At 36.7% G+C, this 72089-nt stretch overlaps 4 protein-coding genes and 1 long non-coding RNA gene across 8 annotated transcripts; 4 read left to right on the top strand and 1 right to left on the bottom strand.

Moving 5' to 3' along the window:
* The first annotated feature begins 8886 nt into the window (after window positions 1–8886).
* On the top strand, window positions 8887–10379 carry LOC112777006 (large ribosomal subunit protein eL14). The gene is made up of 4 exons (XM_025821287.3): window positions 8887–9018; window positions 9138–9239; window positions 9339–9581; window positions 10109–10379. The coding sequence occupies exons 1-4, from the start codon at window positions 9016–9018 to the stop codon at window positions 10160–10162; spliced, it is 402 nt and encodes a 133-aa protein (XP_025677072.1). The 5' UTR covers window positions 8887–9015; the 3' UTR covers window positions 10163–10379.
* A 5364-nt stretch (window positions 10380–15743) lies between these two features.
* LOC140181982 (protein MAIN-LIKE 1-like) lies at window positions 15744–18150 on the top strand. The gene is made up of 3 exons (XM_072227880.1): window positions 15744–16480; window positions 16598–16685; window positions 16780–18150. Exons 1-3 carry the CDS (start codon window positions 15759–15761, stop codon window positions 17995–17997), a joined length of 2028 nt encoding a protein of 675 aa, XP_072083981.1. The 5' UTR covers window positions 15744–15758; the 3' UTR covers window positions 17998–18150.
* Window positions 18151–37243: 19093 nt separating this feature from the next.
* LOC112776460 (putative protein phosphatase 2C-like protein 44) lies at window positions 37244–39044 on the top strand. Its single transcript, XM_025820625.3, has 5 exons — window positions 37244–37514; window positions 37611–37904; window positions 37991–38261; window positions 38388–38485; window positions 38684–39044. Exons 1-5 carry the CDS (start codon window positions 37482–37484, stop codon window positions 38819–38821), a joined length of 834 nt encoding a protein of 277 aa, XP_025676410.1. The 5' UTR covers window positions 37244–37481; the 3' UTR covers window positions 38822–39044.
* A 533-nt stretch (window positions 39045–39577) lies between these two features.
* On the bottom strand, window positions 39578–46847 carry LOC112775136 (COP1-interacting protein 7). Of its 2 annotated transcripts, none has more exons than XM_025818612.3 (13): window positions 46374–46847; window positions 45586–45765; window positions 45140–45260; window positions 45002–45059; window positions 44835–44887; window positions 44691–44749; window positions 43996–44148; window positions 43694–43890; window positions 41995–43547; window positions 40958–41905; window positions 40370–40775; window positions 40025–40090; window positions 39578–39909 (listed from the first exon to the last, which is right to left on the bottom strand). In XM_025818612.3, the coding sequence occupies exons 1-13, from the start codon at window positions 46430–46432 to the stop codon at window positions 39839–39841; spliced, it is 3924 nt and encodes a 1307-aa protein (XP_025674397.1). In that variant the 5' UTR covers window positions 46433–46847; the 3' UTR covers window positions 39578–39838. The 2 variants fall into 2 exon arrangements, with proteins under 2 accessions (XP_025674397.1, XP_072084959.1); XM_072228858.1 differs by having other exon boundaries at window positions 43996–44110; window positions 46374–46841.
* Window positions 46848–56985: 10138 nt separating this feature from the next.
* Window positions 56986–60425, top strand: LOC112777005 (uncharacterized). 3 transcript variants are annotated; one of them, XR_003190256.3, is made up of 8 exons: window positions 56986–57420; window positions 58059–58135; window positions 58778–58945; window positions 59033–59086; window positions 59167–59198; window positions 59412–59447; window positions 59569–59764; window positions 60015–60425. It is a non-coding gene; the product is annotated as an uncharacterized lncRNA (long non-coding RNA). The 3 variants fall into 3 exon arrangements; XR_003190253.3 differs by having other exon boundaries at window positions 56988–57420; window positions 59164–59198; XR_011878089.1 differs by lacking the exon at window positions 59167–59198 and having other exon boundaries at window positions 56988–57420.
* Window positions 60426–72089: the final 11664 nt, after the last annotated feature.

The following is a 72089-nucleotide window of genomic DNA, read 5'->3' as shown; positions in this document are numbered from 1 at the left end:
CAAAGGTAGATGTGATTTCTAGTTTACCTTACCCCTCCTCTGTGAGGGAAGTCCGTTCATTCCTTGGTCATGCAGGTTTCTACCGGAGATTTATCAAGGACTTCTGTAAGGTAGCATTGCCTTTATCCAGACTGCTGCAGAAGGATGTTGAGTTTGAGCTGAGCGAGGACTGCATGGAAGCGTTTGATAAGCTGAAGATCGCCCTAACTCAAGCTCCGATTGTGAGAGGACCTGACTGGAGCCAGCCATTTGAGATTATGTGTGACGCCTCCAACCAAACAGTAGGAGCGGCGCTGGCTCAGCGCGAAGGTCTACTGAAGAAACATGGCATTGTGCACAAGGTAGCAACATCTTACCATCCTCAGACCAATGGGCAAGCCGAGGTGTCTAATAGAGAGATAAAGCACATATTGGAGAAGATAGTCAAGCCTCATAGGAAGGACTGGAGTACCAGACTTGTAGATGCACTCTGGGATTATCGGACAACATACAAGACACCCATCGGAATGAGTCCCTTCCGCCTATTATACGGAAAGGCTTGTCACTTCCTAGTGGAGGTGGAGCACAAAGCTTTCTGGGCTGTAAGGGAATGCAACATGGAATTTGAAAAGGCCGGTACTGAAAGGAAGCTGCAACTAGCAGAACTGGAGAACCTTCGACTCGAAGCATATGACAACTCCAAACTATACAAAGAGAAGGTGAAGGTTGTGCATGACAAGCATATCAAGAGAAGAGAGTTCAGACGTGGGGAGCTAGTTCTCCTTTACAACTCAAGGTTGAGGCTCATTCCAGGCAAGCTGCGATCAAGGTGGGAAGGCCCCTATAGAGTAGAGAAGGCAGAGCCATACGGAGTCTTACACCTGAGTTATCCCTCAAGCTCCAAATTCATCAAGGTCAATGGCCACCACTTGAAGCTGTATCATGGTGAGAAGATGAAGAACAATAAGGAGGTAGAGATCTTCTTCTGGGAGGATCCACCAATAGAAGAAGATTGAGCTTGTGGACCATCCAACTTAAGGACGTAAAAGCAAAGTGCTAGGTAGGAGGCAACCCACCATGGTATGATCGTCCCTTTTCATTCTTAGTTTTATTTTATTTTGTTTTTATCAATGTTCATTCATAATTATTGCATAATCACCTGCATTCTGCATAAAAAAAAGCATTCGACGCGCAAGCGTCTAGGACGCATATGCGTCATATGTGAATGCGAGAATAATAGGAATTGAACAGAGAGTTGGGCAGGAGTGGCGCTGAAACCATGCTTTGCGCACAAACAAGTCCACGCGTATGCGTACCTCACGTGTGCACGTCGCTTGCGCTTTCAGCAGCCCACGCATAAGCATCCCTGATGCGTACGCGTGACCCTGGAAATCGGCGTAAATAGCGTGCTGAACAGAGAGTTGTGATGGTTTAGGGCTAGAACTGTGCTAGAAGCACAAACCCCATCACGCGTACGTGTCCCTGACGCGCACGCGTCGTATGCAATTTTGGCCCCCAGCCCAGACTGAACAGAGAGTTGTGTGTGCGCGGGACTGTACTCGCGCGATTGGCACAACCAAAGGCAGGCGCATGCGTCCCAGACGCTTACGCGTCGCATGCGTCGCATGGTTCAACCAGTACGCCGCCAGATTTCAATTATTCCCTCCCCCAATCCTAATTCTTTTTCAATCCTAATTCTCCCTTATTTCTTCTTCCTTCTTTCTTCATTATTCCTTCTTACTATCTACTACTTTCTTCCTCCCTTTTTCATCTTCTACCTCAGGTTCTTTTCTTCCTCTGCTCTACTCTTTCATTCTTCTTTCAATTATTGTATTTATTTGTTTTTCTTTCTTCTAAATTTTTCTTTTAAGCTTAGTTATTTATGGTTTCTTTTTCATTCTTTTGTCATGCATTTTTATGTTGGCATTGGAGTTTTATTTGGGTAGTACCTTGTTTTCATTAAGCTTGTGGATACTATGAGGAGTGATTTGACAATTGACATTTAAATTTGGCTCTCATATACATTTGGATTCATTATTTTCATTCCTATTTTAATTTGCACACCAAGTGTTTGTGAAAAAGCTTTTATGGCATTTTGAATTTTATTTTGTTTTACTCTCCCACTTTAATGCCTCTTTTTCACAACACTTGTACTCCACATGTATTTGGGATTATCATTCACAATTGTCATCATACAAGTGCTCTTTAATTTGGCACATTTAATAATTGATGCTTGAGTTATGCTTCTCATGCCTATTACTTGCATCTAATTTTTATGAATTGCCTTCTTGCTCTTAATTGATGTCTTACCTACATGTTGTAGCTACCATGTATTTAAACGATCACCTTTTCTTTGGCATTCATTCTCACTTGGAATTTCTTCCTTCCAGTTCTTTAGTTATCTATATTTAACAGTCTCCTTCTTTCTTTCTTCCTTAGGCATGGGTACCAAGAAAGGAAAAGAGAAGGCCACTGACAAGACACCGGCAAGGAGAGGAACCAAGAGAGCTCTGGCTAAGGCACCACCATCTACCAGCGTCAAACCACCAACAAAGCGGGTGAAGAGGATCATTAAAGTTGATGAAGTAGAGAAAGTCTTTCCTGCACGGGACTCCACACGGTTCACTAACCGTTATTGCGAACAGATGTTCCCCATCCTAGCCGAGAGGAACTGCAACAATGAGCATCTACTCATTGTCCCAACACACTTTGTTGATTTTGTGGAGCCCCGCATCGAGAGGAGACAGTGGGGATTTTTGAGGAGGCAGCCGCGGGAGGCCAACTTATCATGGGTAGTTGAATTCTACTCCAACTTCTACTCGCCTACCCTGCAGACTGTCTATGTTCGTCAGCAGCAAGTCCCTGTCTCCGAGAGTGCCATACAGCAAGCACTGGATCTTCCACCTAGCCCAGAGGGATGGGATGCATATCAAGAAGCCTCTCTTAAGCACCAAATATATCAGTTCGACTGGGATAGCGTCCTTGGAGTTATAGCCCAACCTGGCAGTACCTGGATCTATGGGCAGCATCAGTCAAAATCCAAGAGCATCTCAACCCAGTCACTTACCTTTGAGGCTCGCGTGTGAGCACAGATTATGTCTCACTATATCTTTCCGAGCACTCACGAGTCCACCTTCACCGCGGACATGGCTGTTCTCATCTGGTGCATCCTGACAGAGCAACCTCTCAACCTGCCCCGACTCATCCGGCAGGCAATCGGACATGTACAGATTGTGGATAACCTGCCTTTCCCTATCTTGGTTTCAGATTTAGTCTCTGTAGCAGGTGTGTCCTACCGGGCAAGAGACACGACGGTCATGATCCCTAGGGCCGACCAGTATGTCCCGAATGGAAAGTACATCAGGCCACCAGTTCCCTCTGTGAGCCGGCCTGCAGGCCCATCTTTGGATACTCCTCCTTCTTCTACTCCACCATCATCCACACCACAAGCACCATCCATCCATCAGATGTTCCTTCAGATCCTTGAGAGGTTCGACCGGCAAGACCGGCGGATGGAGCAAATGGAGTACCGTAACAAGCGCCAATACAACTATCTGAAGGAACTCATTGTTGGTACTCACCCACCTCTAAAATAGAAGGACACCCTGGACTCCCCTTCATCCAGTAGCACAGGGAGCCATGGCGAACCAGACAGCGGAGGCAATGCTTCCAGTCCTACCTTACTCCTTACTGATGGCACGGAGGACCATGCCAAGCCTTAAGTGTGAGGAGGTCAGTCCTTGACTTTCGGAGGTAATTTCTCTCTCTTAACACCAACATTTGACTTTTTCTTTTGTTAGGTAGGATAGATTGCATGTATGTTTTGCTTGGTTAAAGTAATAAATTTCTTTTCAAGACCCTATTTTATAATATTTCACTAATTTAAATTGAAAATTTGTGTTAAACTTGTTTGAAGATTTTAATTTGGAACATGGTTTATAGCTAAGAACACACAACCTGTGAGATTTGAGCTTAATTATATGGTTACATTATTTAACCATGATTTTTATTCTTGTGTGTTTTCTTCTCTATGATTGTAATCTATAGTTTGTTCCATTTTATATGTCCATTGTTTAGTGTATTTGCATGCATGCATATAATTGAGGCCATCATTTGTTATTAGCTCACTTATCCCAAATAGCCTACCATTTCAATTACCTTTTTTTGCCACCTTGAGCCTTTTAATCCCCATTTGTTCTGTATTTTACCACATAACTAGCCTTAAGCGAAAAACAATTAATTACCCCAATTGAATCTTTGGTTAGCTTAAGATAAAGATTGTGTATCAATTAAGTGTGGGAAATTATGGGAACTTGGGTTGATGAAATAATGTTGACAAAAGTATTGGAAATTTGGGTGCATACTCATGTGAGACCAGAAAGACCATGTGCATTGATATGTTATGTTTGCTTTCATGTTCATCCAAAAAAAAAAAGAAAAAAAAATAAATAAATAAAATAAATTATTACAATATAGATAAATAAGTAAATTAATAGAGGGACAAAATTACCCCAATATTAAGTTTAATAAAAGATCAATGCATATGTGGTGAAATTAAAGAAAATTTGATATATGAGTATGTGAAATATACAAAACTGAATTTATGGGTAGCTAGGCATGATTTTAGAATTACATAGAGTGTGTGTGTGTTAGGTGAGAGCTTAGGTTAGTCAAAGATTCATATTATAGCTCACTTGGCCATATATATATATCATCACCTTACCTTAGCCCCATTACAACCGTGAGAAGACCTCATGATGTTTGCATTGGTATACTAAATATTTGTTGATTGGTTAGATGAAGAACAAAGTTTTAGAAAGCATGACTAGAGAAGAGTAGAGTGGATTGACCCTAGACACTTGAGAGATTAGAGTGCGTATACACTATCAGTGAGGGTTCAATGCTTGATTCTATGTTCCCTGCTTTCATGAGCTATCTTCTTACAAGTTTACTTGTCTTTTACTGTATGATTTGAATTAGTGGAATCTGATTTATGCTTGTCTTGGAGAACTTGTTTACTTTTGACCAAGTAGATAGAAACATCTTAGCATATAGTTGCATTGCATGAGTCTTGCTTTCTCCCATTTATTCCTTTTGTCTCCTTGAGCTTAGCATGAGGACATGCTAATGTTTAAGTGTAGGGAGATTGATAAACCACTATTTTATGGTTTATCTTGTGCTCAATTGAGTGGTTTTTATCAAGTCTTTGCACACTTATTCATACAATTTGCATGATTTTACAATTCCTTCCCAATTTTGTTCTATGGTTGAAAACTTGCTTCCTAAGCCTTTAAATTGTGTATTTTAATTCCCCTTTATACAATTCGATGCCGCGATATGTGTGTTAAGTGTTTTCAGGCTATATAGGGCAGGAATGGCTTATAGGATGGAGAGGAAGCTTGCAAAAATGGAAGGAGCACAAGAAATAAAGGAGATAACCCGCGAGGATCGATGCGCACGCATGGCTCACGCGTGCGCGTGATTTGGAGATTTTCATAGCGACGCGTGCGCGCACCTGACGCATACGCGTGATAAGCGAGATTGCACAGTGACGCGTGAGCGTACCTAACGCGTACGCGTGACACGCGAAGAAGACTATCGACGCGTACGCGTGACATGCGCCATGTGCAGAAAATACAGAAGACGCTAGGGGCAATTTTGGGCTGAGTTTGGACCCAGTTTTCGACCCAGAAACACAGACTAGAGCCAGGGGACAAGCAGAGACTCAACACACATTCTCATTCGCATAGTTTTTAGTTTTAGTTTTGAATCTTAGAGAAAGAATACTACTTCCTTTAGGGTTCTTCACTTTCAAAGTTTTTAGAGTTTTATGCTTTTGATTTGGATATTGAGAAGAGTTACTGCCTCCATTTAAGTTTCTATCATTCTAGTTTGTTTCCTTATTCCCTTACTCTTTTAATCACCCATTAACCCTGTTCAGATTTACATATGGATATCTTTGATTTTGGAATTTATTAAAGCAAAGAACTATTTTTACCTTTAATTAATTTTCTGTTATTATTTGAATTTCCATGTCTTCTTTCCTTCCCCTTTTATCGTTTATGAAAATGGCATTCATGTTAATGGAGTAGACTCCCAACTTGACTTGGGAGTTGATTAAAAAGAGACCCTTGAGTTGGAATACTCAAGTGTTAATTGAAAATTGGAAGTTGTTGGCTGGCTTTCTAGTCACTAACGCTAATCCTTCCATAGAAGAGGATTAGGACTTGTGAATTGGGGTTGGTTCAGTTACTTGACTTTCCTTTATTCGGTAAGGGATAACTAAGTAGAAACAACAACCTATTACCATTACACTTGGGAAAATTCAACAAGGATAGAACTTCCAATTAATCTTCTCCCAGTCAAGGCTTTTTATTTCAAATATATAAAACCTCTTGTTAATTTTCATTACTTTTATTTATAATCATTTATTTTTCTGTTCTCCAACTCTAAAATTTCTCGAAAAACTCCCGACCAATAAATAGCACTCTTTTGTCAACTCGTTGGGAGACGACCTGGGATTTCTACTCCCAGTACTTTATTCTTAAATTGTGACAACCCTTTTTAAATTGATAAGCGGAATTTTCGTCGGTTAAGAACTGTACTTGTAACGCTGTTCTTATTATAAATTCTTAATCGGCAATTTTTCACCACATCAATGATCAAGACAAGAGAGCAAGAAACATAAATAAAACTACATTAAAATAAAAATTAAATGCTGAAATTAAAGAGAAAGTAAACTAAAAACTCTAATTCTAGAGAGAAGGGGGAGCTTCTCTCTCTAGAAAAACTAAATAAAAACATGTAAAAACCTAAACCTAAGTGCTCCCCCTTCATCCTTCTTCACTTTGACTTGAAATAGCTTCAGAAATGAGTTGGACTGGGTTTTGGAGGCCCAGAATTTGCCCCCAACGATTTGCAATTAATGAGCTAACGTGCCAGGACTTGTGCGTACGCACACTTAATCTTATGTCCACTATAGCAAATTGTATATCATTTTGAAGCTCCAGATGTTAGCTTTCCAATGCCACTGAAACTTTCTCATTTGGACCTCTGTAGCTCAAGTTATGATCAATTTAGTACATAGAGGTCAGGGTTGGCAGCTTTCCAAACCCTTCATTTCTTGAATTCTTCCACTTTGTATGCTTTTCTTCCTCACTTCTTCAATCCATACTTGCCTTATAAGTTTGAAATTACTCAACAAACACATCAAGATATCAAATGGGATTAAAGTGAATAAAATTTAGTAATTAAAAGGCCTAAAAAGTATGTTTTTACTTTCAAGCACAATTTAGGAAGAATTCAAGAAACTATGCTATTTCAATGGATAAATGCAAGAAACGTTGATGAAATCCACCTAAATAGAGCAAATATATATCATGAAATGTGGATTCATCAATCCTTCCCAAGTTTCATTACCTTTTCTAGTTCCCTAACAGCTCTCTCGTTCAACTCTGACCTTGCTTTTCTGATTTGCTGAGTTTTTGGGATACCCTTTTTCCTTTTTTTTTTCCTGATTTACTATACCATTACCTGATTCCAAGACAGCATTGTACCTATCACCGTTCATTGCTTCTACTTCAGCCTCCTCTTTTTAATATTGATCTCCCAGAATTATTATTTGTCCATCTCCTATTTGCTCTTGCTGATTTGCCCCTCTTTCTAAAGAATTTGCTGATACACTGGTCTAAGAGCTTCTTGCTCCTACTTGACTTGACTTTTCTTCTCTCTCTTGCTGTCTTTTTAGCTCTATTCTCTGATGCAGACTTCTTTTATGTGCCTCTCATTGCTTATCCATCTAGTTGTTCTATTCATACTTCTGCCTTTTAATGCTTGCCTTCCTTGCTTCATTATCAATCGATCTCAATCCAAGAGTAGTAAGTTCTGGTCCATATTTAGGGATATTTGGATTTACAATAGACATAGCTATTTCTTCAGTGTAAAATCTTTTATTATACCCAATTCTCCCACATTTGTAACAATAATCATGCAGTTTCTCATACTTGAATTTAGCCCATGAATGACTTCTTTCATTTTTTTTGAACTAAAACCCAGTTTTTAGTAGCAACTAAACATTAATTTCAACTCTGATACTCAAAAAATATCTTAGCATATTTCCTTAAACAAATGAATTTTACCACTTATCACTCTACTTAACATTGCTCCTATTTTTTTAGCATTGTTTGTATTAATTTTATCATAAGATAGCCCATGTATTTGAACTCAAATAGAAAGCTAATTATAGTTTACCTCATTAATGGATAGATTGAGACTCCACCATTAAAGACTCAATATATGGCCTTCTATTTTTCATGGTCATCTATCATACGCTTTTCTTGTTTCATCCTGACTTTTAAAGTTCAAAATGAAGGGGTTAGGTCCTGCACTAGTAATCACTGGCCCAACAACTTCTCCATGAAAACTCGACCAACTAGTTTTTTATTAGTGGCTCCTTCTTGATGTGTTGGAGACTCCTCAAGTTTAACAATGTTTTCTTCCATGCCACCAAGTGACATATCTTTCATGATTCTTGTATAAGTATTTTCTCTTGTAATGATCGTTAATTTTCACTTGTGATAAGCTAATAGGTGTAAACATGTTTATATAAATAAAGAGTTGAGTACAGAGGCTCTGCTTGTCGAAGAAGTTCAGCTCCACTTATGGAGAGTGTAAGGCTCCACTCTTTAGAGAAGTGAATAACTTCCAGTGTATTTTTTTTTTTTTTTGGTCAAGAATAACTTCCAGAGTATCAAATCCGAAGGATCTATTTTTTTTTGTCTTTAAAAAAAAAGGAAAGAAAAATGAGAGGGGCCCAATAGCCTAATACAATTTTGTCATAGTTTATTTTGGAAGTCATGGATAAAAACTCTTGTTGAATGTGGCCCAGGCCTGAACGAATCCCAGGGTTATTTCAAAGACAAAGCCCATCACTGCGATGAAACGCGCCTTTATAAAACTAACTACAAAGCGCAATACAAAACCCTAGCTTTCTCTGTTCTCACTCGCCTCCTCGCTCCGCCTCTCTCCAACACAAAAATGGTGAATCTCTCTCTCTCTCTCTCTCTCTCTCTCTCTCTCTCTCTCTCTCTCTCTCTCTCTCTGTGTGTGTGTATGATTGCAATCCTAACTAACACAAACACTGTTTACTATTGTCGCAGCCGTTCAAGAGGTTCATCGAGATCGGGAGGGTGGCCCTCATCAACTACGGCAAAGAACACGGCAGGCTCGTCGTCATCGTCGACGTTATCGACCAGAACAGAGTAAGCTAAAGTTCTAACCTTTTTCGCAATTCAACAAACCCCATTTCGCCCGTTTCCCCAAAACGCATCTGGGTAACGTCGTTTTGATGGCGCACGCAGGCTCTGGTTGATGCACCTGACATGGTTAGGTCACAAGTGAACTTCAAGAGACTGTCATTGACGGACCTCAAGGTTGACATAAAGAGGGTGCCGAAGAAGAAGGAACTGATTAAAGCCATGGAGGATGCTGATGTCAAGAACAAGTGGGAGAAGAGTTCCTGGGGAAGAAAGCTCATTGTTAGGAAGACTAGGGCTAACCTTAATGATTTTGATAGGTTCAAGCTCATGCTGGTCAAAATCAAGGTTTGAAATTTCATGATTCTATTTTTTTTAATTTAAATGATTTTAATATTTTTTTCACATGCCATGTTTTGGTGTTTTGTTAACTAGTTTGAAGTTTGTTAAGGAATGAAACTTATATTTAAGTTGTTATATTTATTCTAGTAATGTAGTTCATTAGTTTCCTAAGTCCATTAGAAGCTGAGGATACTTTGTTTAGATTAGTGTCCACATAATTAAGTGTATATATCTATAAAAAATGTGAAGAATTGTGGGAGAATTGTTATGATATGACCTCCTAAAAAATTTTCCTAGCTATTGTCCTAATTGCTCAACAAATGCTTGAAAATATTTAGTGCATTCCATATCCTGAAACATAAACAGGACTCTGTTTTGATTAGAGATTAGGAAGGTATTTAAGAGAATGGTTTAGGAAGATAAATCATTTTTATATTCTATCATCTTAATTAATGTGCATGTTGGCTAGTGTTCCTTATTGTTGTGATTGTTGTCCATGCTAACATTGAATTCTTTTGGGGGTAATTTTGCAGAAGGCTGCTGTTGTTAGGCAAGAGCTTGCAAAGTTGAAGAAGACCTCAGCTTAGGCGTTGTTTCTTATAGAAAAATGTTCAAATTTTGTTATGGATTACTTTCATTTACAGCTACTACACCTTTGATTGTTGTGAGCTTTTTATTTTTTGTTACAAGGTATCATTAATTAGACACATCGAGTTTTTACTATTCAGATTTTTAATCTTAGGGATTCATCATGTGAGGTGCTTTCTATTGTTGCTTCAATATTTCAGTGTTGATCTTTTCCAACCTTTTTATGTCAGATGTTAGTCGCTGGTTTAAAATTGTCTATTTTAAAATTAAAATTTGATAAACATGGAACTGATTTTGATGGTTTGGTTTATATGGTTTTTCTTTGAAAAGCAAGGTTTTGTTATAATGTCTTCTTCTATAAAAAATGACATGTTTTGTGTGTGTTTATCGCAAACTAACTATCCCACTTGTCAGTACCACCACCATCAACTTTCATATTAGCGAATACTTCTTGGCCTCTATTGTTCCCGTTGAACCTTCCAATGGCCACCACATCTACACTGTTAAGTTGTCATTCTTCTTGTTCTTCCCACTCAACTGTGGTGCTGAGGGTGTTGCTTCTTTACACCATTTCTAGTGTCACTTCTTTCCACCTTCCAAAAGTTATACTCTCAACTCTGCTTTTTTAGAGTTGTTTCGACTTGTTGATCACCATAAATAGAGTATCCTGTCAAGTACCGTCTTCTATCATTTCCATGGCTTCATTAACATTTTCTCCTTAACATTTAGGTAAATTTTATGGTGTTTATAATTTGGTATTTAATTTTTGTCTAATTTATTTTTTATGACAAATTTTAAATATTTAATAATTATTTATTTTTATATTTTAAAAATTAAATAATTTTTAATTTTTTTGTTAAGTTAGATAAACATTTTTAGATACCATAATAATTATTTAAAATTTATTTTCCAATTGTTTGTTATTACTAGTTCAACCTAATTTGTTCAATGATAATTAGAGTAATTTTTCACGTCCAAACAATCTTACATTTTAAGTTCATCCAAGTGATTTGAGTTATATGCTTTTCTCCCATTGTGCTGTTGCTTCTTCTTTTTCTTTACTCTGGATGTTGCGTCTTCTTATCTTTTTTTTTTTTAATTTAGTTACTCGTCACTAATAACACTTCTTCCTCTTCCTATTGGAATTTCATCTCCTTTTTTTTCATCTTTCTTCTCCATCATCATCATCATCATCATAATTATCATCGTTATCGTTATTGTCTTCGTCGAATATATATCGTCGTTATTGTTATCATCGAATTCGAATTTATATAATGGACAGTTTTCGGTTCATTTGGTATTATACAATGGTTTCATTTGGAGCTAATTTTCGGTTCGTTCGAGACACAAGTGTTTCTGAATTCGAATTTATATAATGGACTATTTTCGGTTCATTTGGTATTATACAATGGTTCGTTTTGATAATATTTTCAGTTCATTCGATTACCAAAGAGAATCAGAATCAATAAAGATGTTAGCAAAATATTGGTGGCGATAAAGATGATGAAAGAGGAAGAAGAAAAGGGAGGAGATCAAAGAAATTTAAATAAAAAAAAGTAGGAGGATAAGGAGATGGATGTGGTGGTATGGTGGTGGTAACTAGGGGTGGCAAGCTGTCCCACCCCGCCCTGCCTAATTGCGGGTTGGCGGCTAGCCCGCCAAAACTCTTTTTTTTTTTTTTACTATTAACTACTAAATAATATATATAATTTTACAACCATATTAATAAATTTATAATTTCTAAAAGCATAAAAAATTATATTTTTTTATATTCACGAACATTAAAGTCTTTGTAATTATAAATATCTAATAAACATAATTATAAACCAAGTTTTCATCCAAAACATAATTATAAATATTGTTTCCAAAACAATATTGTCTCCAAAACAAAATAAACATAATCCAAAACATAATTATAAATATTGTCTCCAAAGCAACATAAATATAATCCAAAACACTCAATTTTCATCTTCATACTCTTGTAAGTTAGGTTGGAGGAAGTTAGGTTTTGGTAAAAAAAAAATTGCAAAAATATCCCCTTGCCAAAAGCCCTGCCAAAGCCCGCCAAAACCCGTGGTTTAAGCGGTGCGGGTTAGGCAGGCTTTTGCTCTTTGGCGGTCCCAATTTTCCAGCCCGACCAGCCTTTTTTGGCAGGTTACGTGGGTCGGGCCGTCGAGTTTAGACCCGTTTGCCACCCCTAGTGGTAACAATGACAATAATGAAAAAAAAAAAAGAAGAAAAAGGAGAATGAGAAGAAGCAGGAAGAGGAGGAGAAAGACGAAGAAGAATATGAAGTCTCGCAACGTAAACTAAATGACTTGGGTGAACTTAGATGTAAAATTACTTGAATGTGTCGCAGGACTCTGATAATTAATTAGAACTTGTTGAATGAATTGACTAATGGTCTAACCAAACACATTTAGACCCACACGATCTCCACCCTAAAAGAGTGAAAGTTAATGAAACGGTCTTAAGCTTCTATTTTCAGCGGAAGATGATTTGGGACATCTTCATCGGGAGTATCTGCCATTATAAAATTAGAATTAGAACTTTATAAGTTGTTCATATCCTGCCCCAATATATAAAAATTAGGTCCAAGAAAACAGAAAGACCCACTAACAAAGTGGCCTTTCACGATAGGCCCGACCTCTTAAAGAGGTTTTAAGAGGTCGGACAAAGATATAAAAGTCTAGTTTTACTTGACTAAACAAGTAACTGCCTCCTTAAATCTCTCCCGAGATCTCTACCTCATCTAGAAGGTAGATCCCAACAAACTCCCAAAATAAAGGGATCGCTCATCTATCAGAAAAGATAGATCTACTCCAAGAAAGATGGTTATTAACTCTACTATAAGTACACTAGCACCCCCCAAGTATAACTCATGTTCTATATTACTAAAAACCTACTTATAACCCTTACTAACTTAAGCATCGGAGTCTCTTGCAAATACCATCCCCACCTCCTCACGAGGAACTCGAACAGGCGGCACCTCAACACCAAGGAGGTCAGACGTTGCCACTCAAAGGGACCTGGACCCCACGTTCAGGTCCAAATCAACGTTTCAGGTAACCTTCGAAACTGAAGTGATTTCCAAAAGAGTTGCAAGTTAGATTTGATTTACTACGATTTGAAGATTTGACATTTTTATCCATCTCTCCTTGTCGAAGGAAGTTTGTTTGTTGATGTTTTTATTTTTTATTTTTTGTTTTCACTATATTTGTTAGTCTGACAAATTAAAAACTAAACCACGCAAATTTAAGCTTCATTTGAAAATTTGGTACTAACCAATAAATTAATACATGTATCGGGTTGAACCTGACACTTGCTTTTTCTTTTCTCTCTTCACACTATCATCTTTTGCATGAGGGAGAACGGAAAATGCTGACACTTGTGAAGCCAAGTTGTTAAAAAAATTATATAAAGAATTTGTTGACAATGAATAAATATAAGATAGTGAATTGAGACAATTTTGTAAATATTTTAGAGAGCTTCGTTGGATGGAAGAAGTCAAAAAAAAAAAAAAATCCATCAGATACTTCTTTAGCAAACTATCCCTCTTTTTCCTTTGTTCGTCGACGTTTGGTAGCCCTTGTTGCTGGCCGACACTAATCGACTGTTGTCAGCCCGATCAACCCCCCCCCCTCCTCAACAATTGCCAACAATCGTGGCCACCACCGAATGACATCAGGTAGCCCCAGCCAACATCTTGTGGTTCCGACTGACTGACTGCCAGCCCACATCCAATAGCCCCATCTCGACTGACCGTTGACCGACATCAATTGACTGTGGTTATTGGTTACGACGAAAGATTATATGGTAAAGAAAAATATAAAATCAAATAACTATATTGAGTTTTAGGATTTAGCTAAAATGAAGAATCGACGTTAAAGTTATTAATTAAAAATTTTATTATAAAAGAATTATATAAAATTTAATTTTTAATGTAATTATTTTATATTTATTAAAACAAAATATTTATAATTTTTTATTAATAATAATTTTAATTTATACTCTTAAGAAATATGTTAACTAAATCCTAAATTTTAACTAAAATCAATTCCTATTTCAACATAATTGATTCTAAAGACAATAATTCATTTGCCTTTTCGTTCTAGACACACTTTAACTTCAATGATCGTATTACTATGATTTTTGTGGTAGAGTTTATTGGTTACTTTTATTTTCAAGAAGCTATTTTTTAAATTATAAAATTATATTGAAGTATTTTATATATATTAAGAAATCTTACCTGTTAAAAAAGTCTTTCATCAGGATACTATTCTTTTATTTTTTAAAAAAAAAAAAGCGCCAAATTGAATTAGAAATTTATACATTATAAATTGGGCAAAAAACCATAATGAGCCAAAGCAAGAATCGTGTAACCAAAATGCGCCAAATCCAATTTCGTTTCAGCAATGAGCCAAAGTGTATTTTAATATAATTCGAACCAAGCTGGTTCGAATTTCTCTCCTTCATAATTCGAACCATCCTGGTTCGATTTAGTGTTGTAGGTATTTGAATAATTCGAACCAATAAGGTTCGAACTCCTCCCATACATAATTCGAACCACCCTGGTTCGAACTTCTCTCATACATAATTCGAACCAGGTTGGTTCGAATTATGCTTTGAAATCGATTCCATGTAATTCGAACCGGGCCGGTTCGAATTACTCCTAATGCACTCCTTCATAATTCGAACCAGGCTGGTTCGAATTAGGTGTGATTCGAGTATATAAGGAGTTCGAATCACCCTCATTCGAACCATTATCCCTTCACCCCTACCCCACAAAATCTCAGAGAAAACGACCCAGATTCTCTCCGAGGAAGACCTGAACGGACTACTCTACTGATGGGGGACGATCCGGCACAGTTATATCGGTTGGACGGAGTTGCTCATATAGCCGGGGTCATCAACGACGAGGTTAGTACGGAAATATTTTTGATTCAAGCGTTAGTTGTGCTTTAGTGGTTTTGTATCCTGGTTAGACGGTACTTTATGTTAGTGGTTTATGTAGGTGGTTTAGGTGAGGGGATTATATAGGTGGTTTATGATAGTGGTTTAAGCTAGTGGTATTAGTTAGTGGTTTATGTTAGTGGTTTAGGGTGGTGGTTTAGGGTAGTGGTTTTTGTTAGTGGTTTAAGTCAGTGGTTTTTGGTAGTGGTTTATGTTGGTGGTTTATGTTAGCGGTTTTTGTTAGCGGTTTTTGCAAGCGGTTTTTATATGTGGTTTAGGGTAGTTGTTTAATGCTAGGTGGTTTAAGTAAGCCGGTTTATTGAATTTCTTTCTTGTTAATGGCTCTCGTTAATTGTGGTATATGCTAGCGGTTTAGTTGTGTGGTTTAGGGTTTGTTTTCCATTTAGTTATCTTTCATGTGATGTTATGCTGTTTAATTTAGCGAAATGATTAATGTAAACCGGATTATGGAAACCGTTTTATGTAAACCCGTTTATGTAAATCGGTTTACTTTAAACCGGTTTATGTGAACCGGTTAACTGTAAACCGGTTTATGTGAACCGGTTTACTGTAAAACCTGTGTAGTTATATATCTCAGTATGCGTTTCTTTTCATGCGCAGCCCGAGCGATGCATTAGGAGCATGAGGCGGCAGCAGGGCATGCGTCTTGATGATAGATACGTTCCATACTTGCAGATGGCAGGGCTATACCATCTTGCAAGGCTGAACGACCGGTGGTTCCGGCTAGACGAGGCGCTCGTCAGTGCATTCGTGGAGAGATGGCGTCCCGAGACGCACACATTTCATATGCCGTTCGGAGAGTGCACGATCACACTCCAGGACGTGGCATACCAGCTGGGTTTGCCAGTCGATGGCCGTTACGTGAGCGGCTGCCTGTCAGAGTTTCATATATACATCGATGGCGGCCGTCCACCCTGGGTCTGGTTCCAGGAGTTGCTAGGAGTTATACCTCCTCCCAGTCAGGTTCAGAAGTATGCAGTGAACTGCACCTGGTTTCAGGAGACCTTTGGTCAGTGCCCTGAGGATGCAGATGATGAGACTGTTCGCCGATATGTCCGGGCGTACATCATGATGTTGCTGGGCACGCAGCTGTTTGCGGACAAGTCTGGCAACCGGATTCACATTAGATGGCTTCCATATGTAGCGAGGCTGGAGGAGCTGGGTACGTACAGCTGGGGTTCGGCAGCACTGGCCTGGTTGTACCGGTGCATGTGCAGGGTGGCAAACAGACATGTTGTGAAGTTAGCGGGCCCGCTCCAGCTACTGCAGTCTTGGATCTTTTGGCGGTTTCCTCAGTTTAGGCCTACAGGATATGAGGCCTTCAGCTGGCCTTTGGCGTCGAGGTACTATACTGGGCCTATTCTTTTTCAATATGACTTACAGAATTGCGTGTATGTTAATACTCTGTTGCATAATGTAAACACATATATCAGTATATGTAACTCATATGTATGGTGCAGATGGGCAGGTTACAACCCTTCCGGTAGCAAGAAGGGTCCGAGAGTGCGGGCATGGAGGCTTAGGATAGACCGGTTACAGTCCAGGGAGGTTAGTATGCTAATTAATAACTGATGCTCTTTTAGTTAAATATTTTACACTTGGCTCGTACAGTTGCCCTGATAATTGTGGGTTTGTTCTGCAGTTTATATGGATGCCGTACAGTAGCCCCGATGTACTTCAGGTGTTGCACCCGGAGGTTTTGGAGCCTCGGCACATGGCGGTGTGGCGCTCTGTGACCGCGCTGATCTACTTTGCTGTCATAGAGTGGCATCAGATAGATCGTGTTCTTCCTCAGTTTGGAGGGGTACAGGCCCCTCCGCGTCCCGCCTTGAACATCGACTTTCTGATGTCCAAGGACGGGAGAGGCGGTGATCGATGGTTCCCCTCTTCCATGCCGAAGTGGCATGCATACTGGGACGCTCGTCAGGACAGTGTATTGAGGTTCGATGTTGTTGCCGACCCTGGACCGTCTCATCAGTTCCTTCAGTGGTGGAGTCAGCATGGGAAGAGGTTCCTGGCACCGGACACTCAGCTGGGGGATCCGAGATCAGTTCCTATACCAGTTGAGGCCTCACAGCGGGGTCCGGGGCGTGTGCCTGACATGGATCGGCCGGATGACGTGCCTGACAGGCGCAGGGTTGAGAGGAGGATGGGTGTAGGGACACGGAGGAGCCAGCGTCAGTGGAGGTGGCCGGATCAGACGGCGAGGAGTGGTTCTGACCATGGGGACGACGATGACGACCAGCCTGGCCACGTTGGAGGATGCACACACGATGGAGGTACTAGTACACACGATGGCGGTCATGGAGGTGAGTGGTATGGCACAGGGCTCGGTGACGGGGCTGACACTGGTGACGCTGGACCTGGACCTGGAGCGGGCCCGCTTGGAGATTACTTCGTTGGTGTGCCAGCGGATGATCAGGCTGAGCAGGGTGGTACACCTTGGCGCATATCAGGATCACAGTGGGCAGACTTTGTTGGGTCAGACTCGTTTGTTGGAGACTTCGGGAGTCCACGCTTCCTAGATGAGATCACCGCCATCATGCAGGGTGAGGTGACCCCCCGCAGAGCTGGCCAGACCTCAGGGATCCAGGCCCCCTTAGATGTTGATCTGAACGAGCCTCCATCCTCATCCGCTGGTCAGCAGTTTCGTCTTGGAGGTACCCCTACATCCGCCTTCACCGCTGCATCAGATTCTATCGCAGCATCGTCTGCAGCACCGTTGCGTGTTGCGCCACCAGTACAGCCTACTCCGCAGGAGGAGGATGACGAGATAGAGGATGAGGAGCCGCTTGTCCGTCGAGGTCAGAGGGCACGGATAGCACGTCGCTGTGGTACTGGTTCGCACCTGTTTAGATGAGTCACATTTCATGTATTTGTTTTCCTCTATTCCAGTCATGTATGATAGTTAGGTGTAGTTCTCTTGTTATGTAGTGCTCTGTTTATGTCTGTTTATGTATTAAATGAAACATGATAAGGTATAATGATTTCGTTTAGTTATTAAAATGAGGATCAACGAGTCCTGTAGCATAAGTTGTAATGGAATACAACATATTCATTACTACTCACAAATACCAAAGTTCAATGCATTAATCTCAACAAGTTACATACGTGGTCAAGCAATGCATCTAACAAGACAACTTAAATGTAAATAACACTAACAATAACATCATGGAAACTAATTTCGCCCTGTCTGAGACGATCCTACTACCTGTGGGCATCTACGTCTAGTGTGTCCGGGTTGGCGACAAAGGCCACACCGTTTTGGCCTGTTTGGATCTGCCTCATCCATATTCGTCCGTATCCTTGTGGATCTAGGCCTCCCCTCTCTCGCACGCCTTCTTTTTGGGTCCGGAATCACCGTGGGCCCATCGTAGGGTGGCCAGTAGCCCTCCGGGATTGGTGGTGTGAATCCCATCCGATAGACATTGAACACCGAGCTAATCTGATAGACGCTGTGAACATAGGAGCTCCAACTCACACGTGCGTAGGCACAACATGCAAGTGCGTGCTGACACGGGAAATGAAGCGCCTGAAAGTACCCACAGTCACATGTCCGGGAGGCAAGCGATACTCGGTAAGAACCCAAGGAGAAAGTACCAGTCGGAGTGGTCTCCGCTACGGTGAACTCGGAGTTATCCCGGTCATACAACGTCACAGTGAAGCACCTGGCCGTCTTCAAGTTGGCCTCGATACACTTCACCAAATGCTGACTGAACTGCTGTCCGGTGCCCATCTGGGCCTCAGCCTCTCGCCCCTTGCGAACAAAGAGTTCGGCCACCCTGCCATATGTTGCCTTCACCAGGGATGCTACAGGAAGATTTCTTACACCCTTGAGGATTGAGTTCACACACTCGGAGATATTCGTCGTCATGTGACCGAATCTCCTCCCTTCATCGCGATGCTGCGTCCACAAGGAGTAATCAATACGGTTCGCCCAATCACACATCGCCGGGTCTTCAGACCGCAGTATATCAAACCAGTAATCAAACTCAACCTCAGTCTTCGCGTACGCTGCATTCACGAGAAGCCTCCTAGCGTCTTTGCCCTTGAAGGTAAGGGCGAAATTAGCAGCTACGTGTCGTATGCAGAATGCACGGTACGCAGATGGTGGTAACCAACCTCCGTCCGGGGCCTCAAGCGCAGATTTGATGCCGTTGTGCCTATCCGATATAACCAGCAGACCGGGCTGCGGGGTCACGTGCTGCCGAAGGTGCGAGAGAAAGAAGGTCCACGACTCCGCATTCTCACCCTCTACTAGTGCGAATGCGACAGGTAGAATGTTGGAGTTCCCGTCCTGTGCAATCGCAATGAGCAACGTTCCCCCATACTTACCATATAGATGTGTCCCGTCAATGCTGACTAGCGGCTTGCAATGCCGGAATGCCTCGATGCACGGAGGGAAAGTCCAGAAAAGTCTGTGGAAATAAGCTTGAGAGTCGTCGACCTGTCCTCCAACTATAACCGGGCTCGTCCTGAGGACCGCAACAGTACCAGGCATCGTCAGCTGGACACCCAACACCCACCTAGGTATCTCGCTGTATGACTCATCCCAGTCACCGTAGATGAGGCCAACGGCCTTCTGCTTCGCCATCCAAACCCTCCTGTAAGTCGGCCTAAAACCAAAATGCGCTGCCGTGGCGTTCAGGAGCACCTTGATGCTAACCGATGCGTCAGCCCTAACCATTGGCATAATGAACGCCGAAATCACAGAATGATCCAAACTTCTGTGATCACTTGATATGGATGTGGCTAGGCAAGTGTGAGGGCCATTGTACCGTTTGACCTCCCAAAGGCCCTTGCGCTTCCGGAGACTTAGCCGAATCAACCATGTGCAACCATTCCCGAACTCGGAACACTTACCCACATACCGGCGGTGATCGGACTCCACCACCTTGTACTGTACCCCTCGCCGGATGCTGTAAGTCTTCACACTTAACAGGGCCTCATCTTTATCCTGGAATTGCTGACCAACTTGGAACTCTGTGAGACCAGCATTCCCTTCCGCATCTCTAGCTCCGAATCCAACAGGGTGCCCTAGCGCACCCTCATGCGTCATGGCGTCCAGGTCCAGCGAAGAAAAATATGGTGGATACTGCTGTGTGCCAGAGCTAGAACCACCGCCAGCCAATGCAGGCCCAGCCGCTACAAGCTCGTCCCCGCTATCTTCCTCAATCGTTTCGGGCTCAACGTCGTCTTCATCAGGATCACCCAATTCTCCGTCTCCGACGCCAACCGGTGGAACGCCGTGTAAAGCGTTTGGCAGAACATCAAAGGATCCTACCTCGTCGCGGACGCCGTCATTCAAATCAACAGCAAATGACGGAGAGGCGACAAGTTGGGCCGCTGGCTCGTAAACTGGGACGGAGGAAGAAGCCACAGCAGCCATCGAACTGGAGCCAGCTGCATTGGCTACATTGGCGGTATTCCGGTTCGAACCGCCTGAGCTGGATACCACATCAACCAGCTTTGCCAGCAACTCTGGTGTGCGGACCTCCGGAAACTGCCTCCGACAAAGAAACATGACTTGGAGGTCCTCATCACTACCAATCGTGAGACAATCATACTTCACCGTATCGTGCAGGATCGTGACTGGAATGCGATAGAAAAACTTCTTAATCCGCTTCGCACCTTCCAGGCCAAGTTTCATCAGCACAGCTCTAACCAGGTCATCATAGCTTGTCGTTCGATTCACCACAATATAGAGAGGATTCTTATCTGTGAACTTCACTCCGGACCGAGTTTTCCTCTTGATGGACCCTCTGTGGTGTACCAAAACAGCAAAACTCTCCTCTTCACTAGCCATCTTAAGTCCTCTAATGAGAGCAAATCACGTTTACAGCGTTTATATAGAGCTCTGACTCCTACTAATTCGAACTAACCTGGTTCGAACCATGATACATGTAATTCGAACCAGGCTGGTTCGAATTATAACAATCAGCCACTCTTTGGTTCGAACCAGGTACATGTAATTCGAACCAGCCTGGTTCGAATTACTTCAGTCGACCTCTCTTCCCATAATTCGAACCAGCCTGGTTCGATTTATTACACTTGACTAATCTCCACATAATTCGAACTCAACCGGTTCGAATTACATGCTCTCCTGGTTCGAACCTGACCGGTTCGAATTATTCACATTTTTTTAGTGGTAGTTCGAACCAATGTGGTTCGAATTACTTGCTAATAGAGTTCGAACCTTGTTGGTTCGATTTATATAAAAATGCCTCTTGGCTTATTGCTGAAACAAATTTCTGTTTGGCGTATTTTGGTTAAACTTTTCTGCATGTGGCTTAATATGGTTTTTTGCCCTTATAAATTATATCTATAAAATTTCAGGTCAATCTAAAATCATTTGATATACTTTTTTATAAATAAAAATTAACTGTCCATACAAATTAATATAAAGTTGTTAGATTATAGCATTATTAATATTCAAATTTTATAACATTTGGTACAAATAATTTTTATGATATGTATTTGCAGTTTTTTGTCTTTTTTATAAAAAGATATAAAAAAATATAATTTTACTTAAAATAACACTAATAATTTGATCTTTAACTTAATTTATTTTAATGTACTTTGACTTGTCTCAATAAGATACTTTAGTGGCCACTATAATTTTTTTAGCAAGACCCAAAATCAGTTTTTAAGAAAATTTTAGTTGAAAATTTTAGTCCTTAATAAATTTTAATCATCAAATCAATTTTAAAAATTTTTATTTTATTAGACAAATCAGTCGTGAAATTAAATTGTTTGTCTATATGAAAGAATTGATATGAGCGTTTTAAATTAAGAATTATTATGTCTTTATTAAATAACAACAGAGATTAATTTGTCTAATTTTTTACTAAAATTTGATATAAAGATTGATATTGTGAAGTGTATAAGTGTAATTGATGAGTTAAAGAGGTAAAGAAGTCGTAGTTGGTTAGGTGTTAGTTCAAGAAACTGTTTTCTATTTCTTAGTAGGTGTTCTCTAATTATATATAGTATGTGTTCAGTATTTAGAAGGGTATATTTCTTTTGTACTCAGTTGTAATATTACTATTGCTATTAGTCTTGTTTTTCAGTTTCGAATACTCTTCTCTGCTCTTCTTCTTGCTTCTGGCTTCTTGCTGAAGAAGCAACTGGTTCAAAGTCTCTTCATGGTATCAAGAGCTTTTGGTTGAAGATTCATGGTAGACCAACCTGAAGATTTAGCCATTTCCCCCACCAATACACTTCTGAATCAACCCATGACTGCTATCCCTACTCATCTTTTGAATCAACGACCCTTGAATCCTATTAGACAAAAGTTGAGTGAGAATAATCACAAAATTTGGCAGCAAGCCAGCAACAAGCTTTGTTTGCAATAAGAGGCCAACATCTTAAAGATCACCTTCTTCCTAATCGAGTTCCTTCTCAATTTGATACAGTCGAACAACAATAACAACAAGAAAAAGAAAGTGAAAAATACTAGCAGTGGTACACAGACAATTGTAACCTGTCAAATTGGTTACTTGTATTTATTGATTCTGCTTTCAAGAACAAGATGGTTGGATGTAAGTTCAGTTTTGAAATTTATAGAAAAATAGAGGAATATTTTTCTAAATCTACTAGATATAAAATCAAGCAACTTCAAGCCCAACTCAAAATCATCAAGAAGCAAGGTATGAATGCTTCATTATATCTCAAAAATTAGAGCTATTGTTAATTCTTTAGCAGTTTTAGAAGAGCCTCTTAGAATAGAAGAACATAAAAAGGTAATCTTAGAGGGTTTATATGAAGATTACTAAATGCTACTCACTACAATCAATGCAAAGCCAGAGACATATATCCTTACTAAAGTTGAAATTGTCGTTCTTACACATTCTGATATGATTGAAAATTTCAGAAAACCAGAAAATCTTGTAGTGCAAGAAAATCTTGTACAATGTTCTTTCCCAACCATTCCTAATCAAATTAGAGAAAATTGTGAAAGAAGAGGAAGAGGAGGATCAGGAAGGTTTGTAACCGCTTTGGACACATTGCATGACATTGCTTTCATCGCTTCAATCAAGAACAACCTCCACCTTCTCAAAATCAAAATAATCAAACCAGCTCCTCCAATTCTATTTAGAATTTCTCCGTTGCTTCTTCACAATCTGGTTTTACATTCAATACTCCACTATCACCTGCATCTACTTTTCACAATTCAACTACACACTTGGTTGTTTTTTCAACTATTTCAGATCGAAATTGGTACCCTGACATAGGTGCATCTCAACACATTATTACAAATCCATCCAACATAATCACATCATTAGAATACCTTGGAATAGATTAGGTTCAGTTGGGTAATGGATTAGCTATTCTTCTTACTAAAATTGGTAGTTCTTTTCTTTATGCAATTGAATCTAAAAGATTATTCTATTTACAAAAATTGATACATTCACCAAATATGACTAAGAATTTAATAGGTGTTTCAAATTTTGTTGGTAATAACTATTTGTATTTTGAATTTCATGCTTTCTACTGTGCTGTGAAATGCCAGTTCACTCAGAGATTGCTTCTTCAAGGATTTAGAAAGGATGGCCTTTATCAGTTTGTTAATGTTGCTGTACTAAAGAATTCTAAATCTGTTTTTCAAGTTCTTTATACTTCTACTATTTCTTTTGATGTGTGGAATAAGAGACTTGGTCACTCTGCCATAAAAAAATTATAAAACTCATTCTAAATAAATGTAACATTAATGTTCATCATAATACAACAACAACAACAAAGCGTTGTCTCACTAGGTGGGTTCGCCTACATGAATCAAACGACGTCATTGTGCTCTATCATGTATCATGTCTACAGAGAGACCGTTTACATATAGATCTCGTTTGACCATCTCATGGATAGTCTTCTTAGGTCTTCCTCTGCCTTTCACCCCTTGTCAATCTTCCATCTCATCCACCCTTCTGACTGGGTGTTCTGTCGGTCTTCTTCTCACATGTCCAAACCACCTGAGACGCGATTCAGCCATTTTTTCCACAATGGGTGCTACTCCAACTCTCTCCCTTATATATTCATTCCTTATTTTATCCAATCACGTATGACCACTCATCCATCTCAACATCTTCATCTCTGCCACACTCAGCTTATGTCCGTGCTCCCCTTTGGCCGCCCAACACTCTGTATCATAAAGCATAGCCGGTCTTATAGCAGTGCGATAGAATTTACCTTTAAGTTTTAAAGGCACTTTTTTGTCGCATATAAAACCAGATGCACTCCGCCATTTTGACCAACCTATTTGGATCCTATTATTTACATCATGTTCAATCTCTCCATTATCCTGTATGATGCACCCAAGATACTTAAAACTTTTAACTTTTGGTAGGATGTTTTCTCCAATATTTACCTCTATATTAGGGTTTTCCCTTCTCAGACTGAACTTACATTCCATATATTCCGTCTTGCTACGGCTTATGCGCAGAACATACACTTCTAGAGCTTCTCTCCATAAGTCCAACTTCTTATTTAGGTCTTCTCTTGACTCCCGCATAAGGACGATATCATCGGCAAAAAGCATGTACCATGGCACAGGCTCTTGAATGTGCTCTGTGGGTACTTCCAAGACTAATGTGAAAAGATATGGACTTAAGGATGATCCCTGGTGTAATCCTATACCAATAGGAAATTCCTCTGTTACACCACTTTGAGTCTTCACACTAGTTGTGACCCCATCATACATGTCTTTAATTGCCCGAATATATGTGATCCTTACTCTCATCTTTTCAAGAACCTTCCATAAGACCTCCCTTGGCACCCTATCGTATGCTTTTTCCAAATCAATAAACACAATATGTAGATCCCTTTTATTACTATGATACATTTTCATCATCCTTTTTAACAGGTATATCGCTTCGGTGGTGGATCTGCCTGGCATAAATCTAAATTGGTTCTCTGTTACTTGTGTCTCTTTTCTCAACCTCCGTTCTATCACCCTTTCTCATAACTTCATGGTATGGCTCATAAGCTTGATCCATCTATAGTTTCCACAACTTTGTATATCCCCCTTATTCTTGTAAATAGATACCAAGGTATTTTTTCTCTACTCATCAGGCATCTTCTTTGACCTTAAAATCTCATTAAAAAACTTGGTTAACCAGTTGATGCCTTTTTCTCTAAGGCCCTTCCAAACCTTAATCGGGATATTATCAGGTCCTACTGCCCTACCATTTTTCATCTGCTTTAGAGCGTCTTCTGTAACAGCTCAGACCACCCGCTAGCACGATATTGTCCGCTTTGGCACACAAGGCCTCACGGTTTTGCCTTTGACGATAGGGATGATGGCCAAAGCCCCCCACACTCATTCGTCAAAACGCGTCATGCTAGGGAGAGGTATCCACACCCTTATAAGGCATGCTTCGTTCCCCTCTCCAACCGATGTGGGCCTTACAATCCACCCCCCTAAGGGAGTCCAGCGCCCTCGCTGGCACATCGATCCGGGTTCTGGCTCTGATACCATAATGTAACACCCTAACTACCAAAGTTCACACTTCCGGCTGCGCGACTCTGATAGCTCGGACATTACGATGACACTTATACTACTTAATACTAAAATATGAGCCTGTTTAAAACTTTAAACCACAATACCGCTCCCAAAAATACTTTCATTCAATAACGTACCTCCATAAATACCATTCAACTTACAACAACTCATAAAGAGTACATCCATATATATACATAAATATATATAAATAATATTACAAACATAATCCAATACAATTCCTATCCCTCTTACAGATTATATCAAGATAAAGGCGAGGGTGCAGTAAATCATAACTAAAACAATACAGAGCATCACAACAACAATTAAATAAGCTCTTCGTAACTTCTGCGCCCATATCCTGAAAGGGGAAAAATGTAGGGGGGTGAGAACATCATCCTCGAAAGGGTTCTCAGTAGAGGGTTTTTGGGAATTACTGTAATAGGATATTGGAAGATAAACCGTACCAGTGATTAATAACCGTCTCATGCCTCTTTTCAAAAACATCGGTTTACAATAAAAGTAAAGTCGGAAATCTTTTCTAAAAGAGGAACCATTCAATTCTCAAAAACACCAAAAGCCTTTCAAAAAGGTTTATCTATGCTGAACCAAAATAGCCTTTCATATTTTTTCCAAATCAGAAACACAAAACCGAAACCAACCATCGGTCCATCTCAATCCAACCACGGCCCTAGGCCCAAACAATCCAACTATCAACCAAATCACCACAATCCAACAGAGTCCCAATTGCAAACACAGATAGAAAGTTCAAATACAAACAAACAGTTACAGCAAGTAGAACAATTAGCAGTTAATCACAAAGGCAAACCAAGTACAATATGCACACCCAAACAATGTCACATAGATGCATATGATGCATGCCTATCCCTAGTGGCTGATGATATCATCTGTCGGTTATATAGCCAACCCGACACGTCCTGGTAGCTAACCATGGACAGAAACACCCATCGCGGAGCAAGTAGGTTTGAGCTACAACCCCATTGCTACTACCCGCTCAACCCAGAGCCAGTGGAATAACTACTACTGCGGCTACTACCCAGGCGGGTGTTTAACAGCTCAACCTGGAGCGAGTGGAATCACCACTACTACCGCTACTACCCAGGCGTCACAGTCTCTGACCTGGAGCAAGTGGGACGAACCACAACCCTTGCTACTACCCAGGTATCTCAAACATATATTTATTCAATTCCAGCCATGGATCAACATCCATCTCAGCCATCCGACTTAAATTCAAAATTCATAGTCAGCCATACGGCCCATAACTCATTCGGCATCCAGCCATAAATCAATATCATACACAGTCATTCCGGCTCACGGTTCAATCCAAAACCAGCCAATATTCATAATCATACACAGCCATTCCGGCCCATAACAAAACAGCACTTCCACCGTTCAACATCATTAAATTCATAAAATCGGAATTTAAGCCATAAATTACTTTTCTCAAGCCGTTTCACTCTGAAATCAAATTTCAACTCTTTTCAGCCTTGGCTTTAAATATCTCATTTTCTCAAATCATCTCAGACTCATAAGCCAAATTTACTCAAAGTGAGTCTCCCTTTGAAAACAAAGCCACTCTCGGCATTCTCTTTCCAAAACTTCCAAAACCATGGCAAGTTAAGGATTTATTTCAAAGTATTCAAAATCACTCATCCAACAATGGGATTTTATAACAAAAGCTTCTCGGCAGAGTCCCAAGTCTTTAGGGAAGGTCAACCTATATCAATTCCTTAAAATTCATTGAAACTCTTAAAATCATAGATTCTCGGTTCAAGTAAATAAAACTAAATTTACTATAAAACCGGCCATACAAAATCACAAGTTTCAACCCGGTCCAAAAATCAACTCATTTGAAAAGAAACCGGTTCATTTGAATCAAACCACTTTCAGGTTTCTTTTTGGAACCCATTTTTCTAACTCTTCCAAAATGCCTCAAACTTAATTACTCAATCAAAAGTCTAGATTCCTTTGAAATCACTAAAAGACCCTTTTTATATTGAAATCAATATTAGAGCATCATTCTTTCCTTCAGTGATTCAAACGGTAAAAATAGCTCATTTCTAAATGGGCCAAACTCAACGCATAAAGTCCATTAAATAAATTAAGCTTGAAAACATAAATATTCTCTTAATAAATCAAATAATACAATTTCTCAAATCCAATCCTTTTTAAATAACTTTTTAAACAAGACTAGGATTTTGTAGAAATTTCGACAGCACCTCCCCTAAAACTTGGACTTTTGCCACCCGGTTCGGGTCCCAACTAAACCGTTTCTCATTCCTTTTCAACAGCTCAAAACCAGAAATCAATTCAAGGCAAGCTAAATCCAACAGTCGCCTCAGTGGCATATCTCAAGAAAACCATTTCAAAATCAACTCAATATCAACCGATTTAACTCATTTCCAAAGCTTTAAAGAATTGGTTCAGCACTAAATCATTTGTCCAAAACCAAGTCAATTAAAGTAAACCAGGGTGAATTCAAGAGTACATTCTATTTTTCACATTCCCAAGAAAATTAACTCAAATCAATCCTCAACGGATTAAACTCGATTTCAAAGCTTTAAAGAATCAACTTCAAAACATTACATTTCACAAGCCGCACAACAATTCAGCCAAATCAACATCCATAATCATTCGAGTCAATCAAATAATACATAAGGCAGATACAATCACCAAATACACAATATCTCACATAAGTATCCATATGTAATAATTCCAATACATAAAACACAGTTTTTGGAAAGCGCCCCTACCTCAAATGCAATCTAACTACGCGACACAACTCTTTCTCTTTCGGTTCGCATTCCGCGGCAGCTGCATACACAGTTCCATTTACTTTCACAACAACAGGAACGGCTCTTATTTCAACCATGCGATTACCAAAACTCGACCCTAGCACGTCAATATCACAGAATTCTCACTAATCCACAGCAAAAATAATAGCGGTAACGATATCAAGATTAGAATACCTACTGCAGCTATAGGAAACAGAACGATGGAGTAACACATAACAGAATCAGGGACCTGTGCACCGTCCTAGCTGCAGTAACACCATTCTGTTTGGTAAGGCAGCAGGGTTACCAACAAAATCAGAATAGCGGAGAAAACATAGAAATGGAACAGATTCAAGAAAGGAGAGAGCAGTTACCGGCAAATCTGGCTCGGTTCCGACAATGGCGTACAGCCGAGCAACTTACAACAATCAGAACCCATGAAGCCAGAGGCTTCATCTGCGGTCTCCGGCGGCCGGCACAGTGGCCTGAAGCTCCGGCGACACCACAGCAACATACGGAAAGCCCAGCAGCTCCGGTGATGGATCTTCGGCGACGGTGGAGGAAAGGGGGCAACCCTCCACAGCGGCGAGCCCAGCCTCGTGGTGGCGACGGCAACCCCGCGGCAGCTCCTTTTTCGCACATTCTCTCTCTCTCTCTCTGTGCGTATGGCCAGCAGTGGCGGTAGGGACAGGTTCGACGGCGGAAATCCGATAAAGCCGGCGGCGCTGTGCTTCCTCCTCGCTTGCGAGCTCGACGGCGGCGATGCGGCATGGGCGCGGTGGCGATGAAGGTGCGACGGTGGCGCGCAAGGTAGCGCCCCTCTCTCTTCACCGCGAGCTCCCTCTTTGCACGACGCCTCCCTCTTGGTCTCTCACTCCCCTCTGGTGGCGACATGAACGGCGGCAGCAGGGAGGGTTCGACGAACCCGAGCAGCGTGGTGGCAGCGAGCTAGGCGGCTCCTTCCTCCCTTGCGCGCGCGCGTCCTCCCTTCTCCACTGGCGGCACGGCCCTCTCCCTTACTGGTCTGTTTCTTCCTTCTTCGTGGGTGTTGGGGAAGGCAATGTGTGCCATGTGATGAGAGGTGCGGCTGGGGGTGCATGAGGGGGAGGAACAGCGATGAGCTAGGAAATGGGGAGCGTGGCGGTGATTCGATTTGAGAAAGGGGAGAAGGGTGTTGCTGTTGGATTCAAGAGAAGCCGTGCATTGATTTGGTGAAAGGGAAGAGGAACCCAGCGGCTGATGGAGTTAGGTTAGGGAAGGGTTTCATTTTTCAAAAATTAGGGTTAAGGGCATTTTAGTAATTTCACTTAAAATAGGGATAATATAGTAATTGAAATTCAATTTAAATCCAACACTATTTGTATATAGAAAAATACTATTTACTCATCACTTTTACAAATTATTTTCAACAAAATGCCCAAATCAAATAATTAGAAATAATATACTTAATTTCTTCATTTTTCCAAAATAGCAATATCAATATATTAAAATATTGATTATTTAGTCCATATCATATAAAATCCTTATTATTTCATAACTATCAACTTTATAATTTAAATTTAGAAAATAACCCAATAATTATAAAATTGGATAATAATCATAACTCGTCTCAAATCCAATAAATTAAAAATTGCCTTAATTATCTCTGATAAAATAATTTTTGAAATTAAGGCTATAAATAACTACATGATTTGAGACTTACTCATAAAAAGACTTTTCAAAGGTTTTGGGTCTTACATTCTACCCACCTTATAAAAATTTTCGCCCTCGAAAATTGATATAAAATGAAAGAAGTTTCATAACAGTTCACCCTTGAATACATTTCAGGAATAAGCAAAAATATCTCAACATATAGACTTATATACGATTTTCAAATACTTGGATGGTCGTATGCATAAAGATATGAAGGTAGGAATATGGTTGCAAGGCACACATTACAAGATAGGCTCAAATGCAAAAGATGTCATGGTTCAAGCATGTGATAGTAAAGCAAAGCATTGAAGGTTATAAAAACGGATGAGGTTACAACGACGTGCTCAACATCCGCACACTAATCTCATCTCAACCTCAAAGTTTCAACTCTCCAACTCCATCAAGCACTTTACAACTTCATAGCCGATCATGAGCCTAACACCCGCAAACTCGTTTGCAAGGGACAAAACACCCACAACTCATCATAACGTTACACACTTACCGCTTCACCTTCTATATACACATATCATGTCTTAAAGAACTAACGCATCGCGTTACTACGTCTACAAGTCGCACGTGATATCAAAACAATTCTCGAGTCTACTCAGAAGGATACAAGATTTAGAAAGGAGAGTCAAGGATAGTACTCCTAAATTTGAGAGAATGTATCCAATTCCAAGTAAACAAAGATGCTCAAGCAATGAAGTTTGCTAGAAATAAGTCAATTGACAACTTCAAAGATAACCCTTGGATCAAAGAAGTTCAATAGGATCAATAAGAAGAAAACCAACGCATCAGTTTGGAACAAACTCAAGCTGAGTCGAGGAAGCATGAGGTTTACAGAAGAGAATATTTCAAACCCAAGACAAAGCTCACAAAACTCAAGAGCATAATTAAGATACCTCCGAATTTATTGTTCTTAAAAGAATCGAAAACTTGCAGAAAAATCACTTCACACTTTTAAAAGAAAAGTTAAGCAACAACATCCTCCAAGAAAGTAACAAGGCACAAACGCGGCTTTGCTTTAATACAGTTTCATGTTTGAAGTGGATCATGTAGAATTTTAAAAACAAAATGCACACAAGTTTGGCTAAGAGCTGAAATATTTCCCCAAATATTTTAGAAAGATAATTAGATGTACAACTTAACCAGAAGCAATTCATAAAAAAACCCGGAAGTAATCAAATGCTGGTTCAAAAATCTCCAAAGTCCATATAGCGTGTATAAAAATCTTAGCAAGGTCGAAAGAGAAAGTTAAGCTCTATTTAGAAAAGAAAATCCGAGGTAAAAGTTTGCTTATAAATTGGTAAAGGAATCAAGTGTTACATTACAAACAAACCGGTTTCCAATAAACAAGAAGGCTTCCAAAACTTCATTGAAAACAGTGCATGCCAATTCTAAAACAACTTGTCAAAATTGTACAATGGTTCTAATCTCAATCAAACCACAAAAAAAATAAGTTCGAAACAAGACTCCAAAAGTGTTCTTGAAATCACCATCACAGAAGAACATCCAAGAAGATTAAAATGTACTTAAAAAGGAGTCAAGCCTTGCAAGAAAGGATCTTAATTTAAAGTAGTTCAAACAAGACCCACTAGACATGAAATATCAAACAAGTTTTAAATTGATCCAAAAGAATACAAAAGTCATAGAAAAAGACAACTCAATCATTTGTAATTTTTCAATGATAAATCTTTAACTAAAAACTCTTGTAGAGATAATGGGAGAATAAACAATGCACTATCTTGAAACGAATCAAACTGACCCACATAAGGATGAGATTCACAAGAGGGGACAAACCAAGATCAATGGTAATGTTCACAAGATGTAAAAGATTAGTTAAAAACAGAATCACGTATGACATTCATAGAGGTGAAAAGCTTAAGAAGGAACCAGTCCGTTCATAAGAAGAAAGCTATGAATCCAACATTTTCAAAAGAACAACAATGGCATAAACCATGTAGTATGCTAAACCAAACTCAATTCAAAATAGTTAAGTAAAGCTTATCAAACGAAACTCAACCGGAATAAAAGCGAAGAATCCTTTCTTTCCAGTATTTCGGAAAATATCCAAATACACAATCAAATAAAGATGTCCATTGGAACTATAGTAAAATTACTAGAAGGTCAAAATTTACTTTTAAAGTAAGTGCAATTGCGTAAACCAGTAAAAGTACAGGCAAGGTATTAGAAAGAAATAGTTGTTAAACTGTATAAATAATTTCAAAGTCTCATATATAGAAAAATATATATCTAATCAACAGCAATTTATAAAATCTCAAAATTGGCTGTGATCACTGTCAAGTAAGAGAAAAACTGAATCAACAATTTCTCAAAGAATGGACTCAGAACCCGGAGTTAAAGGTCACAGCACATTAAGACAGGTTTAAGGCTATATCAAAGAATACTTGAATCAAGAAGAACTCAAACAGAGGAAGATAGATGCAACAAGGATCTTAAACCAGCATATGCACTTAAGGTCAAACAAGAATGCATATGGATAGAGGAATAGAGTGAAGACATCAAATTACTTTTCAAAAGGTCTAGCAAACAAGAACTTCAAGTTAGGATATGAAAGAACATGTCGACTCGAACAGAATTCAAGACACACAACTGAATAGCCTCGAGAAGTAGTTTCCAACTTTTCCAAAACCCGCGATTCGCCTTACTCAAAACTAGGATTTCATCTATGATAACCCATCAGTGCTTTCATATACATACTTCACTAGTATTAAGCCGGCCGAACTTAATATCAGGAATTATGCAATGCAAGACTAACAGCGTTAATCAATAGACCGTCATGTGCATAAAGCTCTAATTCTCGTCATTCGACAAGACCTAATACATGACAAACGCTCAGAGTATGCAACTGAAGCATAGTCAGTCCATTCCTCAGGCTCTACAGGAAGAACTGCTCTGATACCATAATGTAACAGCCCAGACCACCCGCTAGCACGATATTGTCCGCTTTGGCACACAAGGCCTCACGGTTTTGCCTTTGACGATAGGGATGATGGCTAAAGCCCCCCACACTCATTCATCAAAACGCGTCATGCTAGGGAGAGGTATCCACACCCTTATAAGGCATGCTAGGGAGAGCGTCTTCTACCTCGAAGCCTCGAATCCTTTGATAGTAATCAAAGTTTTGATCTTCTTCCCTTGTGCATAACCGACCAAGGCTCGGAAGAGTCTTCTGTCCTTCATTAAATAACTCGTAGAAGTAGCTCTTCCACCTTTCATTAATCTACTCCTCTTGAGCCAGCACCTCTCCATCCTTATCCTTTATGCACTTAACCTGATTCAAATCTCTCATTCTTCTTTCACGACTCTTTGCGATTCTATATATACATTTTTCTCCTTCTTTCGTGCCCAAAGACTGGTAGAGACCCTCATATGCTCTTGTTCATGCTTCACTTACAGCCCACTTTTGTCTCTTTCTTAGCCGCCTTATATTTTTCCCAATTATTTGCATTGCGGCATAAAGACCACTCTTTAAAGCACTCCCTTTTTATCTTTATCTTTTCTTGTACACTCGCATTCTACCACCAGGACTCCTTGTCTCTTGGTCCTATTCCTTTAGATTCACCAAAGCTTTCTTTTGCTGTTCTTCTAATAACTTCTACCATCTCCCTCCACATCTCTTCCGAACTTCCTTTTCCATCCCACTTTGTCTCTTTTCCTACCCGTCTTAGGAAGCTTCTTTGTTCCTCACCTTTCATCCGCCACCACCTCGTCCTTGGGTTCTTCGTATGATGTCTTTTCCTCAACTTTTGCTCAACGCGAAAATCCAAGACAAGCACCCTATGTTGTGTTGTCAAACTCTCCCCCGGGATAATTTACAATTAATGCAAAATTTCTGATCGACTCTCCTCAACAAGAAGAAGTCGATTTGTGAGCTTCTCATGCCACTCTTATAGGTTATAAGATGTTCGTCTCTCTTTTTAAAACATGTATTTGCGATGAGAAGGTTAAAGGTTGAGGAAAAGTCCAAAATAGTTTTACTATCGGCATTGATCACCCCGAAACCATGGCCTCCATGAATACTTCCATACCTAGTCACTTCTCTTCCAACATGGCCATTTAAATCTCCTCCTAAGAAATCTTATCTGACGAAGGTATGTCTTGGACAAAATTCTCTAGATCCTCCCAAACCTTATCTTGTGTTGTTCGTCCGAACCCACTTGCGGTGCATAGGCACTAATCACATGAAAAGCACTTCCGTCCACCACAAGTTTGATAGAGATGATCCGATCTCCCACCCTCTTGACATCCACTACGTCCTTCTTCCACTGCTTATCCACAATAATACCAACCCCATTTCTATTCTTCACATTTCCTGTATACCAAAGTTTGAAACCAGAAGTATCCAATTTTCTAGCTTTCGCACCAACCCATTTTGTTTCTTATAGGCACATAATGTTAATCTTCCTCCTTATCATGGTGTCCACCACCTCCATGGACTTTTCTGTTAGAGTGCCTATGTTCCATGTCCCAAATCTCAACCTTCTTTCGCTCCGACCTTTACCTTTTACTTTGTGAACTAGTTTATTTACCTTCATCCGTTCACGAAAACGCGGGAACCCTTGCTCATTTAACACTACATCCGGGCACCGATGCAGCGGCTCTTGCTCATTTGACACCGTACTCGAGCCATACAGCACGTTGCTTCCGGACAACGACCTAGCTTTAGCGCAATAATATCTTTGATTCATGTTATGGGGGTTCAACTATGTTTTTATGTTAGTTGTTGAAGACCTAACACAATCCTCCTCCTTTATCAGGACTTGGAGTATTGTACTAATGCTAAAATGCATTCTTTATCATATTCTGACTCTAATACTATATACACAACTCCTCTACAACTAGTGTATTATGATGTTTGGGATCTAACACCTCTTATTTCTCATTTAGAATGACGGTATTATGTAACATTCATTGATGCATATTTTAGGTACACATGCACATTTGTTTTAGTCAATAAATCTCATATCTTTACTGTGTTTAAGCAGTAAAAATCATTCATAGAAAAATTGACAAATTACAAATTAAAAGAATTACAATATAATAATGGTGGTGAGTATACATCTAAAATCTTTTCTGCGTATATGGTACAAGAAGGCTTTTAGCATAGGTTCTCTTATCCATATACCCTCAACAGAATAGAAGGACAGAGAAGAAGCATAAACATCTCATTAAAATGAGTTTATTTAAACTTTTAACTGTTGCCATCCCCAAGACTTATTAGGATGAAGCTGTAGTTATTGCTACCTATCTTATCAACAGATTAGCAACACATGTTTTGGGCAATAAATTCCCTTTTGAATTGATTTTTAACAAACTATCTTATTATACTCTTCTAAGTATTTGGCGGTGCTTGTTATCCCTCATTAAGGCCATACAGTAAGAGTAAATTAGATTTTAGGTCCGCTAAATGTGTTTTTATTGGTTATGACTCTCAATATAAAAGATATAATAAGAACTTACCTTATAATGGCAAAATTTATGTTTCGATGATGAATTATATATATATATATATATATATATATATATATATATATATAAGTTTTTACTTTAATTTATGTTATGTATGTGACGATGATTAGATAAATTTTTAAAATTTTATTTTATTTTTAGATTTTAATAATTATAGAAATGTGTCGAAATATGTTAGAATTTAACTTTTTACTACTCGTGAATTATAAGTGGAACAGATTCTATGCCTAAGTTAAATGCCTAAAGAAATTTAAGCCAAAGTCATCAGCAACAACAGTTATGAGTTTAAATTTGCATCCACATTAGTATTTTTCATTTTATAGGAAATCAAGAACACCCAAGTGCAATTAAATAAAATTATCTATCAACAGAGAAGAACCAAACAAATAGAGTTACTCTTACAACAAGCACCCCATCTTCCAGGTAGGGCACATTCAAAATACGCAACCAACTTAATAAGCAAATATTTAAAATAAAACCTAACTCATAGCATTAAAATTAAATCAATAATTTAAAAAAAATGTAAAACCGATTCGCTTCGAGGATTTATAACAAGCCACCTTAATATAACAACCAAAAGCCATGAATATCGACGTGCCATGTGCCGTTCATAAATATTTGTTATGCCTCTTCATGCCGTTTGTAACATGCTTTTATTAATTAATTAGTAATTGATCAGCTTAAGAGTAGTTTGTTTACCTTGTTGAAACTTGATAAATGCATTTTAATACATGGTCAACCTTTTATTTTTTTAAATAACAATCTCGCTACGTTATCAACAGTATTTCTGCCAACTTCTACCAATTATTATTTATTATCGTGTTTAATAAAAGTATTTTTGTAGATGTGTCTAATAAAAATATCTTTTTTATGACCGTGTTTAATAGAAATGTCTTTATAAATATATTTTTTGAATGTGTCTCTTTATATATGTATTTAAAATATAATAATTAATTATTATTGACAATAAGTTGTCAGATAATATGTTGGTACCGTATACTTTTTCTTTAAAGAATATATAAGAGGTAAGTCACCAAAAAAAAAAATATATATATATATATATATATATATATATATATATATATATATATATATATATATACAAGAGGTTTAACATCCACTTAGAAATACTAACTCGTAAAAGGGGTTAGAATAACTGAATAATCCTTAGTAAAATTCTAATTAATTGATTAATTAATTAATTAATTAATTATCAATTACTTTTAGGAATACTTGGTATATGTCAACCCAACGCGTTGATTTTTCGTTTTATTTACTCTATGGTTCTTGACATTTAATTCCTATTCAAAGTTTCCTCCTATCTGAAGATTGAAGCTAATTGGAGTACCTTTTCTAAATTCAGAATTCTTCTCAACCCATTTAACATTACTTTCTTTACAATTTATGGGTATCTTTGAGTCAAAACACAAATTTATTTGAAGACTTATATAGTTCTCAATTTAATTAGTCAAACCAGAAAAACAAAATAAACATTTCTACATTTCTAGAGTACATTTAATTTGTAGTCTTATATTGAATTATTAATAGCCTTTTTTATTTTTAATGACTAAAAATTACATAAAAATATCGAGAATGAGTTAATATAAATATTTTTAAAACACACATTTTCAAATATATATTTCTTTGTAACCGCTAGGAATGTTAAGGGGTTTGAAACTCATTAAAACCCTTTTATGAAAGGCACCAAGGCCAATTGTTACTCAACAACTATCTTCAATACATATATCAGCCTAAGGTTCTTCTCATGTTATATTCTGATCTATATTCAAAGCTTGGTTTGTTAATTTTCTTTGTTCAACATATTGTGCAACCATATGTCATTTTTTCTCTGAGAGAGAGAAAAAGAAAAAGATGGGATTCAAATATCTTCCTCTCAAGCTTAAGGTAATTTTTGTTCAATCTTGATTAAGTGATGGCAAGAATGATTCTTTATAGATCAAGAACTAATAATCTTTGGCTGTTGTGTTTGGGTTTTGTAAGGTTTTCCGGCTGAAACGGTTTCTGCTAGGCCGCGGCCGAAGAGGAGTAAAGAGAAAGCATGTGATGGTGCCTGCAAAGAAGCCTTCATGGATGATGCCAATAACACATGGATATTATGTGGTGGAGCATCATCAAGGTTCTGAAAAAGACCTTTTGAACTTTGATTCAGTAGTGGTGCAAAGAGAGCAAATGGATCATAATGAATTGTGGTATTTCGGAATGTTTGACGTTGTAGTTGGAGATGTGGTTACCAAGTACATTCAATCCAATTTCTTTAACAAGAAGCTTCAAGAGGTTAATTGATTTTTTTTATCATTGTGTTACTTTGTTATTGAAGATTCTTGAATCCTATATGTTTGGTCTGATGTCGAAAACTATAGTCTCATTTAAGGAGGAAAAGCAAGGAAACGCTGAAGAGGGCATACCTTGGTGCAAGGGCAAAGATAAGAGAGGAGTATGAATCAGATGAAAGAAGCAGAATGGGTTCAGGATCATGTGTTATGGTGATCAATGGAGAGAAGCTTGTGATAGCAAACATGGGAGATTATAAAACTGTTGTCTGCAGAGATGGCATAGCTCATCATCACACATCATCTGGTAGACACCACCAACATTCACCACGAATACATTGGTCTCGCAGACTCTTCTCCGGTATTGCGCATATTTAATCTAACAAAACACTCTCTTTTGTTTTTTGTTGATTTAATATATCTATCATTTTTCGCATCTTATTTTGGATGCTATAGCTGTGTTTAACAAAGTATAGATGTGAATCAGGTAAAAGTCATTCTAGAGGCTCAGAACTTGTTGTGAAAGGAGAAAGGATTGATTCAGATACTGAATTTCTGATAATGGCCAGCAATGGTATATGGGAGGTAAGCTATTTAAAGTTTTAAACCATTATAATTGTCAAGGTTTTATCAACGAGTATTCTAAGGACATTTGTTAACATTTTAGAAGTAGTAAGTTTCTAAAACATTAATAACTCGTTAACAAAACTCATAAAGCATACAAGTGTGTTTTTGAAAAGCGGGAAAAAATTGAATCTTGCATATGTATATGTGTATATGTAGGTGATGCAGAATCAAGAGGCAGTGAATCTGATAAGTCACATAGAGGATCCCCAAGAAGCAGCGGAATTCTTGGCAAAGGAAGCTATGAATAGGATGAGCAAAAGCAACATCTCATGCTTAATCATTCGCTTTGAGTGATAATCATGCAATCCTAATAGGCAATATCTATAGAAATGTGACAGTGTAGAATGCCTATGTTTCTTTATGGTCCATTGACTTCAATGGTTTTAGAAAAGAAAGTATATTGTTCAACAGAATATTGTGTTAGATTAGATTCAAGTTCAAATTCCTTTCTTTCTTTGGAGTTTTCTTTTGGATTATGCAATTAAATTAATGATATTCATTTTTATTATTAGAATAATTAGTTTGAGATCTTAAAGAAAATAAAAACCAAACTAATTGAATCCACAGAGTAAGATCCACGTCGTACTATTTAATGTCTAAAAACATAGTCATGCCTAGCATTTATCAATATTATTTCTGTTGTTTTCTTCAAAAATGCCCAAAGAGAATTTTCAAAAAGCAATTGAATTGTCTTCGTATTCAAAACATGAAATACTAATATAATTTTATTTTGAATAAAATGACAAATAAACACCTATAATTTACACTTCAAACAAATTAGTTAAAAAAAAGTCAATAAAATCTTCCAAAACCAGGATAACAAACTAGATTACCTTCAAATTAGCCATCTATAATTAAGGTGAAAAGTCTTAATTTAAACTAACTTATCCACATTTATTATCTTAGAAGATTTTATTGATAATTTTTTTTTCATAAAGAACTAATCTGTCCAAAATGTAAATTTTCAATAGTTTATTTGTCACTTCATAATTTTTAATAACCCAAGATTTTTCGGATAACAAAAAATGAAAATAGAAAGGAGAACACCTCGATCCAAAAGATAATATCTAATTTAATAAGATACTAGTAAATATACAAATTGATTCGGAATATGAACAGCAGCACATGAATTTACATACAAAGATCAATTTCACAGCAATATATTATATATTAATTACTCGGTGATCTTTTCGCAACCACACAATAACTAATGACATCAACTGGAAAAGAAAGAAAGAAAGAAAGAAAGAAAGAAAGAAAGAAAGAAAACAAGAGAGGAATCCAAGTGAAGGGTGAAACCACTATATTGTATCAAGCCATATTTATTTTCTTTTCACTATTCTTGCTTCGAAATGGTGATAGCAATGAGAACGACCGAGAAGCTGCACAAAGAATATGGTTTACCATTTTACATATTAAGAATGGAATGGATTATAGATATCAAAAAGTTAATTCAAATGCACTTAAATTAATTGAGAGCATGCATTGAGTACTCACATTTTTGTTGAGTTGAGCTGGTAGTTGGTGTTTCATCTTGAGAGATCAGATTCTTCAAAGTATGAACTGAACATGAAACAGGACATATGACGATAAGTCTGTAATCTCAGGGTAAGTGTTGCGCTAATACGGGTACAAATACTAGATACGGCAAGATACAATACGATACGAAAATACGAAGGCAATACATATTAGGTAACATGTCACAATAACATAGCCAAGATAAATATTTATACAAAAAGAATGATATAATTAGAGAAAATAGAAAAAAAAAATTGATATGGACAAAATTTAATATCCATGGAAGAAGATTGATTATGCTGAGGTCCAGGAGGAGCAGATTACCTTCAATGGACGAACCATTCGTTCCAATCTGATCTGCCTCAGCACCATCATTGCTGGCATTATCGGATTCAATGCTGTGTCCAGAATTTGCTGAGCTGTGACTCTTTTTTCCAAACTTCAATAGTCTTCGGAAACCTTTTGATGATTCCTTTACCTGAGGCTTCTCAACTGCTTCAGGAATCTTCTCAAGTGTTGAGTTTCGAGTGTCGGACACATGTGCTTTAACACTCTCCCCGCCAATTGCCGTGGCCTCTAAAACGGTTGGGACAGCTTTACCATACTCTGTATTTCTGGTGCTAGGATCTTCCAAAGAAGAAACTCGGGCATATGGAGCTTGATATGTTTCCTCGGCAACAGAAATGTTAAATGACTTCGAATGTTCTTTCTCTTTATCATTCAATTTGACCTGATTTGGGAAGATATCAGATTCAAACTTAGATGATGCACAAAGAAGTTCTAAGCAATATATGCATTTCTACAATCATGCAGATAAGGGTAAAAATAAGACATTAGTGCTGAATAGATTTAGCATATCTCTAGCTATAATCAAAGGCGCAAAGCTATATCATCTAAGTTATGAATACATACTCCAGTAGATGCATGTGGCAGGTGCGATTGGCTCCCTGATGTTGCAGTATCTGTCATATCCATGCTTGGAGGTGAAACAGGTGCACGAATAGCAACATATCTTGATGCTGCCTCAGATTTCTCCTTCATGTCTTCATTATCATATTGCTTTTTCAGTGTCTCAGTTTTTTCTTCTGATTTATGAATAGCAGGAGCACAAGGTTTCTCACATTCAAGCATCACAACAGTCTTCTCAACAACAGGATTGTCATCTAGGTCTTTAGAGGGTGAAGTTTGTGTTTCATTTTTCTTTCCTAAGGTACTGTCTGAGTTCACAGAAGGCTTGTTACCATTCGATTTCTGTGCCTTCTCTTTGACTGATGATTTGTTTTGAACATCATCACTTGCTGCAGAAGTTCTGATTTTCAGTTCCGGAAGGGCGGCAGTCTTGCTTTTATCGTAACTCACTATAGCCGAAATCTTTCTGCTCTCAGGTCCATCAACGGATTTAGTCTTTGATATTGTCCCGGCGTTATGCGGCTTAGCTGAGGAAGTCTGACGGACAGTGCTCATTTTAGGTTCTGATAATCTTCTAATCCGCGCCATCGATGCCTTAGTATCTGTTGTACCTTCACCCTTCTCAGGCTTAGATTCAGGCAAAGAAGACACCGATCGGCTTAGTTTGTTTTCAGACGACTGGCTTCTGGTATTCAATTTGCTGGTTCTGGAGACTTTTGAGTAATCACTAGATCCAGCAGAAGCAGTTCGGACAGGGAATCTTTGAAGGGGTGAGGATGGTCCTGGTTCCGAATCACTAAATTTTGATCCTTTATGAGAGCTTGGTGAAAGTTTTGCCGGTAATTGTTTCTTGGTTACTGGTGACTTTGTTGTAACTGTGCCACTCTTGGCAGCAATTCTCTTTTGCCTCTCTAGCTTTAAAGCTTCTAGGCGTTTTATCTCCTCTTCTTCCTAGTTATTATCAATAAACAGAAATGAATAGAGTTGAATGACAGATGAGTAACCTTGAACAAGTGAACAACATGAAAAGAAATGAGTACCTTTTCTTTCTTCATCTTTTGGAGATCAGCTTTATAGTTTCTCAATCTATCAGCACGGGCTCGAGCCTCGTCCAAAGGACTCAGTTTAGAAGGCTTCCCTCTCCTGATTGGCCCAACAGCCTTAATCTTATCAGAACTATTTGGAGTAACTTTTGATTTCTGCACTTTATCTGGCTTCGCAGATTCCTCAGTCACGACCCCTTTGTTATTCTTATCTTGCAAAGAAGAACCTTCAGCCTCAGCCATCATTTCATAGTCTAAAGCAGGGTCATAACTCATCGACACCATTTCCGCTCCACGTTCAGGCATCATGCTCAATTCATCTGGCTCATAATTTATCCCATTAGATGATTTTTCTTCCTTATGCGACGTTGGAAACTCAGAGTCCATGTCAATAGCATTTCTCTCATCATGTCCCACATCATTGACTGCAACCGATCTATGGTCCACTATGTAGGAGTCATCATTCATATCATGAAACAACTTCCTTTCCATTTTATTGTTTGAATAACCTAGTCCACTGACTGCTTCCATATCCGAGGAAGGGTGTGAATTACCAAAGTGACCTTCATGGTTTGGGACTATGAAATCATCATTTCCAACAGTCCTATAACCACGCCTTATTCCATTTACTTCTAAAGATTGTACATCTATAGACCTGCCATCACTAGAATGCCCTTCCTTCACAGACAATGATAAATCATCACCGGATGCCCTAGGCTTGAGGGTCAGTCCTTTGCTAATGCTATGCATATCTATAGAACCACTGCCTTGAAGTTCATGCATATCTCGCTCACTAGAAACCAAAGGATCATCACCTACAACATGTTTCTTTCTTCTCATGGAATTTGCATTTGGCAGATCGAATTGTTCTTGGTCTATGGCATGTCTATTGTCATCAGCATCTCTCAATAAACAACTTTGGAATGCTTGCCAGTGTCCTCCATCTGCATCATTCCCATGGTCTACTTCCTTATCTGTCAAGTTCAACCTCTTCGCAGATTCACTTCTGTCCCTTCTTTTCAAGGTCTTCACAGATTCCTGAGCATCTTGGCCTTCATCTATTTCTGAGCCAGAATCTGAATATGATTCACTGCCAGAAGAATTTTCAGCCTTTGTTATGTAATTGATGTTCCGAATGACCACCATTCCAGATTTCTTTCTGCCTGATCGGCTACCCTTCTGTCGATCTCTGCTCTGTGAACCATCCCTATCCATATCCGCTTCATCCTGCAACCTTGATTTTGAGGTTTCTACATCCCATGTTTCGGATTCAGTATTGCTGTGTCTACTATCCATGGAATGCCTTCTGTGCCTCATGTTTTGACCAGAAGCAAATCTTGGCTCCTCCATAGGTGAATAATTTGGCTGCATATATGGACTGTTTCCAGGATAAGCTTGGTAGTAGGGTATACCTTGAACCGGATATGGTGGAAAGACAGGTACAGCACCCAGGGGAGAATGGACATGCCATGGAGGAAACATAGGGTGCGGGAATTGACCTTGACTATTATCCCCAGGACTTAGAGATGGTTGACCCATTGGAGGAACATCTGAAAATGTGCAAACAAAATTGTCAAGACATATGCATTTGGGCATGTTAGAAAAGATATGAATAATACGATATTATGATTTTCTAAACTACTAATGATAAATCCATATATTTACAAGTTTACAGTATGTTGGAATTGATAGGCACCTGAATTTGCTTTCCCATTATTCCCCGAGTCTGACTGAGTATGCGGTGTAGAGGCCATGATGGGAAATGTGATGTTTGATGTATTTAATGCAGGGAAGTCCGAGTGATTGGACATCATTTCGGCAGCTCCAATTTCAAGCCACTGTCCAGTTTCGTGTTTTCTTTTCCATAGATCTCTATATTTTGAGCATGCATCCCTAACACGTGATGAAATTAGCACCAGGTAAACGAGTGAAGAACCAAAGATTTTACCGACCAATACAAAAGGTCAAAATAGCCTACAAAAGAAAAGCTTTCCTTACAATAAGCGCGATGCTCCAAAGCATTCAGCAAATGAGACTAAGGCTGGCATATGATCAATGTCGAAACCAGCAGCAACAGCACGTGCAAATGCCATGCCTTGCTCTTTCTGCAGCACTGATTTACGGGACTCTAGGACTTTCAGAAGATGGGCTCTAATATAATATGTCATAGAAGCGAACACAAAATAGGTTTTAAAATTCTGTTTTACAAAGTGCAAGGAAACTCAATGAATAAGACAAACTTTAATATAAAGTATAAGACAAGCTAACAAAGTAGAAACAGCTATCCTAACAGTTTCACACTATCATAGATGTATTTATAGACTATGTCTTTTTGCATGCAGTGATCCCTAAATTAGATTACTTATCCCAAAGAGAGATACGCTTTCCAACATGCTGCTTGCAATACAGAATTATACATCGAAAAATCAAGTTATGGCCAAGCTTATATAAGATTCACCCTAAAATTCTTTTTCCGACTTACTGCTAACAGAGTTTGTCTATTCTCTTTAGAAAAAAAGAAAAGGTTGCCCGAATTAGAAATAACTGCAATGGCTGGCATATTTAAGTATGTTAAGGACAGGTGCATACATCTTTTATTTAATCATACACAGCCTTAATTAAAACTTGAAAGCTTCTACCTGAGGTGCTCATAGTTGAGGGAAAAATTCGAAGGATAGAAAATCGGCACTTACTTTGAGTTTTCTTCTGATGCAGTGGTGCTTCCATTTGCTGCAGGTGGCTCTGCATCAGGCTGGGACATAACCACGGACAGTGAAATGTGAATAGAACATAATCAATCCAATAATAAATTAATGGAGGTATGAAAGACCACTAACCTTGTAAAGGACTATTGCTCTCTCCTCATTGGTATCCTGCACAGTCTTTCGGCCTACGTAAAGAAGCAAGATTCCTCAGTTGTAAACAATTCTTAATCTTAGCAGACATTTTACCAAATATATAATTGTTCAATTCTGTGCAGAGTGATATTTTGCAATAAACTTACTTGTTCTTTCAGGTGTGGCTTCAGTGTTTTCTACATGTTTTACTTGATTTTCTTCCGCCTGCAGAAATGTATGATTGTTGAAGAAATAGTCTTTTGGTGCTGTAAAAAAATCATAGAATATGATATATATTTACTTACAGTGCTAATCCCTATGCAATTGTTTCCTTGAATTGCAATTGCCTCTTCAATTTGTAAGATTTCAGATTCTGTAGTATACACACGTTCCAATATCTCAGGAGTGCTCACAAAGCGGACAAACCTAGAAAAAGCAGAGAAATAAGTTTATCCAGGTAAATTTGTACAAACCAAAAATGTAACCTAGAAAACATTTCTAAAAGGGAAAACTTTTTAAGTCCCCCAAAGGATGACTTCACTGCCAATTTCCCAGCGCATATCTTTTGTTTCGAAAGACTAAATAAACAGAGACATAACAAGAATTTAAGCATAAAGATCACAAAAAAGGCAACAATTGAGATCCATACTTGTGTATAGGCGATGACATTGTCTAAGAAGCAAACATAAAATAAATTCAACTTCCAAGAAATAGAGACCGCAATTATAAACCGAGAGTTAAAAAGTCAAACCTTTCAACAGTTCCCTTGGTAAACCATGTGACATCGCGGCTACCATCAGGCTCAAGAACAATTGAATAACCACCCTTGGCCATCTGATCCTGAGCAGCCTTCAAGTGAGATAGAAACGGATGTAGCAAGCCCGATGCTATTTTCTCCTTCTTTTCATTCACATTTATAACCAAGTCAAACCTGATTTACAGAACAGCACAGAGGGTAATGCATCAAAACCACAAGTAAGGCTACAGATACTACTACATTCTCAATTACATCGAGTTTTAAGATGAATCAATCAGGGATACAAAAATGGAAAGCAAACACAAAACAGGGTTTCTCAGAGTTAATCCACCTTCCTTAAGCCTCAGTATTGGCACTAAAAAAATTACCAATTCCAAACAACCATATTTAGACACCCATAGAACTTCAAATTTTAGCACATTAGAGTTTCTTAACCAAACTTAAACTGGAATGTTATACCCATGTTGCAAAAAGGCCAAACCATGTGGCTCCAATAAAAAAAAGTTAACTCGCTTGAGTGTAAAACTAAACTGAACCACACTCCAAATCAGGAAATAACTAAATAAGCTAAAGAAATTGCACCTTTAATGAACTATTCCGGTTCAGAAACTAGCAAATGTCTTAACACAAAAAACATAGTGCCTACGAAAGCTTCACCATTCCATAACCCAAATTCAATCCTTTATTAGTGCCAAGTTTGCTTCTTTGAGGTGAAAAATGACAAAAATGAAAAGAAACCCAACATGCAAACCATTGATGAATTGGAGTGTTACTATTATTACCTGGTTCTTGTGGGTGTGAGCTGAAACACAGCTGAATCCAACCTTGTTGAAGAGTTCATTGTTTCTTTGCAACACTAAAAAACACCAACCACAGAAGCTAAGAGCCTAAGACTAAAAAAGCAGAAACTTTGGGTTTTTTCCCGAGATCAGTGGCCAACTACAAAAGGATTCTCAACAAAGGAATCTTAAAAGAAGAAAACGAAAAAGGGGTTGAACAAATACAACCCAAAATGGGGTTCAGTGAAAAAAAAATAAAAAAAAGACAAGCTTTTTTATTGAAAATGAAGCTTTGTTAGACTTTAGGACTCGGAACAAAAGAGTGAGTTACAGAAAGAGCTACAAATGGAAAAGCAATGCCTTCAGCAGAAGTAGAAAAAGTTGCAAAGAGAAATGAAGAGAGAGAATCCAAAGATTTCTCATTTTTGCTCCAAATTCCGGTGCGGGTTATTTTCTGTGTGACAATCCAAATGGAGTTTCATCTTTTCTGTTTAGATTGCAAATATTGGAAATTATTGAGGGCATAATTGGAATTTCAACAGAACTTACAAACGGTATTGGAGCGCCCCCAATAGTGACAATGACTGGATTAGACAGACAGATCTGCTTGAAACTCAGAGGTCTTGGTTTAAATTTACTATACTACCCTTCGTCTATTTTTTAGTGTACTTTATACCTGTTTGGCAAGTTGGAAACCAGCAATTTCTATTTTTTATTTTTTTGAAACACCAGCAAGTTCTATATTACTCTACTACTCCTATTAATTTTTAGAATTTTGCTAATCAACATCTTAAAGTATTCGTTAAGGTTTTTAAAATAAAAATTTTTAATTAACAAATAGTACTAAGTTATGAATGTATTTAATAATTATAAGTTTCAAAATAAATTAGTGATATAAAACATAATAAATATTTGTAATACACTTGTTACTAAAATCCTAATTATATTATTATAAGAAAAGATTAAAAGATAATAAGTTTTTTATTTTTTTTTTTATTTTTTTACTTAAATAGTTTTGAATCAAAACTTGCAAAGTTGCAATCGCAAGTGAAAAAAGAGGTGTGGATTTTTCTAATCAGAAGTCATGGTAGATTGGTAGGTGTTCATTTTAGGTCAAAATTTTTAATGTACTCTGTTTGGATCTCAGTGTGTTTATTAAGTATTAGGCTGCTTAGCTAATAATTTCTAACCTATTCAACAATCAACAAATAATAATTCTCATGAACCACCCTGATTAAAAAAAACTGTGCTGTATGGAATCAATTAATGAATTATCTATTATTATTTATTAGTGAGGGACTCGGTTAGTGATTGTCACACATATGTGTAGCATGAAAAGCTTAATTAAATTTTAAATGGATTTAGTCATTTAGTAATATTTTTGTATAGGCAAAAAGAGTCTAAACTTTCCTCTATTCTACTAGAGTATTTTCTTTAACAGAATTCTCAACGTGAAATTTAATTCTTAGCTTTTTCATTTATAATTTATAAAATAATAAAACCTCTACATAACATTTAACGGTTATTACATGATAAACATAAGAAAGATCATGTAAAGCACTACACTAGAAGATGACAGAAAAGTTGAATAATTGATTCAATTTGAGGAAAAAGATATAAAGAAGAGAATCAACAATTGTATTAATAGCCTGATAAGTAAATTATTCGCTGATAAAACTTTCTCACTAATAACTATAGAAGGAGCTCTCCATGTCATTTGGAGATGTCTAGAATGATTTTGAGTCTCTGAAATCGGTCATAACCAATATCAATTTTTTTTTGATAAAGAACGGAATGACATGAGGATTGAAAATGGCTTTTCCTAATTGTTTAAAGACTATGCTTTATAGGTGCAACGATGGAAGAATGGGGTGTGTATCGAGGAATAACTGATAAAAAAAACTTTCTATTTGGATCCAATTTTGGGTAATCCTAAAATTTTTTAAAACATTGGAGGTGGCTAGGAAGATTGGTGAGGGAATAAGAAGGTTGATAAATGTGGATTTCTTTGATGTGAAGGATAGAAAATCAAGAATCCTCAAAGAATGGGTGGAGATAGAAGGAAATCGAATAGTGAAAGACATGATAAATGTGGTGGGTCCATATAAGAAGACTTTGGGAGCGATTTTACGCTATGAGCAGCTGGGAACGGTGTGCACATACTGTGCAAGAATCGGCCATGATCACAAAATATGTCTCAATTTCATGGAGGATTCAAAACAGGAATATTTGAAGGAAGATAAAATAGGTGACTGGATACGCGTTGATCAAATTAGCACAAGGGTAAAAATTGGAGAAGAGGATAGGCCAAAAAATCGCAACACAAACTACCAAAACCAAGAAACTTGGAAGAAAAAGCTGATGTCCGACTGTCTTCTTGCTAGCTTCTTAGGTATGAATGTCAAATAAAGAGAAAGGGGAAAAGATGGAAGGAGGAATCGAGTTGGAGGAATGCAGATTGTAAATATAAAAATTATTGATGATTTGGAAATTGACATGAGTACTAATCTGACAAAGATAACAGGGTCGGAGACTATTTTGGAGGACGTTCTTGCTTCCAAAGAAGTAACACACCACTAGAGGATCTCACTAATAAAGCAACTAGAGTTGGAAATGCTGGTAACTTTGAGACATTGAAGAGAATGGCAAGAGATAGTACCGGGAGAGGTGTGATTTTTTTTAGGACCAAAAAGAGTGTAGAGGAGGATTTGATGTTTGACTTTGAATGGGAGAATTATAAGGCTCGTCAACACATGGATGTTGTGTGATGGTGGAGGGTGTCAGTCGTATAACGACACCTAAAGCACCATGAGGATCCTCATGTGAAACTGTTGGGGTTTGAAAAGATCCCTGATAGTCCACAACTTCAAAGGGATGTGTCAATCCCACTCTCTTGAGGTGATTTTTTTTTTCTGTGAAACTAAAAATCAACCTCATTGGTGGAACAAAAAATCAGATCTTACAATTTTAACAGTTTCACAACAGTAAATCCTAGTGGTTTAGCTAGTGGTTTGATGTTGGGCTGGAAAGAGTTTATAGACGTCACAATTCTTGAAAAAAAAAAATATCCTTTCTTAATAATGACACATATCAAGGATAAGAGAAAAAACCTGGTCTGGGACTTGATGTGTGTTTATCTTAATACAAATGAGCAGGTAAGGGCTAACCAGTTTGAGAAAATCTTATCAAGGCTACACCCATTCGAAGGGAGGCTTATTTTTTTGAGAGACTTTAATGCTATCAAGAGCATGGAAGAAAAGGAGGGGAAAAATCTTTGAATAATAGCATCAGTCCTTACTTTCAATGATTTTATTAATTACAACCAGCTGGTAGATCTTGGCATAATTGGCCAACGCTTCACATGGTCTAACAAGAGAATGGGAGATTAGTTTATTAGAAAAAGACTAGATAGAATCATAGCTAGTAGGATTTAGAGAGAAGAGTATGAGGCTACTATGGTAAGGAGGCTATGTGAGAATGGTTCGGATCATGCTCCTCTGCTCCTTGATACCGAACCACGAACCTAGAAATCAAAACAACGGTTTAAATTTCAAGAGCGGTGGTATGGAATTGAGGAAGTAACGAAGATTGTAACAGAAGAATGGGGTATGAAAGTTCAAGGCTCTCCTATATTCACCCTTACGCAGAAACTCAAGGCTTGCCAACACCGTCTTGTTCAATGGCAGCAGCATAGCAAAATGAATTCTAAGAAAGAAATTGAGGCCCTAACTAATTAGATCAACTGCGAGTTAAAGGTCTTTTTGGAGCAATGAGATCATTGAGATTGAACATAAGCTAGAGGAAGAAATTAAGAAAGAAAAGAGTAATTGGAGAGAAAAGTCTAGATGCAAATAGCTCAAAGAAAGAGATCGAAATACAAAGTTTTTCTATCAAAAGTTCCATGCTAGAAACCAAAAAAATAAAATCTAGAGACTGGTTGGAGTTAATGGAAAGAATGCATTAGACCCAAGTGGTATTGCGACAGTGACTGAAACTTATTTTAAAAATATCTTTGAAACAGCTAATCCTGAAGACCCTGGGAATATGTTTGATGAGTTCAGTCCTTCGGTTACAACTTCCATGAACTGAAGACTGATGAGACCTATATCTTTTGAGGAAATTAAAAGGGCTCTTTAGTATTTGTCCCCAAAGTGCACCAAAGGAAGACAGATTTATAGCTAAGATTTTTCAATTCTATTGGGACATTGTCGGAGGTGATGTATATAAGGCAATATGTAGTTTCTTTGGAGGAGGAAAAATATTGAGAGGCTTTAATCATACCCAAATCTATTTGATTTTGAAAGTCCCAAATGCACGAGACATGATACATGTTAGACCAATTAGCCTTTCTTCTATTTTCTATAAGATCATTTCTAAAATTCTAGTACATAGACTATAATATTTTATGAATAAAGTTATGAGCCCAAATCAATGCTTTTTTGAAGGGTGAGCTCATCTCTGATAATATTCTTATTGCTCATGAATGCATGTACTACTTAAAAACTAAAAAATCTAGTTTGCTATGTGAAATGGCAGTGAAACTAGACATGAGTAAAGTATATGATAGAGTAGAATAGAATTTTTTATGATTTATTATGGAAAGGATGGGTTTCGACACTAGATGGATTTCTTGAATCAAAGAACTAGTCATTACTGTTTCTTATTCTATACTTGTGGAGAGTCAACCATATGACTTCTTCACGCCAACAAGGGGTATCCGGCAAGGAGACCCCTTGTCACCTTTTCTTTTTCTATTCTGTGCAGAAGGTCTTTCCTATATGTTACACAAGTAAAAGCAAAACAAGACAATTCAAGGTATTCAGATTCATAAGCGGTGTTCGACAGTTAACCCTCTTTTATTTGCAGACAATTCTATTATATTTTGTAAGGCTACTGAGAAAACTAGTACTAATATGTTGTCCCCCCTCCAAGCCTATGAGATGAAGTGATCACGAGGTAAATTTTGACAAATCCGCCGTGTTCTTAATCAAAATATTCCTACTGAACTAAGACAGCAGTTGGCCGAGGTTCTTAATATTGGGCATGTTGGGGCTCAAGACAAGTACCTAGGTCTTTCTTCTATTATTCAAAGGTCAAAGAATGCTACTTTTGGTTCAATTAAGGACAAAGTACAAAAAAGGATTCAAGCGTGAAAAAGAAACCTATTATCAATGGGAGGTAAACATGTTCTTATTAAAGCGATAGGAGAGGCAATACCAGCCTACACACTCTCTTATTTTAAACTTCTCAATTCTCTGTTGGAAGAGATTCATGGTATTTTACAACAATTTTAGTGGGATTAGCGTGATTCAAAAAGAAAAATGGCATGGATCAGTTAGGATCACATGACAAGGCCAAAAATATAAGATGATTTAGGTTTCAAGGATTTCAAGGCCAAAATTTGGCTTTACTTGGTAAATAATTCTAGCGTATCAACATATTTCCTATCTCTATCCTAGCTCAGATGCTAAAGGGTAAGTACTATCGATACTCATTGTCCCTGATGCTGAAAAAGAAATCCAATCCTCTTGGAGTTGGCAAAGTATATTAGAGAGTAAGAAAGTAGTTGAAAAAGCTAAGGATTGCGATGGAGCATTGATTCTGGTCAGAATGTTAAAATTTGGCAAGACCTTTGACTACCCTCTTCCTATCCCTTTCAGATAATGTTCAACAATAATTCAGTAATAATTGTATATTAGGTGAATGATCTACTTATACTAGAGATAGAAGCTAGAATTTTAAGCTGATTGGTAATGTCTTTCTTCTAGAAATTGGTAGACACATCTTTTCTATCCAACTAAACACAAACAATAAAGACAAGCTCTAATGGACTCTGAACAACTGCAAATATTATGACATAGCCTTGGAATATCGGGTGGCATATAGTTTATATCATCTTCCTTTTGAAAAGCTACCCCTTGTAATGAAAAATTAAAACATTTGGAAGATAGTGTGGAAGCTTAAAAATCCAATAAAGGAGAATTTTTTTGTGGAAAGCTATACATAAGAAGCTACATGTGATGAACACTCTCCACCAACGATTCTAGTAACCTTATCACTTTGTCCATGGTGTCAAGTAGAAGGCGAATCAATCATACACTGTTTACAACAGTGTGGTCCAGTGCTAGAAGTATAGAGCTCTTCGCCTTTTGGGAGATTAATTGTGCATCTTGGATGCCCAAAATTTGAATCATGGTGGCAATCAACAATCAATTAGGTGCACTGTGATGGCTCCTCTGTCGAGCTTTTTCATCTATTTGTTGGGGCATTTGGAAAGCGTGCAACCTTGAAGTGATTGAAGGGGAGAAATCGGTAGCAAGTAACATCCTGGAGATGGCATTGACGACCCATCAAGCATTGAGCAGTTGATACGACACGGTCCCCTGCTGATTTTCATTCTTAGTCTACCGTTTTAGTTTTTTCTTACTAGTTACCTCTTTATGTTATGTAATATTTTGATTTTGGAAGAATCTCACTGTTGGTACTTTCTTTATTTTGTCCTCATGTGGACTTTGTTTTTCTTTTCTATAAAAAAATGAAAGCAATCTAACTTTGAAAAAAAATTTGTATAAACAACAAAATTCTTAACAAGGAAACATACACTGCTCACCAATGATTTTAACACATTAATAATTTATAGGACCTTATTATATCCCCAATTCAATTTTCGAATTGAGTTAAATCAAAAGACATGATAATTGATTAAGTGTATATTTGGTTTAGCATTCATAAACATGAACGCACGTTTAAAAAGCTTGAACAATGGACCAAATTTGTTTGGATACTTTTTTTTTAACATGATTTTTATCCTCAAACGTACGATTACTTGAAGCAATATTTTGTAGCTTTTGCTTTCAATTCTTACCGTTGAGAATTGATTGCAAAATTTATTCTCTCAACTACCCTTCTTCACATTATTCATTTTCTACATACATGTCAGCTTTATTTTATTTCTCAACTATCCTTCTTCACCTTCCTCATCTTTTCTACATATCAGCTTTATTTTATTTCTCAATTATCTTTCTTCACTTTCCTCATCTTTTCTACATGTAAAGTAATCTTCATTTTATTTTTTAACTATTCTTTTTCATCTTCTTCCTCTTGCATCTTCATTTTATTTCAGCTTTCTCCTTGTGGCTTCTCTATCTTCATTTTATTTTATCTTCATTTAATACTTTTACAATTAAATTAGTGTTATATTTATATTTATATGTTGCAATGCACTTTTATATTTTATACACTTTATTCATATTTTTATTTAATTTTTTATAAATTTATTTGTCTTTTACTATTATAGTTTATATTAGATATTATCAATTATGTTTATATATATATATATATATATATATATATATATATATATATATATATTATGTGTAATTTATTATAATATGCATATAATATTTAAGATAATATTTTATATAATAATATATTATAATTTAAAATTTTATAATATAAAATTTGTTAAAATAATAATATTAAAAGTTAATCTAATTTTTATTATTTTGGTAATTTTATATTTAAAAATAATTTTAATCATTACTTTCTAAATAATAATTTATCAATTATAATTACTTTTAAATTAAAGTATGCAAATATAAATCAAGTTAAAACAAATTCAATTTAAATCAAAATCAATTCTAGTATAATTAATAAATTGAACTCAATTCCAATTTAAAAAAACTAAACCAAACACACTAATGGTATATTCTTGCAAGCTTTTACCAAAAGAATAATAGTGGTTAGTAGTTGATGGATTGGAATGGAGTATTAGAAAGGATGTTATTAGTTAAATGTAAGTTATCATATTTTATATCAACATTAACTTTATCATTTTAAAATTTTAGCGTAAGTTTTATTTTAACATCCCCAACTTTAATGTTTAATAAATACTAAAGTTCAAATATTCAAATAACATTACCCGGCAAACTTATTAAGTAGTAGCCAAACGATCATCTTGCATGCATCACAAGTTTTTTTTTTAATACAAAATAAAAAAATTGGCAAGTGTATTAGGAGAGTTGATGAGGAGGAATCTATATCCTTTAAGTCATGATGAAGAAACGGGCCTTAAATCCTTTAATCAATAATCACCACCAACTTTGTCAATCATTGAAAATTGAGAAGCGGAATCTTATTCTCGATCAAAAGCAAATGCTACACTCTCGCTTTGTTTATTTTTCTTATACAATTGTCTATAAGCGGCATTATTGCCTATTTGCATGCACCAGTAAAATTCATATGCTGACCAAAAGGCGTTAATCTTAAACCCTACTACGTTACCAACAAAATTCATATTGTACTAACTTTTATTTATAATTATATTTAATGGAAGTGTTTTTATATATATATTTAATAAAAATATTTTTTTATAACTGTGTTTAATAGAAATATTTTTATAGATATATTTTCTGGATGTATCTCTTTATATATGTGTTTAAAATATAATAATTAATTATTGTTAGTAATAAATTAGCAGATAATATATTACAACCCTATACTTTTCCTAAAATGTTAGATGATTAATATTTTTTATATTTTATTTATATTTGAAATAATATTAATTTTTTAACTTTTATGTAAAATATTGATTTCTAATATTTTTTATATTAACTTTTTTTTTGTGACCACGCAAAGTTTTTTCATTGACTAGTCGTGGGTATAATGGAATACAATATTAAATATTTTTTTTTTGTCGTTACTCTTGTTTACATGCGAGGGCGTGAGGCAGCTTATTAAAGTCGAAAATGTAATATAATATAATATATAGTATAGTATAATAGTAGATAGAGGCCAGGGCTCACCGCACGATACTGTCCCCTGGATTGGTGAGATGAAATGGGAAATAATTGCTGATATGAAATAGTATTATATTATATATCATATATTTAAATAATTAAGTAGTTAATTAAAATATTAAATTGAATAATCATCTGTCTTCGAAGTTTTTTTTTTTTTTTTTTGGGATAGAATCTGTCTTCGAAGTTCGAACTCCCCAAAAGCTTGTGCATGTTTTGAGAAAGTTACATCCCCAAAGGATTTGTGTTTTAGAAATGTTTGTTTAGAACATTATTAACAGATCGATGGATATTGTTCATAATATATATACCTAGGATTTATTAAGGATAAATGTACAAAATTTAGATTTTAAATATCGTATTAAGTGGGACTATTCTAAACTGTATTCGATTACAATAAGTAATATATTCTTACAGTCATATTACATAAAAAAATATTTTTTTATAACTAGGTTCAATCAATTAATCAATTTAATTCAGTTACTATTTGACACCAATCAATAATAGATTTAGAAAAATTTAGTAATAAAAGAAAAAAATATATAAAGAAAAAATTTCAATATAAATATATTTACAATTTAAAATTAGAATGATCCATATATTAAAAATATAAAACTATACACGCATACTTATATATATTTCTAATGAATTGATTAGGTTAAAAAATATTAATCTAAAATAATAAAAAATCATTTATAATTATTTTTTTAATTATTCTTTCTTTACACACATAGTATTTATTATCTCCTACTAAAATGTGAAATCTACTTGTTATAGAATTTATAGTGATAGAATAGATAATATAGTTAATAAATGTGAAGGGCTAATCAGTTATATACATCTATCAAGAATAAAGTTATTAGGAGTGCAATTAAAAGTCATGTGAAAAAGTTAGTTCGATTTAGCAATGAAAGTTTATTCTCCTTTCTATTTTTTTCTCTCTTAATCTCTAAATTCTTTCTTTTCTTTAACTAAATTTGGTACCTTTCTATAGTATCAGAACTTTAAATTCTATCTGTACGAAATAATTTTGATAATTCTAAAACTCAATTAGTAATGGCACCAAACTTCACTTTTTCTTTAATTTTAATGAAATTAGACGATGACAACTTTTTTTTTTATTGAAAAGATCAAGATGAATAAATTAAATGATCGAAAAGCACAATTTGCTGAATCATATCATAAGAATGGACATTCCACAGCAGTATGATGCAACATGAGTAAAAAATTTTGAATTTTAGAGGTGACTAGATGCATTGTTGAAGTCTTAGTTATTGGCATTCATGTCAAATCTTTCACTATTCGAATGGTAGGGTATATTTACACATATCAATTGTGAAAAAAATTAAATTATTTCTCCTATCAAATTAGAATTAGAATAATGTAGCTAAAAAATAGACTCAACAACATTAGAATTGAGAATTCGGTAAATGAATATGTATTAGCAATTAAAGTAACTATAGATTCTTTAGTTTCAGTAAGTAAACCAGTTAGTGAAAGTGATCACATAAATGCTATATTTCATGGCTTAATAGAAGAGTAAACTCTGTTAATCACAACAATAGTATCCAGGCCTACCAATATCTCAGTTGGAGAGTTGAAAACTCTATTGTTAACACATGAGAGTATGTTTGAGAAGTTTAGAAAGCCAGACTCATTTATCCAAAGATAATTTAGCACAAAGATCTTTCGATTTCAATGGTAGCATATGTGATTTTAAAGGTAGTGATTATAGGGGCATACACTACAAGATTAATATTGATTTGAGGGAGTATTTTAGTGAAGGTTTTTAAAAACCTCCACAATACATTTTATTTATGGCACTTTAAAAAACCTCCACTCATAATTAATTAAAATTCAAAATTAAAAAAAACGTCATTTTCTCTTTTTTCTCAAAATGAAAGGTGCAGAGTCAGCTGAGAGAGAATAAACCCTAAGTTTTTCACGCCATTTTTGCCGCCGTTCTCGCTGCGGTTTTCGCTGACGGTGCTGTTACCACTGTCGTGCCCGTTGCAATAGAGAGCTTCTAGATCGAGTCACCCCTTCTATCAACGCGTTTTCGGATTTGTTCTCTCTGTCTGTCGTTGCTGCCACTTTGCCATCGCAGTTTCTGCCACCATTGCTGCCACAGGTTCTGCCGTCGATGCCACCGTAGTTGCCGTGGTACAATGCATTTGCAGATCTGTTCACTCCCGAGCTGCTTCTTCAACGTCGCTTTCTCTCACTCCAATTTCTCCTTTGAATTGACGCTGGTACTTCTTTTTCTTCTTCTTCTCTATTAATTTGCTGATATTTCTTCTTTGTTAACAATAAATTTCTCCTCTGTTGCAACTTTCTTACGGTATCCCCTCTTGTTCTGTATTTTTTTTATTATTTTTCATTTGTATTGATAAGGAGTCTTGGAAACAAGGCAAGGAAGACATGATAATTGTTCATTGAAGCTGATTTGTTTCATGACAATAGTTAGTAATTTTTTTTGTTTTAGGAGTGATTATTAGTTACTTTGTTAGGATTCTGATTGAGTCTTCTATAGATTAACAATGGTGATGTTGACATGTGTGTTGTCTTTTAAATTATGCAAATTCAGTATTGTTACTAGTTGAGGCTAGATTATTCTTTACAATCACTTTTAAATTAATGGTGAATTGACAAGGTGTTGAAAAACAGGGATTTATTTAACATATTCAAATGGTATCACTTGGAAAAAGGCTAGTTCCTCATGGCTTATTTGTAGAACTTTAAAGGAAGAAGTGAATATTACAGGTTAAATCACTGCAGGGCTCCATCTAGTTTCTCTCAATTTTTAATTGGGTTATTCTGATTTAAAAATTAATAATTGAGTCTTTCACTATTATGTGTTTAATAATGTATTTGAGGTGTTGTATTTTAGGACCACTTGGATTTCAAAATGAGGAATATAATGGGAGCTTGCTTACTTTGGTCTATAGGCCATACTCATGAACAAAGGTGTGGATTATCTGCATTTATTTGCTGAATATATAGTTTGGCATTCATTTTGTTTATTTTATCAAATCTTTTTAGATTTTTCTTTCAGTAATTTTGTACATCTTCGTTAATGCCTTTAGACAGCGAGTAAAAGAGGTATCTATCATAGCCAATTTGAAAACTTTAACAAGTTTCTGCACAGTTCTATTCATCTGTATTTTTCATTATCTCTGTGATTTAAAAAAAATCAGCTTTGAGTTGGTCATGAGATTGGTTTTCCTTAGATTCTTATTGAGTTGCATCTTTTTTCCAAGTGAGCAGAGAAAGAGGGTGTATCTTTATCTCATAGAAGAATCTACAGTTAGCATAAAGTCATCTGAATAGTCTTAATTGGTATTTCTTGCTACCTATTGCAATGTTCAGTTATGACATTCTATATGTTTTTACTTTCCCAATAAGTATATAATCTGGCATTCAATTGAAGCCAATTAACTATTGCCTAGTAACGTGGATTTGCATTTGTTAGCAAATCGTCTATGAGATAATTTTAATTGCACTAATTTACTTTACAGTTAACAAATCCTATACCTCCTTAAATTTGGATATGCTTTTTGTAACTTCTGCTTTCTTTTCTATCAAGTTGTTGATTTGAGATTCTTCTAGGTGAAATCTGCTATTCGGCAAGGCAGGAGAAGTATGCCGGTTAATGGATATGAGGCAAGGGTTGTCATGGCTCTTTTGCAATGTGCTGAGACGTTGCAGGGTGATCTAAAAGTGGCCATAAAGGAAGACAAGGACTGGTATAGTCGTTTCATGCCTCTTACAGAAGTGGTAAATGGTGAAAGAAGTTATTGGATCTATAAATTATGAATATTATTATGTCTCTGATAGCTTATTCTTACCTAAACGTGCTTGCAGATCATGGAATTTGTCGTTAATTGATCTTTAGTTAAAATGATAGAACAAATTGAGGTAAATAAGAACTCACTTTATGTAAATTATATTTGTGTGAACTCACTTTTTTGAGACTATGTTTTCTTATCCATTAGCAGCAATGAAACACTACAATAATGGGCTAAAAGAGGTAAATTAACTTCTTAGTCCTAGTCTTCTATTGATTTCTTTTTATTATAGTACCTTTATTAAACAATAAAAAGAAAAATTCTTCTCTGTGATGTTTTTCAGGAAGAGCAATACAATAGAATTGACGTTTATTCTCTCTTTAGTGATAGTAAGATACATTTATTTATATATTTATAAGAGTTTATATTAACTTATTTTTATTTTGAAATTGAAGTGCTGAAGGTGAAGGAGGAAAGGAGGAGTATTGGGAGTAAGAGTCACTGTTTCCTTTTTTATAATATCTTTATCTCCTGCATACGGATTATGATTCCTAATTGAAAATTGTTTGGCTTACGCCGTTACTTCAATTTGTTTTTCTATGTCTTCTGCAGTGGTTATCACTCCGTCCTCCAGAAATTGTTTGGGCAGGCAGAGACCCAAAGGTCGTAGAAGAAGTAGCCGCCAGGAGAAAGAAAAAATGTTGAATGGATCTTAGAAGAATTGAACCACTAATGTCCAGTTTGTGATCATTATAACTAATCAAGTTATAATGAACCTCAGCCATCGAAAGATTTCATTCAAACTCAGGTTGACCACAATCATAACTTAGGCCCTGGCTTATCATGCTTCTTCCATATCTCCATTTTTGTTCTTTCTTTATTTTCTTCCTTAACTTGCTTGATAAATTATTTGGATTTTATATTACTTTTGAGTATAGATGATGACTAACGGAACTTCCTAATTTCAAGCTTAACCTTTGATTTTAAACTTCTCTGACTAATTCTCCTATTTTGTTAACCAATGATTATTTCTTATAATTCCCTTTGCTTTGTTGCAGGGAACAGCATTGGTGGTACTCGTCGGACTTGTCGTTGGTTACCACCACTAGTTCCTCAAAGCTTGGAAGAGAGAGTTTCATAGATCTTAACCTCCTTGCCTTAGCTGAAGAAGATGATGCGAACCAATTCGAGGATTCCGCGGTTTCAGATGCAGATTTTGTGAATCCGGTGAAGGTTTTTCCTAGCTGAAAGTTTTTTTTTTCACGATGACTATAATGATTATTTTAGTTGTTATTGATCCAAAAAGGTACTAAAAAGTTTTGGTTCATTATTTTTCTTTCTTTTTTCTATTTTCTCTTCTCAAGAACAATTTTTAGATTTGTTCAGTTACAGCTAATTGGAATAATATGGTTTACTCTATAGTTGTTATTTATTTAATAATTTCAATATCAATTATCATTCTTCTCTGATTCTAACTCTAATTCAGTTCTTTTAACCTCTTTTCATACTTGTTCTGTTAGTCATATTTAACTAAAATTTTCTTCTTGTCTTTTGAATATAATTTAATAGTAGAATGAAATTCTGGGATATTCATGCTGAACAAAGACTTATTTTAGAGATTTTTATTTAATTAATGATTAAATAAATATATAAAATGAGTACAGATGACATATATTAAAGTTTTTTTTGTTTTAATTTATAATTTTAAATTTTGATATTAAAAAATAAATTTTTAATTTGAAAATATGTAAATGAAATGAGATTAATAAATTTTTTTAAAATTAAAAATAAATAAATAATTATAGGATTTGTGGAGGTTTGAAAATCTCACAAAATGGTTAATTTATGTTAAATTAAAAAATTAATTTGTGGGAGTTTTAAATTGCCACAAAAGTTTAATATAAAATTCCCAATAAACACACACAAAACCCCCCACTGAATAGATTGTGGAGGTTTCTAAAATCCCCACAAAAGACCTCATGGCACCTCAAATTTTGGGGGTTTGAAAAACTTCCATAAACCATTTGGTGGGGGTTACAAACCTCCACAAATAAGAAAAAAAACTGCCACAAATAAACAAAAACTTTGTAGTGAGAGGAGGCAAAGTAATGAGAGGTGGAAGATTTCTTCAAAATGGAGGTAAATCTGATAGTAGTAGTTCAAAATTCAGTAAAGCAGCTTCAAGATTCAACAATAAGGTTTCAAGATTCACTAACGAGGGCTCAAAATTCAATAATGTTGAGAGTACAAGAGCTTATAATGGAGATAGGTGACAAATGAATTAGTTTAGTGAAGGAAAAATTAGAGTAATATGTCAAGTATGTGCAAAAGCTAGCCACATCGCTCTCAGATGTTGGTACAAACTAAGTATGATTTGAGTTATGACATTGAAGATCTAGGTCCAAGATAGCAATATGATACTTAAAGGTAGCAGTATGATGCATCAACCTCACAAGGTCCTCAAGCAAATCTCAGTAATGTTATGGCTACACCGGCAACTATGTACGATCAGAATTGGTATCCAAATAGTGGAGCTACTCACCATATGACACCAGACTCTAAAAATGTGCTAGATGGAGAGAACTACGTAAGTACTGATCAAGTTGTGATTAGAAACAGATCAAGTTTGCAAATCATCTTAATTGAAAATTCATACTTTAAAACTAATTTGAGTTCTAAGTAATTTTTATTAGCCAAGTTATTGCATGTACTAGAAATCGCTAAGAATTTGCTTAGTGTACACATGTTTTGTTGTGACAATGGAGTTTTATTCTAGTATCATGCTAACAAATGCTGTGTGAAATATCAGAAAACTGAGAAATTAATATTGCATGAAGATATTATGGGTGAAATGTATAAGTTTGTGAATTTCACATCCTCAAAGCTAAACTCAGCTGCCTTTAATTCAATACTTACTTTAACTTATTAGTTTGAATGATAGCATGCAAGACATGGACATACATCTAATATAGTAGTGTAATGTTAAAATCACGTAATCTTTACTTTTAAGGGAATAAGATGATTTGTACATCATATAGTGTAGGCAAATCATATTAGTTACTTTTTTCAATATCAAATACAGTATATACAAACCCATTAGAATTGATATATTCTAACATATGGGACCAGCCCTTATCTCTAATAGAAGTGAAAACTTTTATTTTGTTAATTTCATTTATGCATATTCAAAATTTACTTGGATATATTTACTTAGAGCTAGATCTTAACTCAAATAAATTTTTTTTTAATTTCTAAAGCATAGTTGAATTGCAATTAAACTCAAAGATTAAGATTTTTCAATTTGAAAATGCTATTGAATATCGTGGTTTATCAAAGGTATTACAGGAGAAATGAGTCATTCATAGGTTCTCTTGCCCACATGTACACCAACAAAATAAAAATGCAGAAAGAAAATACAGACACATTATTGAAATAGGGTTGACATTGCTAGCTGGTGCTAAAATGCATACTAATTATTGGAGTAATACATTTCTAATAGCAACACAATTGATCAACATTCTTCCTACACCAACTCTAGAAAACATCTCTTCAAGTGAGAATTTGTTTGGCAAGAAACTTGATTACAACAGCCTAAGAATCTTTGGATGTTTGTATTTTTTCCATCTCAGGCTTTGCAACAAGCACAACTTGAAATTTTAGTCAGCACCATGTATCTTTCTGGAGTATGATACTTCGCACAAAGGCTAAAAATGCCTCACTAAGTTTGTCAAAGTTATTGTAACAAAAAATGTGGTATTCAATTAGAAAAATTTTTATTTCAAAGATGATAGTTGTACTATTGACTATGATAATCCAGTTCAGGTAGCAGAACCTCTTTCAATATCCAGAATTTCTTTCATACTGAAATCAACACTATCTTAGCCATAAATTCCTCCTCACAATCCCTTACCAAGTCTAAAAATTCTCACACTTACTCCACATCTCAACCAATTCCTCCTCCTCCTTTCAATCCCTTAACCTCATCACAAATGATGTAGAATCAGCACTTTTGTAATATCCAAAACACTATCATATCACCACAAATACCAGAGTCTATACTTGAATCAACTTCACTAATTTCTAACACCATCTCCCAATCATCTATTCAAATACCATTATCTCCATCAACTATACCAATTTCAATTCTCATCTCAGATCTTGAAATAGTGCTACTATAGACAAATTCACCACCAACCAAATCTACAAATACTCATCCATTGTTAACTCGAAGCAAAATAGGTGCAATTCATCCAAGAGCATTTTATGCTACTGTAGAACTTAGATCAGTAAAAGAGGCTTTGGTGCATCTAAAATAGAAGGAGTTCATGCATGCCAAATATGAGGCATTGATAAAGAATCACACATAGAAGTTGGTCTTTCCACCTTAAGGTAAAGAAGTTATTGGAAGCAAGTGAGTGTATAGAGTTAAATATAATTCAAATGATACTTTACAAAAATATAAGGGCATGTTGGTAGCTCAAGGCTTCTCCTAAAGGCCTTTTGATTTTACTGAAACATATTGTCTAATGGTAAAGCCTACTTCAATTAAGATTGTATTGACAATTGCATTAGTTAACTCTTGGTCCATTAGATAGATAGATGTGAAGAATGCCTTCTTTCATGGTGATTTAGTGAAGTTGTGTTTATGAAACAACCAAAGGAGTATGTTGTTGGAGATTAAAACCTAGTATGCAAGTTTACAAAGATTTTGTATGGCTTGAAACAAGTCCCAAGTTTTTGTACAAGTTGTCTAATGCTTTACAACATCTTAATTTTTGTGCAAATAAGTCAGATATGTCAATTTTTTCAAGATTTCAAAATAAAGTTATTATATTTGTGCTAGTGTATGTAGATGATGTGATCTTCACTAGCAATTTAGATATTACTAGTAAGAATGGGAGAATTTTACTGAGTCAAGAGAAGTATAACAAAGATTTGCTTGCAAAAGCTGGGATGGTTGAGTGTAAGCCTTGCAAAACACACTCCTTCTTTCCTCACTCAAAGTTTATGCAACTGGAAGACCTCAATTCACAAGTTCATCTCTTTATTGTTCAATGGTAGAAAGCTTACAATATCTCACAATTACAAGGCTTGAACTAACTTTTAGTGTCAACAAGATATCTCAGTTTATATAGGCTCCACTTGAATCACATTGAAAATTAGTGAAGTGAATCTTAAGATATGTGAGTGGAACAATCAGTTATGGGTCGCAATTACAAAAAAGTAGCTATCTTGAGATCACTGCTTCTGACTAGGCAGGGAATCCCAATGATAGAAAATCAACTAGAGGGTTATATGTGTTCTTAGAGAAGACTTTGATTTCATGGTCCTCTAAGAAGCAAAATGTAGTAGCAGGATTGGTACGGAATTCAAAGTCAACAACTAAACCGACAAGTGTACCGGGTTGTCCAAGTAATGCCTCAGGTAAGTGAGAGTCAATCCTACGAGGATTGAGGAATTGAGCAACAATGGTCAATTAATTGGCTTAGTCAGGCGAAAAAAAAAATTGGTTTTGTGGGTTTTAAAAGCATTAAACAATAAAATAGGAGTAAGATAGAAAATAATGAGTTTGGTGCAGAAATCAATGAAAGAAATAGTTAAGGTATTGGAGATGTTTACTACTTTTCCGGATTAAGGTTTCTTACCAACTATTTTAATCATGCAAGATTCATTTCATGCCAAATTGTAATTGACTAAACCCTAATCTCTTAGTGATTTAGTTTCCTCTAACCTTTATCAACCGCCAATCTCTTGGTCACTTGATTCCGATTAGAGGGTTAAGTTCAAATCTAGTTTATGCCCACAAAAATCCTAATTACCCAGAGCTAAACGGATTATATGTCACGTATCTAAATTAGTTCAAGTAATTATCAATTTAGGAGGAATTTACTTTCAAGTTGTGTTCAGGTGAAAGACATCTCCCAAGGGTCACAAGAACGCATCTAAAATAAGGGTAATACTCTCGTTCCACCCAGATTCATAAAATTAAGAACGAAAGTAATACTTGAAACGGAATCAGTACATTAATTAAAATAAAAAATAATAGTCTTAATCCATAGAAATAAACAGAGCTCCTAACCTTAACCAAAGAGATTTAATGGCTCATGACTTACAGAAAAAATAAGGGTTCTGAAAAGTATGAAAGTGCGGAAGTGAGAAGGTCCCCCTAAAGGGTGAATCTTTTCCCTTTTATATCTAACCTAGTTTGATTTGAAAATAAAATAAAATAATAAATCCTAAAACTAAAAGATATTATTTGTAAATAAAAATTACATAAATAAAATAAAAGATAAATAATAAAAACTAAATCCAACGAGAGATGCTTCAAGAGTGTGGGCTTGGCTCGGATGCCTGGCGTGCCCATAATGGGCAGCACGTTTCTGTTTTGTGCTGATGGATGGCGCTAAATGCCAGTTTGACGTTTAGCACCCAAGAGGAAATGCTTCAATTCTTCTCCTTTTCGCACAAAACTCTACCAACTTGCTCTGAATTTCACCTGAAATCATAAAAATACTAAAACAACTCAAAGTAGCATCCAAAGAGGATTTTTACACTAAAATATAGTAAAACTAAATAAATTTTAACTGAAAAGACTAAAAAATAAGTGGAGAAAAGGTACAAGATGCTCATGCATCAAGGATCAAACGCTGAGGCCGAATACATGGTCATGGATGATCTGGTTGTTGAGTTAATTTAGGTAAAAAGCTTGATGCGTGACTGTGTGAATTAAGATTTCATCCTCCTAATGCTCCTATGATATATTGTGATAATTTGAGTTACAAACTCAATTCTACATATCAAGTCCAAAAATTTTGAAACAGATCTTCGCTTTGTTCAAGATTATGTGACAAGAAAAGTGGTTTTAAGTCAGCTATGTTCCTAGTTTTGTTCAGCTAACAAATATGTTCAAAAGTACTTCCATCAACTACATTTTTGCAAACAAGACAAAAGATGAATGTTGAAGAGATAGAAGACACATAGGCAGTTCAACAACACAGAAAATAAATAATAGAACAAAAAAGTAAGGTGAAAGATAAATTGAAAAGTTTTGAGAAGTACAAAAGAGAAAAAGAAAGAAGGATGAATGATAGAGCAGATAATATAAGTGAATGTGACAATGACTAGTCAGTTATGCATCTTTTTTTAAGAGAAAAGTTGTTAGGATTTCAGTTACGAGTCATATGAAGAAGATAGTTAGAGATTGCTTGGCTGACAATGGTTAGTTTTATTATCCATGTTATATATAGCAGTTTGTATCAAATTTTAAGATTGAGTTTGTTGCATTATAATTCAGTAATAAATATTCTCTTCTCTACTTTTCTTTCTCTCTTTCTCTCTTTCTCTCTAAACTATTTATTCTTTTCAATTGAGCTTATTACTTTTTACATGGTATAACTAATTTTTTTAATCAACACAATCAAGACCATTTTAATAAATTAAAAAGTATTAAAATATGAGAAACTAATCTATAATTTGATTATTAACTAATTGACTAGTGTCACAAAGTTAACTCTCACTATTTTTATTGAGCTTATCTATTTATTTATTTTTTAATTTTCACTAGATTAAATTTAATGAGATAACTATTATTTTAAGTTTGACAAGATCATTATTACTTTTTGAATTATTTATTTGTATTTCTAATAAAAAGTAGAAGTAAAAATTAATAGCTTTCATGAACTTTTTGAGAAGTTGGTAGTAAATGAGAACATTTTAAAAAATATTAAGAGTATGTTCGATTTACGAATTTTTTTATTTAAATTAAAAAATATAATATTTACCAATTTAAATAAACGTATAAGTATTTACCAAAATACATTTAGAGTCATATCTCGGATATAATGGGAGAAACCACAAAAAGAACATATCTCGGGTGTACTGACCCCGTTCTGTGATATGGGACGCGCTGGTCATATCCCGGATGCACCTGCGATATGAACAACAGAGCATCTCGAATACACTGCATCCGAGATATGCTCAAATTCTGACATGAATCAGTGCATCTGAGATACGTGCAAGGAAGCAAGACAGGGGCACTGCATCCGAGATATAGTCAAGATTATATTAGGGTCTTAGTACCCAAGATATGTTGTACAATAAGCCTATTTATGGAGACCATCACAATACCTCTCCTCACACAATTCACAAACCATTTTTTCTTTCTCTTCTTTTTTGCTCTGATGGAGAACAATCAATACTTTTTTGTGGTGGTTTATCCGAATGGGATAGTCAGACACGGTGATAAAGGAGTGATTTTTGAGTTTGATAATACTGTGATGTTGCGCACTTACCGGGTTGATACCCTAGATGCGCTAAAGACGATCATGCTGAGCAATATGGGAGGAGTAGGAACAAAGGAGGTTGGGAGGATTGCATATAGATTTCTTTATGTGCTTCCGAACGGTGGATTTACGAACCGGTTATTCTGAATAGATGGGGATCAGCATGTGAGGGTAATGTTCGACGTACATGCACAACTGATGCCCCAACATGTGATGGAGTTGTATGTTATGGTCCGTGATGTAGTTTTTGAGGATGGGCCATCTCCTTCGACTCCTGAAGTCGTGCCGCTCGAGGCAACACCAATCCACTATGCCCAGCCTCATGATAATGCCAATGATTCCGACAGTGAAGGCAATTCTACCTATGTTGCCGGGTCTGGGTCGTCAAGTGATACAGTGTCAGAAAATGAGTTTGTGCCGAAAACTCCCAGTGGCAGCGTTGGTAGGTTTCTGCTACCTCTGCCTTTGGCCATTCCTCAACTGTCGGATGTTCCTAGCCATTATCAGACGTTGAACTTGGATGCAATGCACTCGGACGATCTTTTGAACTCTGGGGACAGGGAGGATTACAACATAGATGGTGGGATGGAATTCTGAACTGGGTATAGGTTCAGCAACCGAGAAGTAGTCCTAATGGCGGTGAAGAACTATAATATTCGACGGAATGCAGAGTACAGAGTGCTGAAGTCACATAGGCTAAAATATCACTGCCGAGGCAAGCAATTCTCCAATGGTTGTCTGTGGAGTCTTTGTGTGGCATTACAATAGAACTTGAATTACTGGTATATTTTACATTATATTGTGGATGCATTAGACTCTATACATTTGTTTTTTGTTTAGCATGTTGTTGACATTGGATCATAATTCGCAGGGAGGTACGTCGATTCGGTGGATCGCATACCTATCTTGTAACACCCTACCACACGGAGCTTTACGCTTAAGCCGTAAAACAAGGTGATGTGGTATTACGACCTCTAAAATAAAAAGTGTACGTATAATAACAAAAATAATATAAGAAACTAGGAGCCTTGAAGAATAGAAGAAATAAAACTCACGGAATAAAAGTGCAATGTTCAGAAAAACGAGTTAACTTGCGTACAAAGAAAGCTATAGCTATGAAGCATAAGATAACAAAAGTAGGAATAGAGGGCCAAAGATACAAAATAACAAGCTCCTAACTCAGCCCGCGAAGTCAAGGCTGGCCGGAAAATATATACACACATATATACATATCCAAAATCCAAATTTACATAAACAAAATCCTGTCTCTCCATAATCCTCTAAGAAGATTAAAAGGAACAAGTTATGCGGAGAGAATACTAAGTACATATATATATGACTATACAATCCAAAAAAGTAACCCGATAACCACTTGCTTCAGAAGCTCAGACGCCTAAGGAGGTGCCTCTCAACCTACATTCCGGTTCTCATCATAATAAAGGTGCCACACATATAAGATATAAGGTCCTGGGAATGCCAGAGGCAATCCTAGAATGCCGACACTCAGATTATAAAGCTTAAAGTATTAAACAGAAGGCATAAAAGGTGGTTCTCTAAGAGTAACTAAGCCTAACTTAACTTATTCTTGAATCTATGTCTTACTGCCTTTCCTCCATACCTCCATCTCCGACAACATGTCACAGACAAACAAGCAGATAAAGGTAAGCACAAGAAGGTTACAAGTACTGCAAGTAACAAATACACATTTGACATAGCAAATACACTTAGGCACACCCAGTTAATGCACAAACAAGTAATTCAAGTATTATACACACGATGCATGCCTGTCCTATGCCTGGTACACGTGGTGGCAAGTCACGGTACTTTACCCAGGAATCTCGTATCTCAGATCATTTGATTATTTAAGCCAAGTATCATACATATTCATTCATAGCTTTTCATATTCAATTCACCACTTTTTTCAGCTTTACTTCACCTCCAAGTTATCCCCACTTCCTAACTTCATCTGATTATCAGGTTTAATACTATTATTTATGACTAAAGGAATGAAAATAGAGGTTTAGAAGTTTGAAATAGGGTTTAAAACTCAGAAAACCATATTTGCTGGAATAGGGGCCACGCGTATGCGTGGCTCACGCGTACGCGTGGCTCACGCGTACGCGTGGAGTGTAAAAAGGCAGCTCGCGCGTGCATCCCCTTGTCATGCGTACGTGTAGGTGAATACTTCATGTCACGCATATGCATGGGCCATGCGTACGCGTGGACATGCTTGCTGGTTCATTACGCGTACGCATAGGACCTCTCGCATACGCATAGTCAAAAATTCCATGCCACGCGTACGCATGGGCGTACGTTTTCCGAAAATCTGATTCAGTAGAAAACTGTAGAATTGCCTATTCCAAACCAAAACTTCCGTCGAGCATCACTTAATCATTTTAAATCGTTTTTCAACCGTTCTTCAAACGGCATAAACTTCACGAACCCAATTTGTTATCAAAACAAGTTTGAAACCATTTGGGGGTCCAGAGACCAAGTTATAGCTCGCTGAAGTTTGGCCCAAAACCAAAATTTTGCAAACTTTCAAAACCTCATTCTCATTCTCATTCAAAACAAATTCCATTTCATTCATCACCAAATCTGCACTTGCTAACACAATTTATTGTTCTTCATCAACACAACAATCACCACAAATATCATACCTCATACCAACAATAATACACATACACTTTGCCAAATCCAACAACCAAAACCATAGCTCATAACTCCTAAGCTTATATACTTATATCCTCAAGTCAATAATCAACAATTTGCCAAACCATCGATTAATCAACAGCACCATACCAATATATACTTGTCAACAAGATACTAAACAACAATATACACATACATACATTCTAACCTATCCTATGGTCATCTAGCCTAAATTTTCACAAAACATTATATATTAAATGCAAGAAACCTAAACCATATCTTGGCTGGTTTCCTCGTAGTGATCAAGGCAACTCACTAAACAAACACAGCTCCCCAAAAGTTCAATAAATACTAGTGCTTAGCTTCCTCCAAGTTCCAATTTCCACAATTTCAAGCTCAAATTATTTATTCACGACCTAATACACATTCATAACACATATACACCCAATTTAATATCCAAAACTCAAATTTAGTAAAATTAAAATAGAATTATGGTATCCTCACCTTACCCAAGCTTCATATAAGCAAGAGTGAATGTTTTTCTCAAGCTAATTGGATCCTAAAACATCAAAAATAAAGAAATTCAACACCTCCACAAGATTTTTGAAAATTGGGGGAAGGAGTGGCTGAGAGTAATTAAATGGCTTACCTATAAAATTGTTCTAATAGAATCGTAGAGTTCGACACGGTGGTCATGTGGCCGCAAACGGTGCGGCGATTGGAGCTCGAACGGAAGAGATACGGTGATTTGAAATTAACGTAAGGGTTTCATACCCTTCTCTTCTCCTTGCTGTATTCAGCGCTGCCTCTGTTGCATTTGGAGAAGAAAATGAGCTTTGGCTCATTTTAAATGTTGAGCCGGTTGGGCCCACAAGCCCAGTTTGGGCCCAGTTCAATCGGTTCAGCCCGTTCGATCCAATCTTGGGCTAATTTTCTTAAAATTAGTATCAAAATTCTTGTTTTGACGAGCTCTATCTTAATTTAATATAATATTCATATTTCTAATTTCCTTTATTAAAAATTAATTTATTGACTAATTATTTACTAATTTAACGGGGTTTACATGTCTGGCACCAACCATGTCTCAGGACCATGCGCAATTGGATAGTGGGTTGATTTGCAAGGTTGTGTTACCAATGATAAAGACTGATCTGTCGGTGTCTATCCCAATGTTGCAAAGTGCTGTCTATCAAAGCTACCATGTTAAGCCCTCGTATTGGAAGGTGTGGATGACAAAGTAAAAGACAATTGACAAGATCTATGGCGACTGGGATGAGTCATACAATATATTCCGGCGCTCTTACAAGCCTTGCAGGAGTGCCTCCCAGGTACGATCCATGAATGCATTTCTGTCCCTTATTACAATGGGAATATGGTTGACGGAGAGTGGAGTCAGTTTGATAAGGTATTATGGGCATTTCCTTCCATGTATTGAAGCGTTTAAGCATTGCAAGCTGTTTGTATCGGTGGACAGAACACATCTGTACGGCAAGTATGGGGACATGCTTTTAATTGCTGTGGCTCAAGATGGTAATAACAATATTCTTCCTATAGCTTTCTCATTAGTGGAGTCTGAGACAACGGAGTCATGGTCATTTTTCTTCTCAAATTTGAGACAACATGTTACTCCACAGCCAGGAATCCTGATCATATTAGATAGATCACAGGCTATTCGCGCCCTTCTCAATGCACCTCACAGTGGATGGCATCCCCGTCAGCATATCATGCTTACTGCATCTGGCACATGGCTTCAAACTTCAACTCCAAGTTCAAATCGACCGAGGGTAAGAGGTACCTAATAAATACAGCGTATGTCTGAGTAAGGAAGGATGTGACTGGTACTTAGATGTTTTAGGTACACTATCCCATGAGATGGTGGATTGGGCTCTTCGTTTCAGGAAGGAATTGTGGTTGCAACATTGCCACGAAGGTCGTCGGCATGGTCACATGACTACAAACCTATAAGAGTGTATACATGCCGTGCTAAAGGGAACGAGGAATCTTCCAGTCGCAGCGATTGTTCGGGCAACGTATGAGAGGTTGCAACAGTTCGTGCGCAGGAGATGCGAAGCACATGCTCAGTTACAGGGTGGACAGATATACTCGCAGCGACTGTTGGCAGCTATAGATAAGAACAGAGAGAGCCTGCCAATGTTGTGAGTCACTCTGTGATCGTAGGGCATCCGTTTTTAGCGTGGA

This window comes from Arachis hypogaea, chromosome 19 (assembly GCF_003086295.3).
Source record: "Arachis hypogaea cultivar Tifrunner chromosome 19, arahy.Tifrunner.gnm2.J5K5, whole genome shotgun sequence".
Taxonomy (NCBI): Eukaryota; Viridiplantae; Streptophyta; class Magnoliopsida; order Fabales; family Fabaceae; genus Arachis; species Arachis hypogaea.
Note: the sequence above shows the minus strand (reverse complement) of the source record. Positions and strands in the feature narration are given on the sequence as shown.

Bases quoted from the DNA above. Each gene is read 5' to 3' on its own strand.
- LOC112777006 (XM_025821287.3), top strand. The intron at 9,240-9,338 runs GTAAGCTAAAGT...TGGCGCACGCAG, and splicing joins ACGTTATCGACCAGAACAGA to GCTCTGGTTGATGCACCTGA. The intron at 9,582-10,108 runs GTTTGAAATTTC...GTAATTTTGCAG, and splicing joins TCATGCTGGTCAAAATCAAG to AAGGCTGCTGTTGTTAGGCA.
- LOC140181982 (XM_072227880.1), top strand. From the start codon at position 15,759: ATGAGGCGGCAGCAGGGCATGCGTCTTGATGATAGATACGTTCCATAC. The intron at 16,481-16,597 runs GTACTATACTGG...TGTATGGTGCAG, and splicing joins AGCTGGCCTTTGGCGTCGAG to ATGGGCAGGTTACAACCCTT. The intron at 16,686-16,779 runs GTTAGTATGCTA...TTTGTTCTGCAG, and splicing joins ACCGGTTACAGTCCAGGGAG to TTTATATGGATGCCGTACAG.
- LOC112776460 (XM_025820625.3), top strand. From the start codon at position 37,482: ATGGGATTCAAATATCTTCCTCTCAAGCTTAAG. The intron at 37,515-37,610 runs GTAATTTTTGTT...GGGTTTTGTAAG, and splicing joins ATCTTCCTCTCAAGCTTAAG to GTTTTCCGGCTGAAACGGTT. The intron at 37,905-37,990 runs GTTAATTGATTT...CGAAAACTATAG, and splicing joins TTAACAAGAAGCTTCAAGAG to TCTCATTTAAGGAGGAAAAG.
- LOC112775136 (XM_025818612.3), bottom strand. From the start codon at position 46,432: ATGAACTCTTCAACAAGGTTGGATTCAGCTGTGTTTCAGCTCACACCC. The intron at 45,766-46,373 runs GTAATAATAGTA...TCTGTAAATCAG, and splicing joins CTCACACCCACAAGAACCAG to GTTTGACTTGGTTATAAATG. The intron at 41,906-41,994 runs GTACTCATTTCT...GATAATAACTAG, and splicing joins AAAAGATGAAGAAAGAAAAG to GAAGAAGAGGAGATAAAACG.